This window comes from Phalacrocorax aristotelis, chromosome 18, assembly GCF_949628215.1.
Source record: "Phalacrocorax aristotelis chromosome 18, bGulAri2.1, whole genome shotgun sequence".
In the NCBI taxonomy this organism is placed as follows: Eukaryota; Metazoa; Chordata; class Aves; order Suliformes; family Phalacrocoracidae; genus Phalacrocorax; species Phalacrocorax aristotelis.
In genome coordinates this window covers 7,238,495-7,299,442 of record NC_134293.1, presented here as the reverse complement: position 1 = coordinate 7,299,442, position 60,948 = coordinate 7,238,495, and the positions used below count along the sequence as shown (strand labels likewise).

The following is a 60,948-nucleotide window of genomic DNA, read 5'->3' as shown; positions in this document are numbered from 1 at the left end:
GTGGGAAGTTATTGCTTGGGTTTTTTAACCTTTCCTTCACAGATTTAGGGTAGTTTTGGGGCCAGTTTTGTTTAACTGGGTTTCTCTAGGGTGGCTGCTGGGGGGTATCTGCTGATGCAATGCTTCTGACAGTGGGAAAAGCTGCATCTTGTGCTATAGGGGAGTTTTTACCTCATGGTTGGCTTTGGTGCTTGCTCCTGCCAGAGCCACTTCACTGAAAAAGCTGTGTGATGTTTTTTCTTGCAGAGATCCCAATGCTGGGTGTGATGTGCTGCAGCCCATGGTGGCTGGTATGTGGATGCTGCATGAAGGACTTAAGAGGTGTCTCAGGAGCCACCTCCATCCTACCAGGTAAGGAGTACATCTGGACCTGCCTAAACTTGAGTGCTGTGGTATGGCAGGGGTGAAAAGTAGCAGTTCTGGAGGACTTTGATCCCCAGAGAACTGCAGAGAGGATTTAATTGCCCTAAACACCTGATTCAGATCTGCTACAGTTGGATGATGGATGGATGGGTGGTGCAGGAGACATGTTCCTGAGTCTGAGGTCCCCTCTTCCATGGTTTGGTTGGTTCTGCCTCACAAGGCATTGCTTTCACTGGAGGGCTTGTAAGAGGGAGAGTGGCAGAGCTTGCAGCTTTAGCACAGGCTATGCACAACAAGGCAGCCACAAAATTGCCTCTGGTTTCGGCTGAAGAATTAATGCCAAGAATTGAGTTGCAGTCCTGTGTCTCCTTCTGAAGTGTGAAGTCTGAAATCACCCAAGGGCAGTTACAAAGTCAGGCTCAGCCCCTGTGGGAGACCAAAAACTGTGTGAGAGGGGGAAATATCAGCATCCCTGGCACATGTGCCTGGTGGTGTCCGAGCGGCAGTCAGGGGGCTGGACAGCTGTTCTGTGGTCTTTTCATGCAATAAAACCCTAAAGTGATTGTAGATCATAGCAACATTATGCAAACCGCCATTTGCATAATCATTATGCAAATCGAGATGGATAACCAGCTTTAACCAGACTCAAGTTGCTTTCAAGTGCCTCTTTCTCAGCTGGTACTTCAATCACTTAAACGACGAAAGAACCCCCACCAAAACTGCTAACTTTCTTCTCTTCGTTAAGCGCTTTGCTGGGGCAGGGAGGGAGAGGAGGTGGCGTGTGCAGGCACTGCAGTACCCAAGTGGCCTGGAGGGGTCACTGGTGGCTTTCACATTCAGAATCCCCAGAAGGGCTGTCCAGAGCTCAAAGCCCTGGGCTTGAAACTGGAGATGCCCAATGCATGCTCTGCTGCATCCCAGATTTCTTGAAGTCTTTGGAAAGTCTTTTGGGCCACCTGTGGCGCTGAGGAAGTTGCATAGGAAATGATGGGATATTCAGGTACTTTATTGGTAGTCAAGCTGCTCCTGTTGCATCTGAGGGGTTAAGAAGTTTAACTGTCTCCTGCCAGAAAAGGTATTTAAGGTATCTAAGTATAAAATATAACTGCATGGAGGAAAGTGAGATAAGTACCCTGCTCATGCCATCCCTGCCTTCCTGGTATGGAGGGACCAGTCCCAGAGCATCCCATCCCTTGTGCTGCGGGGGGTGAGGGAGCTGGGCTGGGGTGTGTTCATGCCTTCCAGAAGGGCTGGCAGGGGCGAGCACAAGCAATGCACGCTTCCAACTTCAGCAGTACTCTTTCCCCTTCTCTGTGAAGTGCTTTCAGTGCAGTAACAGTTCAGTGGCTGGTGCTGACAGCCCCTTCCTGGGGAGATGGGTAATGTTAATTCATCACTGGCCCTTGCTGCTGGAATGCTGCTACAGTGTGAGCCTGCATCTGTTATGGGACATTGCTGCTCACGCTTGCCTTCCCTGCCTGCCCTGCACCACTGCAGCTGCCCCTTGCTGCTCACAACTCTCTCCTTTCTCTCTGGTTCTGCCTCCTGCCAGCCCTGGCTTTCCCCTGCCTGGGATGTCTTCTGCATGTGTGGCTGCTTTCCAGCTCTCGCAGCCTCTGTAATGAGAGATGGAGGCATTAACTGTTAGATGCTTCTCATCTTGCTCTCTGCAAGGAAACTCAGTCATGGTCCTTGCAGACCAGCTCTTGTGTGTCCTATTTGTGTTGGGTTTGTGCTAGGCTGGGTCAGGAGTGTGCGTGGCTTCTTGGTGATCTGCAGATGCCTGTGTGATGCAGCCATGCAAAACCTCAGCTCTTCTCCCTCTCCAGACTCTGGGAGTCCTTGGGCAGTTTCTAACTAAGCAATTGCTCTTATCTGCTGTGTGATTAAGGGATATCACTGAATGTCCCCAGAGAAAATAGATTAAGAGGAGCATAGGGTGACTCAGACAAGGATTTTTATCAGATGGAGAGGTGCCAATACATCATGGGGGACATGAAGATGTCATGCATAGACATCATTAGTGACAGCTGTCCAGGGCTTGGTGCAAACCTGCCTGACCCACCCTGGATGTGTTTGCATCTCCCAACCTGGCTGACACAGTCACTCGGGCTTCCTGCAAACTCTCTGGCCCCATGGCAGGGAAATGGGGGCCAAAAGGGCTGTAGGGTCCCCCAAGAGCAGGGTTGGAGCTGTAATGGTGGAAGAATTGACCTGTGGCCCTCAGGTTGGGGGGATATATGTGGGGCTTGAACGAGTAGTGCAGGCACATGCCTCTGCAGGGCAGTGCTGGAGAGTAAATAGCGTGACAGTCCTCTTCGTGGGTCCTGCACCTTATAACTCTTCCCTGCTGTAGGTACCAGCTCCAGTTTGCTGCTTCTCTTGGCCTCCATCCTGCAGAAGTGTTAACCTCTGAGTTGACTAAAGGAGGAGTTTGTACTAAGCAGGTCTATTGATAGGCAGGTTATGTGAGCCCTTCTCAAGGGACTGGACTCAAACCAGAAGGGAGCACCTAAGGAGAACTTCAGTTTGCCTAAACACAAGGACCAAGGTGATAGACTGTCTGTAGCCCTTCGTGCCTGGCTGTGAGAAGTGCTGATGGGTTAGAATTGGCTGAATGTCTCCTGTGGTTATCAGTGTGTTAAAAGGAAGGGCTAAAACACCTCCTGAGGCAGCAAAGCTGGAGGGAGTGGTGGCAAGGGGCAAGACCTTGGTAGGTCCACAGAAGCACAGACAATGCTGACCTGCAGGAGCCTGAGGATCTAAAAAGTTGGGGAGTTGGTGACACTATAACGTTTTACTGGCAAAGAGGATAAATTGCTGAACCATCTGTTTCTGAGCTCTAGGGAGATGATTCAAGAGTTGGGGATAGAAAGAGGGGTGACTTCAAGAACACTTTGTGTCTGGAAGAACAAAACTGAACCGAACTGAAATAATGGATGACTTCATAGTGCAGTGCTGGCACCCACCGCAGCCCAACTTGCTAGCAAGCCTCATCGCCACTGACAGAGGAACATTAATTGCTGGCGGGGGGGGCATAAAAAGAAAGCCCATGGTTGCCTGAAGTAGGAGTTGGTTGCCTGAAGTAGGAGTGAAAGTAACTTGATTACAGCCCCTGCCTACTGTGTGGGTCTGCCAGGATGGCAGGACAAGGCAGTAAGCAATATATTATACTCCAAGTGTTGTGAAACTGAGCTTTTTTTTCTTGTTGCACCCTCAAAGCGCACAGGTGTAGGGAGGAGGGAGAAAGCAGACAAATGTGTTGGTGAAGGCTAAAAAAAGGAATGTTATGTAAAAATACAGGTAGCAGTTGGAAGAAATCAAAGAAACTAATGGACTATGAATGACCAGAAGGGTCAAAGACAATAAGAAAGCACTTAAATAGAGCAGGGAATTTATTTCTGTGTCCAAAATGGCTCTATTGGAGACAGATGGTAAAATTGTAAATAGAGTGGAAAAGGTAGGAATGCTCCATAGATATTCCAAATACAGAGGAAAGGAGGCAGGAGGATGTATTTGCCACAGACAGTGCTGTGGCTGGCATATAAAACCCGCTGTTCGTAACGCAGGAGGCTGTGCGGCAGCCTGGAGAGCATCTAATGTTTGTCATCCCATGTGTGGAGCCCTAAAGGAGACAGCCAGGCAGTTCACCAAACTGCTGCTTCTTCCACCCAGATCTTCAAAAGTTGGGAGGTTCCTGGGGGCTGGAGGGCTCCCAGCATCATTGCAACTACTTGTGAAGAAATGGAGTCACCCTGAAGCAAAGTCACAGGAAAATCCATTAGAAATGTTATTGGTGAAGGAGCAGGCCCTGGGGATACCTTTTTCAAGTCAGCATGGCTTGGTGAAGGGTAGAACTGTGATCTTTATAGCAGGTGTCTGTCCTGGAAGTATCCACCTGGCTTTGGGGCATCAAGACCTTTAGGGTAGTAACATGGCCTCTTGTTTCCTTCAGGTGTGTTGTGGAGAATTAAGAGGGTCCTTATCTGCTGGGTGGGTCATTAATGGCCTTCAAAATGCAGGAATTAATGGAGGGATCAATGAATGTTTCCAGCAGAATCTCCCATGGATCTTTTCTTGGTTCAGTGTCATTTAATAACTTGATGAGGAAAAGTTAAAATTGCTGGTGTGCTGCGAAGGAGGCATGGTGAGGGAGGGTAAATATTGAGCAGGAGAGGCCCCAGTGGCAGCAATGGGATGAAATGATTCCACCATTTCATCAGACAGGGCTACACAAAGCTGCTGTTATAAGCTGCTGGGAACCAAGAAAAGCCAGTTTATTTATATGTACATGCACAGGGCAAAAGACCATCCTTTAAAATGGTGAGTAATCAAAGGGCTCCGCTGTCAGCACAGATAACTGCCCCAGGGGCTCCTCTCAACACTGAGCAACAAAAGGACTGCTGGGGTCCCAGCTGACCCCTTTCCAAATCATCAGTGCCCTGGGTCCAAGGTGGGGGGGGCCTTCCATGATAAGCCTGTCTGTTAGCTGTAATCAGCATTATCTGTAATAACCATCATTATCAGTGTGGCTAATGGCTTGTTATCCTGTGCAGAAGTGGGTCAAGTGAGTTGTTCCAACAAGCTGTGAGGTCAGGAACAAGGTGTGAAAAGCAAGAGGTGAGAACAAGGGGGATGGATTGGCTGGTTCTGTTGTGTGATGTGTAAATGTGGGATTTAGGGAATATTTAGGGTGGCTTCAGGAGGAAGGCTGGCCCAGAGGATTGCCCTGACATGGCTGCAGAAAACTTGCTCCATCAGCATCCTTGTTTGGGTCCAAGGTGATACATGGGTTTAGTGCTGGCTCACTTTCGGTAACACTTCATACTGGGAGGTGACTAATCATTGAAAGAACCTGTTCCCATTTCCCTGGGATGCAAAGGGGCTGGTCCCTGAGCCACCCATTTCTCATCACAGCTGTGATTCAGGGGGCTGGGTGGGGTGCTTACATGCATTATTCTTTTTTAAGATGAAAATAAATAACACTCAGAGCCCCCTGCTCCCTCACTGGAATCACAACTGTCCATGAATAATTTATCCTCAAATAATTAATTATTCAGCTTATTTCTTCATTAGCTAAAGAACCTGAACTCAATTAGCTGCTTACCTCCACAAAAAAAACACCCCTTTTTCTGAAGCAAATAAATAAAATATGAGCAGCTTTTCGCAAAAAAAAAAAAAACCCTCACCCACTGGTCACCTTTTATACCAGGTTCCCCAAAGACCTTTCTGAGTGCGGTATTGCCATACTACCTCTCACCCATGGTGGTTGAATTGGATCAATGTCACTCCATGCTCCCCTGGAGACAGTCCCTAAAAAGCTGGTCTAAGCCAACTGGGATGGGGTTGACAGATCACTGTGGAATCCGGTTAACCTCCCCCAGCCTGGCATCCAGACCTGCTCTGTTTAAACTGCTGTAATATCACGTGGGGGGATGCTGCTTTCACATGTCTTTAAATATTGTAATATTGTGATTGTGTATCTTTGCCTCTTAAAATTTATTCTTTGGGGTGAGACTTGCTCCTGTGCTGTGGGCTGTAGATGCAAACCCTGCTGGCGATCTGCCTGCCTGGTCCCGCCTTCATGGCTGTGTTGGCAGGGCTGGGCAAGATGGGCACCTCTGCTGGCACTGGGAAAACTGCCCCGCTCCCTTAGCTGGCATTTCTTATCCACCAGGGATTAATGGGGTGGCTTTTAGGGACCAAAAAAGCGCTATGGATTGGCAACTATTGCTGCTCTCCTTTCCTTGCCTGTTGTGCCTGATGTAGCCTGTTCTGCTGGTTTGCTCTGTGTTCCCTTCCACCCAGCTAGTGTGGAAGGGGAGTCTCCTGGGAAAAGCTTCTCATGGAAAACCAGAGAGCTGCTATGCAGCTGCTTAATTTTGCTGGCAGCTTATAGCCGGCAGCAGTAACACCTTGGCCAGGGCCTTCACTGAGTGGATCTGCAGAACTGGTGTGTTTACTTGCCTTGGTTCCTCACTGCCTGGCCATTAGCTGGTCTGTTTGAGCTCGTCCAGTGGCCTGTGAGTAACACAGATGCTCTGCGCTATGCATCTTCTGCACTGGTGTCTGCTTGCCGGAATTAGTTCATCAGTAATGTTGCGCCTGGAGAGCAATGTCATGATGTGACTCATCGCGGTGCTGGCTAGTGTGAGCTCCGGTTGAAGTCATTTGGGGAAAAAAATGATGGTAATAATCAGCTGTGCATGGGTCATGGTTTCCTCTGTGTTGAAGCAGTTCATCTGTCTGCTGTGGGCTGGCCCTTCTGGGTGGGTTACAGATGTGCAGAGGGTCACAGCTCTTCTCTCTGGTGCTTCGTGCTTATGTGGCCATCTCAATCCTATCTACCTACGCTTTCATTTTAAGGGGTGGTAACCTCTCTGCCATAACACACCATGTTGAAAGTCTCTGCTGGTGTTTTATAACTCCCAACACTCAGCTGTGTTGGCTTTGGCCTTGCTCTTTATTTCCTCCTCTGCTCAATATCAGTCCAGGTTCTGGGGTCAATGCTTTTTCCCCCCCTTTGTTCCACTGTCCCTCACAGCTGGGGCAGCCTGTTGTTTGGGTTGCACAATTCATCCTGATTGCTTTCTCTAAAGAAGTCTCAGTGTAATTTGATGCAGAGTTGGAGCATGCTTCTGCCTTCTCCCCACCTCCAATTGCTCAGAGGCCTCTGCTCCAAGAGTTTCTGCACCAGCTTTTAAGATCAGCTGTGGCAGACTTGGCAAGGAAGAAGCTGGAGATGCTGGGGATGCTTCCTTGGGTGCAGTGATCTCTGATTTCACATCTGTGTGTGCATCTGGGGTGAGGTTGGCCAAGAGCAGCTCCAGGCTGCGCGGAGGTGTTGGGCGAGGGCGGGCAGCTGGATGTGTCTTTTCTTCCTGTGGAAGAAGGAGATTGAAAGGGCCAGAGCTGGGACAAGCTTGCCAGTTGTCTGGCTGGTAGTTCCTCATCCCAGCAAATCTGGAAATGCTCAGCAGTCCATGGCTTGCAATATAGCAGCTTCTCTGGCAGCCTGCAGGCGAGCTTAGGAAAGCCAGCCTTTTGGTAGCAGCAGGAAACAGCCCAGTTTCAGTGACTTGTGGACTCTGGCCATAGCAAGCTGCTGCAGCTCAGCCTTGACAGTGCAGGGTGCTGCGGGATGCCCTTGGCCATAGGGCAGTGCTCCCATGCACCTGCTGGGTCCCTGTGTGCTGGAGTTCCCCCATGTGCCAGCCATACCTGCTCCTTGGCACTCATATTGCTGGGTCAGAAATTAGGTGGCTTAAACTGACTTCTTGTTTGACTTATTTCTTTAGACACACTATGCCTCCAATCAGTCTCTTATTTTCTTCCACTGCAAGATGTGTGTTTATGGTTTCCCTGCTGCCATCAGGGTTTGAGTCCACTGAAGTGATCCTGAAACTTGCCAACACAATGTTTTGGTTGTGCTGGTGTGCATACTGCCATATCAAACCTCCCATCCCCTGGTCACCAGCATTTAATCCTGCTTTCACCTCCCACTGCCTGTGATGGCAGCTCCTCTTTTTTTTTCTCTCCATGTTCTGTCTGAGATGCAGTTTTGCCTGAGCCCGCTTTGTCAGCTCTGCATTCCCCTGCGTTTCTGCTGACCCTAGTAAGTTATGCATGCTTTATCATACTGCCTTTTTTATTTATTTGTATTCTTTTGCCTTGTACCAGAGCCAAAAGGGCCTCAGAGTTGATGTTGCTAAGTTCTGCAGCTGCATGCTCTCTGCACCCTGTACCTTTGTGCATGTTCATGCAAAATTACTTTGTCCTACTCAGGGCAATATCCCTGGCCGTCACCTACCTTTGTATGATGCAACCCACACCTATTGCAAAGCCTTTGCTAGAGGCTGTGTGTGTATGTGTGTCACTATCTGCTGGCTGTATCTTTGTTTTTTCACATGCACACATTGGTGGGTTGTAATGACTGCTTTTAGCTGTTCTCTTGGCAATCTTGGATAGTCCGGTTCTTGAGATAGCTTTTGCAAATGCTAACTTTTTTCTTACCTTAGTGATCGTCCTTCTTGTATTTCATCTAGTAGAGATTAGACTGTGTGCTGAAGGATACGCATCTTGCAATTGCCTTCATTATCAGCTTTAATGGTGTTGCTCACTGCTTGGTACTTCCAGGGCCCTGCTTTTTCTCACAGAACTTTTCTGTGCCTAGTGGACATGAGGACTGGGAGAGGAGGGCTATACTTTTGAGATCAGGGAAGGAGGAGGCAGAGAGAATGCTGTAGTATACCCTGTGTCTAGCTGCCTGGGAAGCAAACAAAACCTGAAGCAGGATCTGTGTAGGGGGCTGTTGAAGTCATTACCTGACTGTGCATTGATGCAACACCCTCCCCCCCACCCACTGGAGGAGCAGCTCCTGGCCTGGGGAGGAATTGGTGCCACTCCTGGAGGGATGGGGCATCCCTGGAGAGATGCCACTGCAGCACCAGTGGAGGCCAGTTACTCCATCACCTCCCAGGGGCTGGGACCATTCTCCCACCATCCCCTTCCTTGCTTCAGCCCCTTCACGGGGGGGAGCATCACTGTGAGCACTAAATGCCCTCCAGGGTCCATGTACCTGGGGTCAGCAGCGAGTCCAGCTGGGTGTTCATGTTGCCAAGTAACCTGCCTCCCACCACTGGGTTTCCATGGTGACAGAGCAGGGGAGTGGAGGGGGGGTAGAAGCTTAGCAGATGCTGCTTTTCACAGAGTTACACCCCTGCCCAAAAAGCTTTGCAGGGGCCTGTGGTGCAGGGGTGCAAAGGGTGCAGGAGCTCGTTCCTCAGAGGGCATGGGGAGGGGGCAGAGGTGCAGGTGGATGCACAGGGGAAAGTGAGAAGCAGGTGACCTCAGCAGACCATCAGGCCTGTGCAAGAGGTGTTCAGGAAAGCCATCTTGAAGGCTCGGTGCCATATTGGCACTGTATTGGGTGCCTTTGAGCATGTAGCAGGGAGTCATTGAAGGCTAAGACAGCAGAAGTGGGGCAGGGAAACGACTGTGTGAGCCTGTGTTTGTGCTCAAAGAAGGCAGCAATCAGACTGCTCAGGCTTCCCCATTCTCTGATGCCAGTCTCTCATTCATAATTACTGGCCTGCTTGGCACAGTGTCCCCCTGCTCTGACCAGTGGATGCACAGTGAGCACTGGTCAGCATGGGGGAGAAACCCCTCCTTCCACTTGGCTGAAATCTCAGTGGCAGCACCCTATTTCTAGAGAGCTTTCTCAGCTGTGGATGTGTTCCTTGGCATCCTCTGCCACCAGGTAACCCTGGCCACAGGGCACCACTGAAAATTGCTCAGCATTTTTGGGTGCTTTGCCCACTCTTTGGCTGCTCTGAAGACAGCTTTTCTCAGACCATGAAATCCATTTTGGTGCAGGGCTGTTGGCAATGTGGTGCTTTAAGGATCAGATTGGAGCAGGTGCAAGGAAAGATGAGGTCCCTCATGGGTAGTAGGGATTAGAGCAGGAGAGAAAGGAGGAACTTGTACTCATGCCCCATGCCAGGAGTACTCGGCCTTGTTCAAGAACAATCCCTGCTCTTTCTGGTCCCAGAAATGCTGGGTTTACACTTCTAATCCCATTAGGAACATCAGGGACTGGAGGGATGAGTGTACATGGCAGCTTCCCTGCTGGATCAGGGCTGGGAGCTTAGGGCCCATGTGCCAGAGGGGGACTGGGGAGACTTTGCGTGACAACCAGCTGTTCTTGCTGCCATTCTCTCCCCGTTGCTTTGGGGAGAGCATCTGCTGCCCTAAACCTCAGTGGCTGCTGACCCCTACCCTGCCTGTTCCATCTTTTCACTCTTTATTAAAGTGCACAAAAATCTCTCCAGAAAGCAGATGATCAGGTTAGGTTTTGCGTGCAGACCACCTGTGGACAAGGCTTCCAGTATTAAATGGTAACAGGTCGTCTTCCACCCAGAGAAGACCAAGGTGTGTTATAGAAGAAACCCTAGAAAGCTTCCTGTAGATAAGAGGTCCTGAGCAATGAGACTGGAGAGGAGCCTGGGACATCTGTTTTGGTCCTCTGCTGTCATGGATGTGATATCTTGGAGCCCCTTTCATGGGCTGGCTCCTCAGGCAAAGCCACTGGCTGTAGCAAAGCCTATGCTGGATCAGGGGAACAGCTGGACACTTCCTCCTACAGTTATTCACAGCCAGATTCTGACCATTTGTCCTCATGCCAACATTGTCCTCTGGCTTCAACAGCTTTTCTCCCTTGTGTGTGTTTAGAACCCGATGTATTTATAACCGACAGTGATATTCCCTCTTGGCTTTTGTTTTGCTATCAGAGGCTGCCTCCTCACAATTTCCCTCTCTCCCGCACACTGGTGGCGAGGCCCCAGGTCGTGTCTCTTCCCTACAGAAGCATTACTCCTTACCCTACAGTGGGATGCACTTCCCCCCTGTGTGTATCCAGGCTATGTTAGTCTCATTCACAGCCATGTGGCAGAGTTGTCTCATAATCCTCCTTCGATCAACCTGGCTCTCTTTCTGAGGGACTGGCAAAAACGCAGAGAAGAGTAATTTTAATCCAAGTACCTGGCCTTGCACCTCACGCTGTTATGCTACAATTTCATTCCACTTCTAGGGTACTCAAATCTTGCAGTACAACATCTCGTCATCTTATTTTGCAACCAATCTCATCTGAATTTTCCCCTGGGGAACAAGAGCTCTGTTCAAAGTGCTAAGCAGGCTTTGTCTCACTGTATGCCTTAGGCAGATTAAGAGAATTTTATTTTAATGATCAAATAAAAGGAGGGTTTCTACATGGAGGCAATGCATCTCTGGTGCTGCTGTGGTCATGGGGTGGTTACCCTCTGCAGATGTTCTGAAGTCATCCTTGAGATGTGGTGTCTGACGTCAGGTTGGTGAAGCTTCTCATCTTTCCTCCCTCAGTGTTACTACGTCCCCGTCTTTTCTCTGTCCCGGCCCATTCAATGTTGCTTCTGTGTATTCCTGTAGCCTTCATATTCAGTTGCTTTAGTTTTGTCCAGGTGGATGAGAACAGTTGATCCTGCAGACAAAGGGGATGTGGTAATCCACCTAGTCTGGTGGGATCTCCCCTTGCTAAACCCTCAGTGTTGTTTACTTACTTTCAATTAGCCTTGCTGTCTGAATCTGCTGTGAAGCCTCATCCTCTACGAGACCAGATTAATGGGTTTGTGTCTGATATTTAAATACAACCCCCACATGTGCTGTATGCCAAACCAATAATACTTTATCTTGATGTAATAAAAATAATTGCCAGCAGAAATGCTTTCCCTTATGCCTATTCTTCACCACTCTAGAGAATTGCTTGCTCCTGTCTCCTGTTTTCCCATTTTACTTCCTCATATGTCTCTTACCCCCTTGGGCAACCTCACCCTGGTTGAAAACAGAGGCCAAGTAGTGCTGGGATGTGCCCTGAGTTATCCTTTAACCTTTTCCCTATTCTCAATAACAACCCTTGTTCATTCTCTCTTTAAGCCAGAAAGGTTCTGAGGCTCTATAACTAGCTATTTGTTTCAATACCTTTTTTGCAAGGTCTAACTCTGTCCAACTTGATGCAATTTCCACTTTGTTGAAAACTTGGTGGCCCCCATGACCTCCATTCCAGGACTTCTCTCCCAATCTGTGCAGGGTCCTTGCTTCTTCCTAACACCTTTCTTCAAGTGACTGCTCAGACCATTACCTTACAAGCTCTTCTTTGCAAGCTTTTATTTTTAGTTTCTTTTCCTTCTGCTCAGGATTTCTTGCTCCAACACCTTTTGACTTGATGCAATTCCAGGCATCCTGCATATTTGTGTCTGTGACCTCTCTCTAGCTGATTTCACTAACCAATTCCTTCTGTTTCTCAATGTCTACTCTGCTTGAAATAAAGATCCTCAGTTGCAGGGTTATTTTCATTTTTTCATTCACTTAATCACAACCTGATTTAGGTCAAGGTATTAAATTCAGGGCTCATTTCTGCAATCAGCCCTTCCATAATACCTCCCTTTCTCACCCAAACTAAGTCTAAATAATCATTGCCTCACGGGTTCAGGTGAACATAAACCTGCCAGCTCTCACATCCAGCTTTGCCTGTTCTATGGCTGCAAGCAGTGTTTGCTTTCCAGACTCCCCTATAGACCACAGCTATTGAAGTGGTTTCCACAGGGTGAATGATTAAAGTGCCCCAGCAAGAACTTCACCTCCCACAAGCAAGGTTTGCTGTATGAAGAGGTCACAGCTTGGTCCCCATATTCCCAGAAGTTCCTATAAGGAGGATTATGCCAAGCTGGTTCTTCAAACCACTTTTTCCTTCCTCTCACCCCTTTGGTTATTCACCTGTCCCTTACATGTGTCTCCTCCATAGCACTGGTCTCCAATGGGTCTTTGGAGAAGACCATCACTGCTTGCATTGCACTGCAACCCAGAGTCACTGCATGTGCACAACCGACAGCTAAAGGGGTTGATCCTTAAGACTTGCCCCAAGCTGAACAACCCCACATCTCCCCATCCAATCCCTGTCTACTTGTGCAGGGTCCCTTTGCCAAAGCTGAGGCTGGCCTTGGGAAGGCAATGTAAATTCCTTAATTTTCAGGGCTGTTTATCTCAGCTGGTGGTGGGCAGGCGGCCAGTAGGCACAGCCCAGGCAGGGGACTGGAATTAGGCAGCATTCTTTAATACAACAGAGATGCCTCGGTTCAGTGTGGGGTGGTGGAAGTGGCTGGGCTGGACTCTGCAGATGGAAGCACCAGGCTGCTGACTCTTAGGACACTTGATTGTTTTCTGACACAGCCTTTTTCCCCCCTGCTCAAGGAAACACTGGTATAATGAAATACGTATCTTGGGGAACTCGTCCAGCAGGCTCTTGCTCTCGCAAGCTTGGTTGACTGGATCAATCTGACCTCCTGGGTCAGTGCGACATATGATAGAAATGGCCAAAAGAGCAAAATTGAGCTGGGAAGGTTGTCAAGAAGGCTAGAAAGGAAATCTTCTTGTGCTCAGCTTTTGGTTTCTTGTGAGATAAAGATAAATTTTCAGCAGCTCAGGGAAAAATGTAATTTTCTGGTTGGCTTTACTTGCAGTCCACCTGACTGCTCTTTCCCCACTTGCTGCTCTGCGTCTGAGACATCCGCATCCCTGCTTCCACTTCTGCACTCCAGCTGCTGTCCCAGGCCCTTGGAGGATCAGACCTGAGCCTGACAAGCAATTACTATTCCACCATAGGACCAGACACAACTGGGACCCAGCCACTGATTGCCCTGGGAGCTGCCAGAGCTGTCTGTGCCAGCATGTGGCATGATGGGGACTGCTGGGGAGGTGGGTGGAAAGGAGGGGCAAGGAAATAATGGCAAATAGGAGCTGACTATCCAATAATTGTGGACAACAAGGCTTTTCAGCAGGGCTATAAATCAATGGCAGATGGAGACAAAATGGGTGGTAGTTATTGATTTCTTTTTTTTGTTCCTCCCATTTGCTGCCTGGCAGGGTGGAAAGGCTCTGGAGGCAGCACTGCAGGGGCTTTCTATCTGCTCAGCAGCTTACTCTCCTTCCCTCCCCGCTCCTGGCTACTGTGTGGGAGAACAGTGCTCATGGGTGGCCAGCATCAATAACATCCATCCATGGAGCCTCCTGCCTGGCTATGTTGCTGTGCCTGGGCCTGGCTCGGCATCCCTGGAGCTGCCTTTGAGCCTTCAGGGGAAATCGAGGCTGGAGGCAGAGGTAGGGATAGGGCTAAAAAAAGGTGGACCAGAGCTCTGGACAAAGTCTCATCTTGGCACCTCCAGCAAGCCACCTCCACCCTGCCACCATCCCTGTCACCCAGCCAGTGGCTTTCTCATTCCCCTGATGTTCATCTGACTTGTCATCTTCTGATGAATGCATCAGTCCCTGTTTCTTCTTCTCATCTCTCCCTCTACCACTTGCAGGTCTCAGATGTGATTTAAGGAACCTGCCAGGTCTCTCTGCTGCTCTGAAGGGGACATCTATGGGGAAAGGCACAAACCTTGCACTATCTGAGGGCTGATCCAAGGGATGCCCTCCACCCTCACAGTTACTAGTGGTGCTAGGGGAAGGATTGGGTGTCCCATGGACAAAAATAAGGCTGCTAAAGGAAATCCAGCTCACAGGAATGGGCAAAGCCAGGGGTTCATGGCTGGACCAAAGTGCTAAGAAATTAAGCAACGAGAAAAGCCCAACCTTTTCTTCAGACCTTCTATCCGCCTCCCATGCTCTTGGGTGGCTCAGCTCTTCAGAGAAGGTCTTTGTGCGATGTCTGTGTGGCAGTTTGGCTAACAAGGGGTTCCTGTGCCCTGAGCTTAGTCAGTGCTTCTGGGCACTACAGTAACAGTGAGGGTGTTGCTGTCCTCTGGCTTGTGAAAGCAATGTTATCTGCATGGGGGAGAGGGGATATCATTTCAGTAATGGCTTTCTTTCCAGGATGAAAAGAACTGCCATTGGAGCTGGCCTGGGCAGTATTTTTTCCCCTTCCCTTTTGTTCCAGGCTGCACAGAGCACTTTGGAATTCATAAACTGGTAATTTATTGAACAAGCCTTTGGAGAAGGGAAGTAATGAAAACTGCCATATAAATTACAGGAGCACTTGGGATCCTATTGCTGGCGGGAGCACGGCAGCTCTGTGGCCTCTAATGGAGCTGGCGTCTGCGTTGAGGCACCCACCAAGGAGCAGACGCCTTGCAAAGCCATGCCAGAGGTGGGTGGAAATGGGAGGGCTGCCAAAAGCAAACCAGTAGCCATGTCCTTGGGAGATGAAGCCATGCTCACTGTGGAGTGGAGCAAGCATCTCCTGCAGAAACACTGTTTGGCTGTCCTGTAAGAGGTGGAGGGATTTACTGGGGCCCTGTAGCATCAGCAGCCCTTGGCACATAGGGGCTGTGTGGGCCATTTTGTTAAGCCAGGCTTTCCACACATGCACCCCCTGCCTCTTCCTGGCTGGATCCCTCCCAGTGCATAGTCTGCAGTGATGGAGCATGCTGGCTGCCATGCTCTCAAACCAAGGAGGAGTTACAGAGCTTTTACACACATGGGAATCGGCAGGTATAATGTGGTACCCTGCTCCCAGCCTGCAGCACATGAGCTGGATTCGAACCTTCCTGGAGCTCTGGGTTCAAAATCCCAGCCTGAGGCCGTGGGCAAGGCGCAGATACATGGTGCTGGCAGGAGGCAGTGCTCCCTCTGTGGGGCACAGTCACCAGCTGTGACCTCGCTGCTGCTCTCTGTGTCTGTCTAGTGAGATGAGGGGATGATGGCCACACGTGGCAACCTGTCCGTGCACTCCCAGGCTGGGAGCAAATCCTTGCAATGCACCGCTGCAACTCACCCTACTGAGTCAGCCCAAAGGAAGGTGGTAGGATGTTTTGGTGATAGAAGAGTTGTGCTTGGTTTCTGAAAGCCTGATCCTGCTAAACCCTCTCTGCACACATGCTGTGGAGTAGAAACCTTTATCAGAGGTGCTTTTGGAGGAGCTGGGATGCAAGAAGTGAAGCACTGGTGTTGCAGCTCTGCAAGGGGCTGTGGAAAGCGAGGGGTGTATGTGGGAAGGCAGGTGGGGGCTGATTCACATGCAAGCTGGGGCCAGGGGCACCTGGGAGAGGTAAAATTAGTGCAAGCCGCAGCATTTTCTGTGTCTCTGGTTAATCAGGGTAATGGGCTGTTCACCTCCAGGTCTTGGCTCCTGTTCAGTGTTCTGTCCTTGCAAGGCTATCAGGGAACAGGGTCGAAGGGAACAGCCCTTGCTGGTGGGGTGGCAGTGTGGGCACAGCCTGTGGGTGCTCCTCGGCTGCAGGGGTAAGGCGGTTCTCACGGGCAGTAGTACTTTGGTTGAGTGTGTTTATACTTACTAGTAACTCCTATATAGTTCCTGTAGCCCAAAGTACTCCATGGCTGCGGATGCATGGGCTTGCTCCCTGTCAGCAGGGAGATCCTTAGTGAGAGGGAGCCAAAACATTAATAAAGGGTTGCTGTGGCTTTTTTCCTGCTGTGCAAAGGCAAAAGCCTGTTTTCTGGATCATCTGATCTGGAGTGCTGTTAGGCCTGACAGATGTGGCTTCTTCCCCATGGCTGTCAGAGGAGGTCACTGCTAAGCCCACTGTACATCTTTTACATCTGCATGTGTCTCTGGTTCCTGGGAAGGAGAGAGGTTTGAGTGCTTCCAAGCCAGAGCTCCTGGAGGGCCCTGCGTGATGCTGAGTAAAACGCTGGCAGGGGAATGCACCCTGCCCCGGCCCCTGGGACCATGCGGAAACTGGTTGTGGGTTAAAAACAGTGTCTTGGTGAATCCTGGGAAAGGAGATGCAAAGTTTGTACCTGAGCAGCATAAATAAATGAATTAATGAACGGATTAAATGTAAATTGTGGCAGCTTTAAAATGAAAGTCATAGTTCCTAAAAGTGCTTTTAACCAGTACTTATTTCTACAGCAATATAACTGCCAGCAAGAGCTTAATGCATTGTCACCAGAACAAAATGAAGACCCTGTAAATTTGAAGTCCAATTTAATTTCCCCAGAAAGAGCTTTTTTTTCATCTTTCTTTCCCTGTCCTCTCTCTCTGCTGAAGGAAGGAGGATTTCCATTGTCTAGAGATGTTCTGCACCTCCTTGCAAATGGGATTTTCTCGGCCTACCCAGCTGTGGGTACCCAGTGAAGTGGTGGCCAGTGGTGGGCCCATATATTGGGGCTTTGTGCTGCACACTGGTCCTGCAAAAGGTCGGTGTTGCTCTGGAGAGTTCAGCCTGTAAATCAGTAGTGGATGGGGGGGGGTGAAGTGGTGGCTCAGAGGGAAAAAGCAAATTATGCTGGGTTGTCTTGGGCAAAAGAGAAGCAAGGAGCTGAGTGTCCAAGTCCTAACCTACTGCCCAACCCCACGGCCATCAGTGTAATCCCAAAAGGGTTTGCAGGGGCCGTTGGTTGCTCTTGAGGCAAAATCATCTGGGTTTGGGGACCTGCTTCTGGGAAGATCATGGCTTGTTCGTGAGTACCCCAGGGAAGGCAGAGATCTGGCAGGGATGGAGGTGACCATGGGCCAGCCCCAGTGGTGGAGCTGGGTCTGCTGCTGGGCTTCCTGGGCAAAGTGGCTGCCAGAGGCAGCTGAACCCATCCCTCCCCAGGGGCCTCTGTCTATACACAGCCCCTGACTCTCCATGCCCTCCCCTCCATCCTGCTGCTGCCTTCTCAGCTTTCCTGCTAAGGAGAGGAGCAAGAGGGGTAACTTGGTTCTCACAGCTCTGTTAACAGCGCAGATGGCCTGTACACAGGGCTGGGGGGTGTGTGCATGTGTGTGTGCATGCGTGTGTGCATGCATATGCCTGCTTCCAGAGCTCTAGAAAACCAGTAATAGCATGTTTCTGTCCTAAAATGTAAGACAGAGATGGAGCAAATGGGGGAAGGGGCCTGATGCAGTGGAAAGAGCATGGCGAAGCCTCTGGTCTCCATGGAGTCTTTGTTTATACTCTTATTTCCCCATTGTCTTTCTTTTTCTTGTTCTATTTTTTAAAGGGAGTATTTTTAGCCTGTAAGAGACCAGCACGCTAGTTCGCTAGATGCAGGGCAGTCAGGAGCAGATGGCGTACAAGCTTCTCACACTGCACTCCCTGTAAAAACACCTGTCTTGAATCACCTCGAGGTTACTGGGGGCCTGGCCCCCCTGTCCTCCTCCTTTGCAGCGAGACCTTCCCTGGCTCACTGCCCTCATCCTTGGCTCCCAGGGCAGGTCTCGGCAGGGGCTGGACAGCAGCCTGAGGCTGATGATGGTACACGAACCAGCACCTTGTGCAGGTTGCGTTAGATGAGCAAAGATGCATTTGGAGGAGCAAAGGATGGAGCTGGTGTGCAGGAGAGATGCGGAGGCTCCTGGCTACCACTGTCCCCTTGCTTTTGCAGCTCTGTCCCCTCCCTGCACCCAAAAACCTTGCAGCATGGTGTGGTTTATCTGCATTTATACCAGGGTGCCCTGCTGAGGCCACATTCACTCTGACCATCACCTTGTTTCACCACCACAGTGGTGGCTCCCATCTTGGTGCTGCACCAGCAAACCTCCTTGCTCACTCCCCAACCCCTGGCAGCAAAGGAAATCCCTCCGGTATCTGAAAAGAGCTGTCTCTGCTTAGCTTCTCGGCATGCTCTTGTTAGACCATCCCTGTTGCATTTAATTATAGATATTACACTCTATTCTCCTGCAAAGAATGACTTGCAGGGTGCTCCTGGAGTTCATGTGAAACATGAAATTACTGGTGCAGCTTTCATATGGGAAGAATCGCTGCTGTGACCTGCGGGTAATTGATGAGACAGTGTGTGGCCAGAAGGCCCAAGGTAATTAGCAGCAGCAATAGGAGTGTTCTCTGTAGAGCCCCACTCGCAGAGGTGTGGGTTTCTCTGCCACAAAGGCAGCCCTGTTGCAGTGCTGAGGCTGGATGAGCCTGTGGGGGCATTGTGTTGTTGAAAAAACATGTCTGTGGGACTTGAGATGGCTGCATGAGAGTCTCCAAGGTGAAAGCTTGCTGCAGGAGCCCCAGGGAGCCACAGACTCATCGTTCTCCAGCCCTGCATATAAAAATGCAGAAAGGAGGAGGAAAAGCATGAATGAAACGGAGGCTGTCAGGGAGTTGCACCTATGGATCGTATTTGCTGGGGTCTGCCCAGCATGGTCATGGTTGAAACGTTCCCTTCCATCACTGGCTATTCCTCCTGAAAATCAAGTATTTAGTATAAAATTTAAATATAATTAATGTAATTTCAGCTTTTATACTATAGTAAAATGTTAATTTTCAGATAGTATAAAGGTTGAGACTGCATCTATCAAAAACAAAGGATAAAGCTTGATATAAAACTTCTCCCCTGTATGACACTGGATGTTGGAGAGGTAAAACAAGGGTGTCAAAGTGATTCACTGCAGTTTGCTTCTTGCAGCTTTGGCCCCTCCACCAGATAGCAAAGGAACGGCACAGCGGAGCTCCTTGTGTGGCAAGGCAGGAGAATGAGGCCCCTTGGGAGGCACCTGGGTGTTCCCAGTGCCAGGATAGGACCTTAGCAGCTCTGGAAACTCACTGGGAAAAGAGAGCTCCTTTCTCTTTAGCATGACCACCTCATGTGCAAACCAAGCTGGAAACAATCTAGCTTTTATCCATGCTCAAAATAAAACCAGCTCAAAATAATGCACCTTGCAAACCAGTGTAGAGGAGACATTCCGTGCTTTCATACCCCCTAGGCTAGAAAAAAACCCTGGCTGGATTTTGGGGTCCTTCAGGAGGAAGCTGGGGGTGTAGCAGAGTTGCTCCAGTAGCAGAAGGTTCTCCTGGTAGCCCTCCTCTGCGGGAGCCTGCCTCCATCTCTGCATGAAAAGGTGGTTTTGGTCTCCATCCTACACAGCCAAGCCAGGGGGATTTGAGCCTGGGTCTCTCCCATCCCAGAGGATCGCTGTAGCCTGGGCATACATTCCTGGGCTGCCCAGGAAGAATTATTCCCATGCAATGCTTGAGCTGGACATTGGTGAGGGAGGGAGCTGGGAGAGAGGACATAAGGCAGCAGAGATCCAGGACACTGCCTCAACTGGGATGTGTCACTGTTTCCCTTCACCACCTCCAGCCATGGCCCAGTGCCACAAAGGGGATTTACTGTGGGTGTTTGGCCTATTGATTCCCATGGCCAGTGCAGGCTCACAGGGGCTTGAAAAGTGAGGGCTTGATTTAGCCCCAGACCCATCCCAGTGCCTGCCCTGATGGCCAGTCCCCGGCTCGGGCGCAGTGGTGTGGGTGTGATTTAGGCAAGCTGGGAACAGAGGGCCACCGGCTGTCCCCCACAGCCCATGGTATGAACTCTTGCTGGAAGATTTACATGGGGGCACAGTCCTCTGGTCTGGCTCACAACTCAAAAAGCACTTGGTGGTGGAGGGAAACGGAGAGGGAAGAGTAATGATTTCAGCCCAAAGGGCAGCACAAGCTATCTCTGGACTGAACCTGGGACAATTAATACCTCCAAGATGGGCTTAATGGATTGTTTGAGATTTGGGACTGTGAAGTACAATCGAAAGCAAAGTGTTTGACTATTGTTATAATTGTTAACAGGCTCCTTTTGAAGCCCTGTGCAAAGAAATGGATAGACTTCAGCCATCAATAATATCGCTGGAGGAGAAAATTGAAGGGATATCTGCCCAATTAAATAACCTACAGGGCTGGAATTGAGAATCAATGTGGCATGAACGATGAGGTATGGACTACTGACGCTGAACACTAAATCCACCGCAGCCTCTGATTTAACAAGGAGAGAGGGATGGGGAGGAATACTGCAGCTGTGGTTTCCTAGGCTGCGCACACCGGCCTTGGCGTGGCTGCTGCAAGAGGCAGGAGGTGGCCAGGGAACGGCTCGGCATCGCTGTCCCGTGGGCTGGGACACAGTGAAGGCATGAAGATCTCCAGAGATCTTTGCTGCTCAGGTGGGAGCATGGGCAGAGGCAGGGCTGGCGGTGTGGGGGGATGCATGTGGGGATGGATCCATGTCCCTAGTGAGCACCCAGGAGCTGCCTGCGGATGGTAAATGGGGACTGCTGGGAAGCCGATATGTTGTTTTCTGGATATCTTCCTCCTTCCACTTTTGAGTGACCTGGGGAAGCGGAAGCAAATTTGCTGAGACAGCTTTGAGTGTCTAAAGAGGACTTGTTGAAAATGAGCAGGGTGGTGAAGAGGAGAGAAAGGCAGGTGGCCTCGGGGTTGGGGCGGGACATCTGCTGAGGACATGGGTCTGTGGCAGAAGAACACCATGTCCTGTTTGCCATGAAAAGGTAGAGAACAGTAATAGGGTTTTGGGGAAGAACCATGGATCTTCCCCCCCCGAGGAAAACCCAGTCTTGATGACTGGCATCTCTGCATTTTGCAGGGCATATCACTCACTGGCAACACTGGGATAACCTTGCCCAAATGTCACCGGAGCCACCAAGGTAGAGTGGGCCCTCTGTCTCTGTGGAAGTACAATCCCAACACCTGGGTCCCTTTCCAGCAGGGATTAAGGGTAAGAATCATCTGCTCTGTGTGGCTCCTTCCTCCTCCTCCCATCTTCACCAAGACGTGCCCCACTACGGCACGGGCTTTGAGCTCCTCCTGCAGTGGGATGGTGGGTGGGGCCATGGCCGAATCTACACTCTACCCCTTTAATTTTTTTGAAAGGAGAAATTAATTTTGTCTTTGCCGAAGTACCTGTCACTTTAAATTAATGTCTCTGATAGTGAAAATGACAAAGCAGCCAGGCCATTAGGCAAATTTTAATTAAAGGCTCAGATGGCCTTTACTAATAAGATGCTACAGTTCTTTCCTGGTGTTCTCGCTTTCCATCCATGGGGTCTTTCCAAGCCCACCTGAGGATGTGTTCCCATAGCATTCCTCTTCTCAGCACCCATGTGCTCCTCTGCATGGGCATCCAGCATTGAGTCAGAGCTTGGGATAAGACAGGGGACATTGCTCAGTGCAAAGGATGCAGGAGACCCCATTTCCCTGGGGATGCCCATTGCATCGGCTCTGCTGTACCAGGAGCTGGTGTTTGCAGCAGCACCTACAGCGGTTGCAATAGTTTAGGTGATGTTGAGGCACGGCAGCATCTCTCTTGGTGCTGTGGGAGAGGTTTTCCCTCCCCGGCAGCCCCTGGGGAGTCCCAGCTGTGGTGGCTGGGAACCACCTCGATGATGGGCTGGCTTTATTTATCATTGCAATGAGCCCGCGTGCTGCATGCTACCTCGGGAGCCTTTGCCAAGAGCAGGGAGAAGTTTATAAGGCCAGTGCATTATGAAAGATTATTAAGACTTTATGCAGAGAGTAAAGCTGCTCCCCCATATGCATACCTTTCCTCTATCCATTTTCAGTTGTTAAAAGGAGTAAGAAATTACCTAATGAACTGTCACCCCCCACACTTTCTCTGTCCAAATAGATGTGGGTTGGATCTAAAGAGAGCATCCCTGGGCTGGCTGTAAACCCAGCCTCCAGCCTAGCATAATAAAAGGCTCAATCCATTCCTGGGTGAGTGAGGCTGGTCTCCTGCTTCCTTACGGCACAGCCAGGGAGGAGAGATACAGCCAGCAAGCTTTCCCCAGGCCTGCACACAGAGAGGGGGAAAACAGGAGGGAGGAAGAGAAGAACAGGCTCTTTTCTTCCATTCTTCACTGATGACATGATCAAACCTCCTCTCCTTGTGGTGTGACCAAGCCTCTTTGCCCTGCAGGTACATGGTTTTTGCGCTGGGTAATATCACAAGTGAGATCCATCCATTAAGCTGCTGATTCCAGTCACTCTACCTAGTGCAAAATAACTGATAAATGGGGCTCTGACCTACTACCCCCCACCCCGTTGGTGCAACGTGGATGGGGCCAGGCAGGGAGCAAGGTGGGGATGCAGGAAGGTGGCTACAGTGAGTCTGTGCCTGGATTCTGCTTCTGTGGGATGGAGATGATGGGGTGACTGGGATCCCTCTTGCTGCAGCTGATCCCACACTGCCTGCACAGTTACAAGCAGCTGCTCTGCAATTCCTTCACCCCCACCAAAATGCTGCAGAGGGGGAACATGCTCCAGGAAGGGAGTTGTTCCAGGACGAAAGCAAGAAAAATCATCTGCTTTCATGGTAGAACTTGCCATGTCCAGTCTAGAGGTGAATAATTTCCTGCAGCAGGGAGAGCATCCCCTTCAGCTGTTGTCATGGTTTAACCCCATCTGGCAACTCAACCCCCCACAGCCACTCCCTCGCTCCCACCTGGTGGGATGGGGGAGAGAATCAGAGTCAAAGTGAGAAAACTTGTGTGTTGAGATAAGGACAGCAAAAGCTGTGCACAAGCAAAGCAAACCAAGGAATTCATTCGCTCCTTCCTGGGGCAGGCAGGTGTTCAGCCATCTTCAGGAAAGCAGGGCTCCATCACATGTAACAGTTACTTGGGAAGACAGACTTCCAAGTTTAATGGTTTCTTTGCCTCAGTCTTCTATGGTGATGATGGGCTCAGGGACCCCAGAGCCCTGGGCTAGAGAATCATGACTGGGAATGATAAACTCCCAATAAACCATGAACTTGTGCAGAACTTGCTGGACATTCTATGAAATGCCATCACTCCAAATGTGTCTTCCCCTTCCTTGATCTTTCCCCAGCTTTAGATGCTGAGCATGATGCCATATGGTGTGGGACATCCCTGGGGTCAGTCAGGGTCAGCTGTCCCAGCTGTGTCCCCTCCCAGCTCCATGTGCACCCCCAGGCACTCACTGGTGGGGTGGGGTGAGGAGCAGAAGAGGCCTTGACTCTGTGTCAGCACTGCTCAGCAGGAACTAAAACACCCGTGTTATCAACACTGTTTCCAGCACAAATCCAAACTCTAGCCCCATGCCAGCTACTATGAAGAAAATTAGCTTTATCCCAGCCAAAACCAGCACAGCCACGTATCCTGAGGCTGGTCTGGGTGCTGCCAGTTGCTGTACTGGGCTCTCCAGTAACCACGGTCGAGCCCAGGGACACAGGTTTGTCGCCATGTGTGCTTCTGCCATGCTGACTTTGTTATTCCCAGTATTTGGCCACTCCCATGGATTTGCATGCTGCTTGGAAATCCTCAGCAGGAGTAGTTTTATTGACAGGAAAGGTGGTTTTCTCAAAATGGAAACTTTCCACAAGGAAGTGATGCTTTCAATCAAATGTTGGTTGGGAGGGTGAAGGGAAGGGAAAATATGTCACAGTGTGTTTTGGTAAAGTGACAACGTTCTTGTTTCCTACATGTTTGGAAGGGAAAACTTCGTTTTTTCACCCCCAGATGATTTACATGCTGATGTTTCTTTTATTCTACATAACTGGGCAGCTCTAAATATTGGAGTGTTGTTGCCAGAAGGAAATAGTTTGATCGGTGTCTTCCTGCCTTTCCCACCTTCCCTTCCCTTTCTTCCCATTAGGCATTTGGAAATAGTGGAATTTCTCTTGAGCACTAGAAATTTCGCTGCCTCCTTGCCTCTGGCACAGGCTGAGGGTGTTTTAAGGTTCCTTGCATCCCAAAGAGCCACAAAACCTCGTCCCTTACCCCACTCCTCCCTGCCTTGTGAGCACCAGAGCAGAAGTTGCTCTGAGCTGAACCCTTTTGCCCCTTTTGAAGTGCCAGTGTGTGTGCATGTTCAGCGTCTGGAGTCTTGGTGGTGGTGACCAGTAAACAGGGGAAAGAAGATTTATAAAGAAGATTATGCAAAAGTAGTAGTGGCCCTTTTTTCCCCCCCTTTCTCCTTATCTTGTGCAAATTACCCTATTATTCTGCTCCCTTAGGATGCCTGAGTGTCCTTATTTCTTCTTTTGAGCTAAAGTCATCCATGCATTAAATTAGTTCTCTGCCTAGAAATAGCTTGATTACTTTCTCCAAGCTGCAGTTAATGTGAGGTTCCCTGAGAGTTTCAAAAATAAAAGCGGGGCAAAAAGGGAAGAAAGGAGTGAAAGGGAGGACCAGGGGCAGCATGTGGCCTCCTTGAGCTGGTAGAAGATCGATTTGCCTCGAATGTGAGGCACTGTGGTGTGGGAGAGGGAGCAGTGGCTGTCACCTGTGTGGTGTGACTGGAGGGGTCGGTCCCGTCCCCTGGGAGCAGTGACCTTTCATGAGGGCATGAGCATGACCTTTCACTGAGGATGAGTCAGTTGATAAAACTGCCAGAGCTCAGGAAGACCCAGGATCCCTCAAGACCCTGGGTTTTCTTCCCTACCATAAGTTGACCCCTGGTGCAAGGCTTACCCGCTCCCAAGGTGGGAGTCCACTGCACAGGACAGCATGTTTGAATAGTAAAATTTCACTTCTCTTAAATGCATTTGTTGTAATAGCACCCTGCAGGAGCAGGGACACATCCCCACCCTGGCCAGGAGCAGCTCTTTACCCCAGGGTGTAGGACCACAAAATGCACTTCTGCCTCCCCAAGCTCTTCTCCTCCTCCTTGCTGCACCTCTGAGCCTGTTCCCTCATTGCTGGGGACAGCCAAGCTCCTCATCCCTCCTCCACCTTCAAACCACAGCAAATTATCACATCCTTTTTTTCAGTCTGTAACCAGCAGAAGGTGAACGCTCAGCTCGGCTCCCCTCTGAGCTCCCCATCCCTAGTGCTGCCAGGCTGGCATGGCACAACGCCTGCTGCTCACACGGACTCCGGGCTTCCCGCTGGGTGTCAAGATCATCTCTGACTCTCACTCCCCACTGAAACGCGCTCTTTGTTCCCCAGTTAACCATGGGCATTTTTCTTCTCTTCACCCTTGTTTCCTTTCTGCAGAGCTTCTCCAAGGAGGCAGCCAGGGCCAAGCCCATTGCCTAAGAGGCACTGTGAAACTCAGATAATGGCCTTAGAAAATGTCATGTGCTATTTTGTGCTCTCTCCTTTGTATTGCCTTGACATTTGTGCTAGGTTTTGGGTGGGGGGTATTATTTTTCCATTTATTCCCGACCTTTGGGCAGGTGTCTGCTCTCAGCTGTTTGCAGGAGCCCCAAGACCTGTTGCCTGAACATCAGCCACTAATTCAGGGCCAATTATCCCTCCTTTCCCACTGTGTGTTGCTGTATCTTTTACAAAACTACATCTGCAGATGTGGGGCTTCATTCCTTTTTTTCTCTTTCCCAGTTGCTTTGCTTCTCAGAGTCTCCTCCAAAACCCCCTTCACTGCTTTTAGCAGCTGCTGGAGGTAATTTGAGGAGCATGAGCAAATCCACAGTGAAGGTGTGTGGCTGCCGTCCTCTCCCAAGATGTGCGTCGCATCCCATTGATGCTCCTTCTGCTCCTCCTCTCTGGGAGCAGATCAGTTCTCCCAGTAGCTGGGGAGTCACTGGAGGGATCCCAGTGTGCAACTCTCCCGCGTACAGCAGCTAAAGGAATAATTTGCAATTACCCAGAGCCCAGGCTGCCTGCCCAGCCCGGCCAGCATCCAAGCAATCAATTCCCATTCAGCGCGGTGGCCTCCCTTTCTGCTCTCACAAACAATGACAAATGGAGCACCGCATCGACTTGGACGGAGCAGCAAGCATCGGCAGGAGGAATAATTACACATTTACCAGATGAGATAGGACGTGCGGTTTTCCTGCACCGCCTTCCCAGGAGCTGGGCAGCTCGCAGCGGTTGAGCGCAGAGGCAGGGAGAGGGTCCCCACTGCAGCCACGGAGCAGATCCTGGTGGAGACGTGTCAGCAAGCAATGCTCTGGGTGTTCCCAAGGCTGGCACGTCTCCAGTGTAGCCAGGGGAAAGGCTTCCCAGCCAGCAGTGGGGACAACATAGCATTGCTGGGGTCCAAACAGTGGCTGTGCTATTTCTTCAGCGTCCAGGGCAGAGGTGGGATGAGCTTCTACAAAGCTCTCCAGATGTCTGGAGGGGACCAGGTGAACCTGAGGCCTTCTCCATGGTCTCTGTGGGAGAAGAGCCACATCTGGAACGGGTTTTGCACCATCCAGCCTGCCTTTTCCATGTGAATTCACACTCAGAACATGTCTCTCCTGGAGTTAAAATTTACTCCCTGGCTCACTGACCAAGGCACAGAAGAGCTCCTTGCCATGGATGAGAAGGTGGGAGGATGAAGTCTCCGAACTGGGGTACACCAGCACAGAAAATATCCGTGGGCCAGTCCCAGCCCCTTTCTCAATTGCCAGAAGACAGATAAACCGCTTCAGGAAAATCCTGTCCGTGCTGAGAGGTGGAATGATGCCTGCGTGTCACTACAGCTTTCCTCATTTCTTCCTTTAATTAAAAAAAAAAAGTCTCCCTCCAAAGTCATTAATTACTAATGACACAATTAGAACCAGTAAAGAGGGATAGGAAGAATAAGATTAAAAAGAAAGAGGGGGGAAAAAAGGCAAAACAAAACCAAAACCCAAAAAACCCTCTGGCAAATTGAGACATTTAAAGCTTGAGAGAAATTAAGCAAATAATTGCTTGATTTAAACTTTATTCTCATTCCTGCTGGGCCCACACAGGTTGGGCAGCACCTTTCCAGTGCTCCTCCCTTCCATCAGAGGAAGGAGGTAAGCCTCTCTATCTCATGTAATCTAATTTTCCTGCTTGGAGCCAGACCCTGAGGCAGCATTTCACATCAGGGTCTTTTTCTGCAATCTGCCAACTTTCTGTGAAGGAAACCTGGATTTAGCACTGTAATCTCCATAGTCACATTTTTCCACATCTACCTTGCCAGCACTGGCATCTCTCATGGCCTCACCCCTACTCCCTCTCTCTCCCCAGCCATCCCATCTCCCTGGGCAAGAAATCACAGCTCTTCCCTCCTGCCCCATCCCCTATTCTGCTGGTGACCAGGGATGGAGCAGAGCTGTGAGCCAAGGACAAGCAGGGGCAACTCTCGATGTCCAAGTTTAAAGCTCCTTGGCTTTGAAAGGCTGGCTTAAATTGCTTGAAGACTCTCTGAAAAATAGATTAAGGGCGTGGGAAGAGGGAAGCCCAGCAGAGCTGCTGGCTGCCTGCTGAGTGCTTATTATTTCTGTCAGCTGAGTGTTTTAACTCGATAATCTCAGATTGAAATGGGTTTTGGGAGGGGAGGGAGCAGTGGGAGGCAAGGCGGCTGCTCCCGCAGGAGTCTGGATTAGGCAAAGAGTGAGTTTTAGCCTCTCTTTCAATGGTAAAAAGCAATCTCTGACCTGGAGGTGGGACAGGGCCGCAGCCCTGGGTTTGGCAGAGGAACAGGTGAAGGAGGTCACCTCGTGATGGACCCCTAGGCTCCCCACCTCCTTCTCGGTCCCGGCCATCCCTGGTCCTCAGGAAGTGAAGGTACCCAAAGCTGGGCTTCCTGCCCCCTGGTAGGCATGAGGACCACGGCAGTCCCTCTCCTTTGGGGCCCATGAGGGACAAGGATATTTCTGTAGGCCCTGCACTAAATCCCCTAGCAGCGGTGGTTTAAGCTGTGTCCCAGGGGGGAGGCTTTTCTGCTTGCTAAGGGCTCTGGCACAAGCATGCCTGTGTGGTCTCAAAGGTGGTTATTTTTCTTGATGAATATGCAAGAAGGGGTGACCTCGCTTTTCCATGCACAGCAAGGGACTGTGTCCTGACACCAGGCCAGTTCTTCTCTTCCCATTTCAGGGCAGAGCAGTTTCTAGGCAGGACATGCTGGAAAAGATCCTGGAGGGAGGATTTGGGCATGTTCACCTTGCTTACAACTCCGACCTCTTAGCAAGAGCAGGTCTCCTGCAATGCACAGGGGGAGATGGATCCCACCCACACGCTTCATCTCTTCTTACTACCTCTCACACACCAAGATGTCACAGCTCCAATGCCCAAGATGCCACCTGGTAATGGAGGAAGAAGGTTCATCCTTGCTGTTCTCCAGGTGACCTTTCTTGCAGGCCACCAAACCATGGTGGGCAACCATGCTCCCTCTCATCAGGAGGCTGCAAAGGTGTCACCCTAGTCCTGCTCCAGGTTGCAGCAGTCTTAGGGTAAAGCCAAGCCCTTCCCTCTGTGCAATGTGACTCTTGGATAGCAAACCTTGAAAGTTCTTATTGACTGCTTGGTCCTTCCAGAGGCCGTGGCAAGTGGGGATGGGGAGGGAGAAAAGCTACTAATACATCGTTTTGTCTTCAAGAAATTATGTGAAAATGAATTAATCACAGGGTCACAGAAGCCATAACCATTAATTAATCCCCAGCATGAGCCGAAAAGATGTATTTCCTGCAGTAAACAAACGTGAGTAACAAGCTCCTGCTGGATTATCACAGCCCACACCAGCAGCTCCACCAGAGCTCCATGGGACAGCTGGTTTGCATCCCTGAACTGCAGATCAGTCGCTTGCATCCCTGCCAAGCCCCAGCCCTTGAGGGTGAAAGCTTTCCTGCCAAATCGCTGCCTTAGGGCGGCTGTGAGGCAGTGAGCAGAGGAATTGCCACAAATATAGATGTTCAGTCACTCCTGCAAATGGAAGAAGGTAAAGGCACGTGGTTCCGCTCCCTCCTGGTGCTGTGAGCAGGGCTGGCGTCCCTGCCGTTTGGAGCAGGGATAGGAAGATGGGCAGGCAACAATGTGGAGTGCCGGGGGTTATTTGAATCCATCTGGATTACACTTGGTTATAAACTGATAAAACTCTCCACTGGATCATCTCAGCAGCTTCCAGGTGGGAAAGGCTGTGAAGGTGTCACCTGCTGCCTGTGGATCTCTGCCCTCCGGTGCCACCCCAATGGGGTACGCTGCCTGTGGGCTCTGCTCCTGCACTGCTATAATGGGAGCGGGACAAAGAGGGCATGGAGGGCTGGATGGGAGGATCTACAGTATCTATTTAATACCCATTTTCACATTATTGCCATTTTAATAACTGTCTGCTCTTGTATTTTGAACCTTTTCATAAAGATTCGATTAAATCCCAAACGCATGTCTCCTAGTGAAATGGCTCTAAAGCCAGGACAAGTGAAACTTTGCTGTAAATCCAGGTGTCTCCTTGAAAACTGGCCTTTGGTTTTGGTTTGGGTTTTTTTTTTTTGGTACTTCCCCTCATTTCCCCACGTGAAGCTGTTGGTCACTGGCCCTTTTGGAAAGGGTAGGAAACCCTCTGAAAATTCACCTTGTAGCAAACTCTTCCTCTGAACTCAAACCACACCAGTTCAATAAAAATCATGATTTGCTTCAGGCTCTGCAAGTTGGCTGCGTGCACACGATTAAATTAGTTTAAACCCAGCCTCTATTTATTTAACTAAATGGAATAGGAATAATGCTAAAACCAAACTGAAATGATCCAAATTCCTCCTGGGCTGTCAGAGATTGTTCAGGGCAGGCATGAAGCTCTCCTCACTGTGTCTCATCGCCGCTCTGGTTTGCATTTCTTTATTAAGGCCCTGCTCCCCCTGGTGCTGTGGTCAGCTCATCCCAAGAGAGACAGACCCTCAAAGCCCAATGGTGAGTACACCCACAGCATCATGGCTGCAATCCAGTCAAGCAATTGAAGCCAGGAAGGCCGTTGCCTTTCAGAGCACTGAGAGGGCTTCACGTGCTCCTGTCCAGTGGGAGCTTTACCCAAACTGTGCAGGTGAGGACCAACCACTGGAGATGCTCCTTGGAATGGTAAACCCAGGCATGGTTTCTCCTGCATGACTTCCCTGGTGGCATCTCGCAGGTCCAGGTGACATTCAGCTGCTGCCTTAGAGGCTGCTGCAGCCTGAGCCTGGGTTGCGGCCCTGTCCCAGGCTGGATCACCAGGACAAAGTCTGATTCTAGTCCCTTGGCCACTTCTTGCTGCAGACCCTCCTGCTTCATCCTCCTCTTGCCCTCCCCTCCTCTCTTCAGGTTGCTGTAGGAGTAAGGCCGAGCTCAGCTGATCTGTGTTATTTGGCTGGTGTAAACCCGAAAGAGCAATTCTTCCAAGGTGTGGGGTGTCGGAGAGCAAGTGAAAGGTGAAGGTTGTCCTGTGCAGGGACTGGAGCTGGACTTGATGATCCTTGCAGGTCCCTTCCAACTCAGGGCATTCTGTGATTTTTATGACTCTGAAAAAAACCCAAATATATCGCTGCAGATTGGTGGGGAAGGGGTTCTTTTACACACTCCCCCCAGTAAACATAATTTTAGGGCCTATCTACCTTTTTTTTCTTTAAAATCAGACAATTTAAAAAAAAATATATCCATTAAGAAGAGGTCAAAACATTTCACTTAAAAATGATGCAAAGGGAGCTGAGTGTCCTGAAGTGAAATACCTTCTGTTGAAAGCATCAGAATGAAACATTTCAGCTCCTTCCAGACACATTTCTGGGTGTCTCCAGCCAGATCTGCTTGCCCAAGCGAACTCCCCTGGTTGTGCCTTTCCTAGGTATCCACCAGTTAATGCTGTTTAATACTGGAATAAGTGACTTCCCCATTGACCCAAGTGGTTGCACTCATTTAACTGTTGCTGTTTAACTACAAATCGTTGCTGCTGTTGCCTCCTGAATGAGCTGTGCGGGAATAAACGTGAAGCCTGTACAACAACGCCTGGCTGTTGGCAAAGCCTGAGACTCAAGGCATATGCTCGAAGCCCCACCGGCATGTTCATATTCAGAGGGCAAAACTTAACTCCAGACACCGACAGACGTAAAATAAGGGACCCCATTATAGCATCCATCAAGCCTTGTGCTCAATCAGACATTTCCAAGAAGCAGGGGCATTTTGCTGAAATTTCTCATCTCCTCTCATTTATTTGATAACTGACCTTTACGAAATTTGCCAAATCTCACATGGCCCGAGTACCACTTGGCAGTGTTTATTCTCCCACAGCCGGCTCCCTGCTCCTAAAGATCAGCATCTTCACAGCCATGCTAACCTTTGACAAGAGCACTTCATGAGACTTCTTAGCTGCTGGGAAGTTGTTCGATGGCCCTATAAGTAAATGGAGGGACCAGGATGAGAAATCTCTCTGTGGAGTGTTTTGCATAAGAGCTGGATGTGGTGGTGGCTCGGATGTGAAAAGTTGGGTTGGAAGAAGCAGGGTAGTGTGGCCATGCTGGGGAAGGTACTGCTGGCTGGTGGCTTTTTGGTGGCTCACATGAAGGGAGATAAATGAGCCTAAGCCAAATGAAATCATGCTCCCAACCCCATCGACCCCAGCGGTCAGAGCACGAAGGCTGGTGGTGCCATGGGGAATGAAATTTCTCCTTTGCTTGGGTCAGGGGTGAGGACGAGGATGTCTCTTCCTCAGGACTATTGGGGTGGTACCTGGGAAACTGTGTGGGGTGATTTGGGGGAGCAATGGTTGCATGCCTCGCAGCTCATGGGAAGGTTTGCACACCCTGGTCATCCTGAATCGCTGCAAAGCTGAGTCTTGTCCTCTGCTCTGAGTGTGCCTGGGGACTAACCCTGATTCACCCAGGCTGAGACCCCAGCGAGAGCCTAATAAACCTATCAAGGCTCCAGGATGGCTCCAGGTCTGCCTGGGGCTGCAGCACCCAGGAGCAGTGGGGTGGAGAAGTCCTTGGGCCATGGGAAGATCGTGGGGCTTTCGGGCAAGAGGGGTCAACCAAACAAGGTGCAGGTCCTGCATCAAGCAATAATCCCCTGCTGAAAAAGGGGAAAAGGCTGGGATGTGTAAATGCTGCCGGCAGGAGAGCAGAAGGGAAGCCAGACAGCTCCCCACTTAAACAGACAGAAAGAGAGAAAATGAGCCTTTGCGATATCCTCACCCATTTACACACATAAAACTTTCTAAATGCTAAGCCAAATAAAGTCGTCTTATCGGCGTATTACCACTTAAGGCTCTTTCAGGCAGATTTAGAATGAATTAGTGCTTTTTTTAACTACAAATAGGAGCAAAGTGAAATTTCTTACTCCATCAGCCTATGCAGCTCCTGCCTTAACCCTTGGAGGGGAGAGTGGCTCCCCGGGCGGGCAAGGACCGTGTGGGGGCTGGGCTGAGGTGCCTCCGTGTACTGAGGCTTGGTGCGAAAGCTGCTGCCTCCCAGGGATCCTGGAGATTCTGGGCCAGGTTTTGCTAAGGTCAATCAACTCCATCCCATCCTGATACCTCCTTATCATGCTGAGTTATGCAGATTTTTGGAGCACGAGGTGGGGGGGGTCTTCTCTATCCTGCCTTGCCGTCACCAGGAGACTTGTTCCCATGGTGGGAGAATACCGCCATGGCTTGTTACAATGGTAAAATTGGCCACTTGGTCAGGATGGTGCTGGGTGCTGTGCCCATCCTGTGAGCCCCAGCCTGTGCCCAGGGCCAGTGTGGCCCCTGTGGCTGCATCCTGGGGGGTGACTTGGGGACCCGGAGCAGATCCAGGTCCTGTCTTCCTCCTTCCCCACCTGGGAAGTGCTATTAGCATGAGTTGTTTTGATCTGTGCATGGAGACAAGAGCTGTAACTCAAACACGGCACCTCTCTTCGGGTCACAGCCTGGACAAGAGGAATGATGGAGCTGGGCAAAGGCAGCTGGGAAGTGATAGGGTGATGTGTCCCTTCTCCCTGTCCCCTCGCCGCAGGTGATAATTGCAGCTCTGTGCACATGGGCATGCATGGCTTGGCTGGTGTGTATTTGTGGGTGCTTTGTGTCCTCTCTGGTTTGGGAACTCAAGGGCCCAAGTTTGCATCTGAGCTCTGGAAAGCTGGAGTACATCCATTGTGCCTGCACAGGATTGATGTGGTTGGGTCTCCTGGCAACTGTCCCCACCATGTCCAGATAGGACCCCTTGCTGAACCCTCGGGTGATCCTGGGGCAGAGCCAGGGGCTCTCCCAGCCCCAGTTGTGCCAGACCTCCTCCCACATAGGGCAGAAAATCCCTGGGGCTGAATTGGGCACCTCCGGAGGAGCCACCCAGCCCCATCAGCCTGTGGCTTGCCTGCCAAACAGCTTGCTGGCCACGCTCCTCCTGCACACAGGGCTCCCATCACCCATCGGAGACACACTACTTGTTAGCAATTAGTTGCCTGACTTAATTGCTCTCCAGTCCTCTGGTCTTGGTCAGGCTTTTCTGCTGTTTCAGGAACACTAATATTTTACAAAGCTTTTTTTTTCCTTTTTGCAGGGAGGAGGGAAAACAGCCATTGGAGGCTTCATGGCTAAAATTATTTATAGAGACTAATGGCTGTGGCTTTTGGTGCCTCCAGGAACAGAGTCACCATATGTTAGCACTTCTCAGTGAGACACATGTTCTTCACGCACACACACACCTACGCACGGCTCTGCTCCTTGGTGCCGGTCTGTGGTGAGGCTGCTCGTGGAGGCAGTTTAGGGTGGCCAGCGAGGGCTCAGTGTGGCTGAGCAAGGAGAGGGGGAGTGCAGGGGCTCCAGGGGGGACCCCAGCACATGGGGAAGCTGCCTGGAGGAAAGGGGCTCCCTCTGGGCTGCTCCAACTGCTATGGCTTCCTGGGGACAGGACTCTACCCTGGTCCAGGCTGGTGGTACCCACTCTGGGGCTGCTGTTACATCTCACCCTGCCTGCCGGGGCTGGCTTGTAGGAGGGGTGACTGAGTCCCTGATGTTGGCCCAGCTGCCCTTCCATCCCCCCCGCCCCACCAGCCAGTCCTGTGAGCCTTGGGAATGTCCTCCTAACCACGTTCCAAAACCACCCATGGATCCCCAAAATCCTGTGCTTACAGAACGCCAGTGCTGGAGATACCGTACACATCATTCCTTGAGAGCAAGGCTGGGCTTTTTTAGGACTTTGCAGTCCCCTCTCCCAATCCTCAACCCAGCACTGGTTGAGAACCAGTGCTATGGGAGCAGGTCACTATGGGGTGGCTTCCCACGCCTCCTTCTCTGAATACAGGGCTGCGATGAGCCTGGGCTGCCCAGGGTTTGCTGGGCACAGCACTGGTGCTCGAGGCTTTCAGTCGGGATCTTCGGAGATCAGCTGAGAACCAAAGCTTTGTGAATGGTTGTTTTGACCACTCCGAGATGGTTTCTCTTTGTCCTGTCCTGGACACAGCCAGTGCTGCTTTCACTAGGACCCACATGACTCCTGGACAGGAAAACCATTCCCCTTCCCAGCCCCTGCCTGTACAGCTCTGTGAGCAAAGGAGGAGCTGCCCAGGGAGAGAAGGGTTTTTTACAAGCTGGGCCATGAACCAAGAGCTCAGGGAAGCAAACAGTCCCAGGAGTTTGCATCCCATGCTGTCTTACAGCGAGTGATGTGAGATGGTGGTGTGGAAGGAGAAGATACCAAGATGTTACTTCTCTTGGAGGCCAGCCTTCTTCAGGCTGGCTTCAGTTTACGTGGGATGTTGGCAACCAGGATAAACGAGGCCTGGAAAGGCTGGGAAATGACACAGCTGGTGGCTGTTAACAGCCAGCCATTCCGCACACATTCAACAATGCTGCCCAAACCATCACTGCTGGTGGTGGAGGTGATCTGGGCTGTTTGCGAAGGCAAAGATCTGAAGCCAAATCCATCCCTGACAGGTTCACCTTCAAGAGAGGCATCACTGGTGCCCTTCCAGAGTCCTGCTATTAATAAGGAGTCATTAGCAGAGCAGCTGTTAGAAAGGGCCTCCTGGGACCCAGCATGCGAGAGCCATATGGTGCAGGACGAATGGGTGGAAGAGCGATGTCAGAAGCCTGCTGGCATCTGCCAAGCTGGGGCGATCTGGGAGGCATCTTCTGCCACATGCCATGTGATAAATGGTGCTAGGAGCAGGGCTGAGATCTCCATTTTCTCCTCTTTGTTGTGTAGCTCTAGGAAATCTTCATGCATTGGGTTGTGGCCATGAGTCTCTCCCACGTGTGTACTCTGATGTCTCATGGAGCTGGTGGGAAGTTTGCCATGAACTGTTCCTTTGATTTGGGATTTTCAAGTTGCTCTTTTGCACCATGTTAATCTTCCACACTCTTGAGCAGACTCCAGTTCCCAGTGCTGACTGAAATGAGAGTTTTCCCCTGGGTGAGGAATCAGTTTCTTCCCGATTCCTTTTCGGTACCTGCCAGGATGAGAGGAAAAAATCAAAATATGCTAAACCTCCAGCTGGGTATGAAAGACCCTTCACAACCCACTTTGCTGTCTGTTAACACCAACTCCACTATCTTATTCTCATTGATTTTTGAGAGCTCCTGGGCCATCCTACAAAATTCAGAAGCTGTCCGGGTGTCTTTTTTAATTATTTTTTTTTTTTAAGCAGCACTTTCTTCTCAAGGCAAAAGCTGAGTCTTGGAGTGTGTCCTTTTCACACAAAGCAAATGGAGCTCACTTTGAGAAAACCCACAAAGGCAGGAGTGAATCCCACAGCCCTCAGTCCCAGCCTTCCTCGGCTGCACTGAAGCAAATTAAAAACCAATTGGCAAGTCCTCATTCACAATGGTCCAACAAGGGGAAAGTATGAGGGCTGAGTTCCGGTTCACTCGCTCCTTGATGGGAGAGGGAAGTGGCACGTGGCTTTTGTTTGTCTTCAGCCTCTGTTCAAATTAACAAAGCATTGGACATTGCTGCTGCTGGTGGAATTCCATCAGAAATAAGAAAGCAGTGGTGGCAAGAGACCAGCTGGAACACTTTTTGTGCCCATCAGATGTAGATTGGGGTGTCTTAGCATCACCTTCATCTCGTTGTCCTCCCAGCATCATGCCCATTGGAGGTGGGGATGTCTCATGCCTGAGCTCTGAGCTGAGACATGGCTATTGTAACCTGCCCCAAACCACTCAATGACACATGAGCTCCATTTTCTCTCAGAAGGGACAAACTCCAAAACAAATTTTTTGTGAAACAAGAATCTTTTTTCCCCTCCTAATTACAGCCACAAAGTCAGCTTTTATTGGTGAGTTTGGGGAGGTTTTCTGTGGAAAAGGTGTGAATGGAGACCTTTACTTGCCTCCCACTTCCATCCCTATTTTTCTGTCTTTAAAAAAAATTCTGGTCTCCATGAAAACCTCATCCTACCTAACGACATCACATTGCTGCTAATGAGAGAATTCAGCTATTGTCATTTTGCCCTGGGATGGCTTCCTTGGGCTCAGCATGATGTCGCAGGCAAGGAACAGAGAGGCTCATGGGAAATGAGAGATGGGTGGAGGATGGAGAGGAGATTAAATTAAGCAAACATCCAACCCCGCTCAGTCCCTCCACAGCTTGGACCATCTCAGGGGTAGCAGTGTCCTCTTGCTGGCGCTTCAAGGTGGGGCTGGACCTGCCTTCCTGAGAGACGGTGCTCCAAGGAGATGCAGTCTCTGAGATACATCATTAGGCTCATCCCTTGAGCATGCAAACAAAGGGCGTAATTAGGTGCATCAAGGTGCAAACCAAAGGGACTCAGGCCATGGATGGCTGCCTCCCTCCATAGACATGGGACATAGCTTCACGTTCCCAAAGCTTCACGTTCCCAAAGAGCCCAAACTCTTGAGGTGACTTAGTGTCTGGGGAGTGGATCAGCTCCCAGACCATCCAGATGACCTTGTGCCTTGTCCTAACACTCCAAACTGTCTGCACTCAAGGTCTGCAGCGTCCCAGCTCTCAATTTCCTTTAAGCTGGCCCAACCAAGTTCTCAGCTGCTCTCTGCTCTCCCACCCCAGGCCAGCTCTAGCCCCGCCGCAGCCCCGTGACAGCATGCTCCAGGGGACGCTCACCACCCCGCAATGACCCTTTCTCCATCAATCACCATCACATTTCCCGCTCCCCTTTTCACCTCTCCCCAGATCTGAGCCATCAGAACAATTTTTCTGTGCTTTCTTTGCAGCCCCAGAAGGCAAAACGTATTAAAAACCATGACTGTACAGCTGAACTGTTGTGTTTCTCACTGTTGTTTTGAGGAAAAAGGGCTGGAGCTTGTAACTGTGGTGAGTAAGCAGCAGTGAAAGAACGAAGCTAATAAATATGAGCAAAAAGGGGGGAGATGGATCAAGACTTTGCCTTGTCAGACTACACACACAAAGTCTCCAACAAGTACTGTGTGCCACGGTACTGCAGGAGATGTGACTTTATTGCCCAAACCCCTTGCAGAGAGCTAGTTTTTCTCGGAAAAAAACTCCTTTTTGCGCAGCTCAGAGAAGAAACAGTAGATTCACATCAGTCTAACCTACTGATTTTTTCCCCATCTCCAATATATTATTTCTTCTGAAAAGTTATAATTTTTCCACTTAATCCACCAAGCTCTTTGTACAGTATTACAATGTGATAGTACATCCAAGGCCCATTTACAACATCACTTCTGACAGCACAGACACCAGGGCTCTGTGTTTAGGAAGCTTTCCTTAGCTGAAAATCTGTTCTGGTTGGATGGCTTCTGTCGAGAGAGACCAGTTGTCTTGGTCTCTCACCCTCCCTTACATCTTCCAAGACACTTCAAGTGAACGCTCAAGACCTCACAGATTCACAGATTTGTAGGGGTTGGAAGGGCCCTCTGGAGCTCACCCCGTCCCAGCCCCTACCTGAGCAGGCACCCCCAGAGCAGGGGCACAGGGCCGCGTCCAGGCGGGGGGTGAATGTCTCCAGGGAAGGGACCCCACAGCCTCTCTGGGCAGCCTGTGCCCCTGCTCTGGCACCCGCACAGGGAAGGGGTTTGTCCTCATGTTCAGGGGGAACTTCCCGTGTTCCAGCTTGTGCCCGTTGCCCCTTGGCCTGGCGTTGGGCACCACTGAAAAGAGCCCGGCCCCATCCCCCTGACACCCGCCCTTCAGATACTTGTAAATATTGATGAGATCCCCCCACAGCCTTCTCTTCTCCAGGCTGAACAAACCCAAGTCTCTCAGCCTTTCCTCACAAGGGAGATGCTCCAGCCCCCTGATCATCTTTGTAGCTCTCCGCTGGACTTGCTTAAGCAGTTCCCTGTCCTTCTCAGGCTAGGGAGCCCAAAACTGGATGCAGCTCTCCAGATGTGGCCTCACCAGGGCAGAGCAGAGAGGGAGGAGAACCTCCCTCGCCCTGCCGGCCACACTCCTTTTCATGCACCTCAGGGCACCGCTGGCCTCCTTGGCCCCAAAGGCCCGGTGCTGGCTCAGGGTCACCTCGCTGCCCACCAGCACTGCCAGGGCCTTCTCAGCAGAGCTGCTTTCCAGAATAAAGTCCAGAAAGTCCAGCAGGGAGGACTGCACCCCTTCCCAGGATGAAGTGATGCAGCACCTTCCTCAGACAAAAGCCAAGCCAGTAACTGGCTGACACTCTGTTTTGCCTATATGGGTTGTGTGGCTGAAATGGCAAAGACCTTCCCCCCACCCCAGTGCATGGAGCAGGCTGAGTTCTCCATCTATATCTGTTCAAGTCCAGTCGAGAAGGTTGGACAGGCAGGATTTTGATTTCTGACTCTGTAGCCCATTGAGTTTTCCCCCTAAAGCACCACACTGAAGCTGCTACCAGTAGCCACATGCCCAGGAGCCAGCCCTCTTTATGGTCAACTGCCCAGATTTAAGTCAAAAGTACCTTTGGCTCCTTTGAATGTCAACCCTTTAGCTCAGCATCTCCATGCGTTATGCTGAGGCAGGTCTCTCCCCTTGACATACAAAGCCTCTTCCAGGCCAGCCCTAATATTATGTCCTCTGACAAGTCACTCACAGTACCAAGATTTTACTTGCTGAGTCCCTTAATTTTTGCTTTTTAGCCAATTTCTCCTGTTTGACTTGAGCACAGAATTTTTAGCTCATTGGGCAATGGCATGTGGTACCAGACACCAATCTGTGCTTGCATGGCTCATGGCCAGCAGCTCTCTTCTTCGCCAAGGGATGCATCTGCATTCAAGGAATCGCACCCCCGGATGATGGCTTGGGATCCTCTTTGCTTCCTGGAGTCTTGCACAGCATAGAGATTGGTACTGGGAACAAGGTCTAATGAGAACAGTCACCCAGCAGTTGTTCTGGGAGATGTGGTGTCCTTCTTTTTACTCTTTGTATCGAGCTCGTAGCTGCAGATGGGCCCAGGTCAGACAACGGATGGCCTCACAGCTCCATGGCAGAGCCATCATGAACTCAGTACCCAACCTTCCCAGACAGACCAGAACATCTTCCCCTCAAAGTTTTTGCATTACTAGAACTGATACAACCCAGGCTGTCTTTCCTGGGTCACCATTCACATCTTCTTATGGTCCTAATTCTGTATCATCATGTGATGCAAGGTGATCTCTTCCTCTGGTCTCTGAATGCCTGGGAAGCAGATCTGGTGGGAGATGAACAGTTTTCTGGCCAGAAACCCCACATACCTCATAGCTCATTGCAGGAATGAGCCTCCGCTCACCTCCCTGCTGGACTTCCTGGCCGGTGCAATAGCAGAAGACCTGCCCTGACTGCCAGCAGCCTGGACAGCTGGGGACCAGCTCAGCCGGGGAGGGCTGGCCCTGGGCTCCCGTGGCTGAAATCAGAGTCCTCCTCTGCTTCTCTCCCATGCACATCCTGGGGAGTGTCTTTGCTTGTCTCACCTTGAAACTGGACTAGCAGAAATTGGGTGCCCCAATCTAGGAGCAGTCTCTTGCAGGAGCCCAGGGCAAGAGAGTGAGCCCACCACAGTGGGAGAGGGTGGGTGAAATACTCAGGGTGCATCAGAAGCCTTTTTCCCTTTTCTTTGCCCTAAAACCCAGGCAGGGTCATTGCAAGATTTATTAAAGATCCCAGTGATCTCCTCCAGCTTTTTCGGCCCTGGCTGGGCTGAGCAGGTGGGTGGTAACTGGAGCAGATGCTCCGGAGTCGAGGATATTTCTGTCTCATCTTGATTGCTCAGAAAGCCCTTCAGAAACCCTTCCCCTGATTTATTGCCCTGCTGTCACTGCTTGTCCCCACTCCTCCAGGAAGAGATCAGAGGCTGAAGCCAGAGACCATTGGTTCCTCCCCAAATGGGGCTTCATTTCCCCCAGACCAGGGAAGATTTCTTCTCTCCCCAAGACCACTGCAAAGCCAGGACATGCCATAATTTAAGGGAAAAAACAAAGGTTTAAATCACTGCATTCATGAGGGAAACTGGTCCTTTAAGTGCAAGGCTGGGCTGAGCCTCACCTGCAGCCTCCCAGGTGATGGGCTGGGGCAGGATCAGGTGCTCCTGGGCTGGCTGGGAGCTCTCTATAAAAGGGGTCCCTGGACTCTTAAAAGGGTTTTGGCTTCTGGGTGGTGGTGAGTACATTTGGTGCTGCAGTAAGAGAGACCTATTTTTGTCAGCCTTCTGGTACTGCGAAGGGGACAGGCTTTTTTTGGGGATGCTGGTGATGCTTTGCTCTCATTTCAGATGAAGGGGGGGGGCTGTCAATTGCATGACTCAGGGTGGTTTAAGGAAAAGTGCAATGAAAATATGAGGGTGTTGGCTCCCACGTCCTGTCTGTCCTGCTGTCAGGGTTCATACAGCTGTTTCCTTTAGCTCAAAAGTTGATGCTGAAAATACTTATGAAAATTTGGGGGCGCTAGCATCCCATATTGCCTTATTTTGAGCTTTTCTTCTGTGCCTTGTTTTTTGTTTGTTTCTTTCTCCCTGAGCAAAGAGGCTGCCAGGTGCTCCCCTGCTCTGTAACAGGGATTTCCAGCACCGGGGTTTGGGACATGCTATTTGCTCCCCGTGGGAGGTGTAGGGAAGCGGGCCTGAGGAGGATGAGGCTAGCAGGGATGAGCAGACCCTGCCTGAGTCAGAGCTGGGAAAGTGACCCCTGGGAGCAGGCAGATTTACACCGGCCCCAGGCTGTTCTGGGTCTGGCAGAGAGAAATAGTCCTCTTTTCCCACCCACCGCCTTCTCTCTGCTGGCTGTGATGCAGGAGCCACCCTGCTCTCCAGCCTAGAGCTGCTGATGGGAGGCTTTTTGCTCTGGGCAGCTGAGGCATCCCTTGTCCTGGTCCCTGAGATACGATCCTGGGCAGGGGGGAGAGGAGTTGGGGGAGCAGCATGATGCTCTCAAGCTGCATTTATCCTTCTTGCTGCTGTACACAGTCAGAGGCCAGGTCTGGAAAAAGGCTGGATTTTGGGCTGGACCTGGTACAGTTGTTGTGGATCACCAGCCCATACAGAGCAAGAGTAAAAAGCAGCAGGAATGTGGTGGCCTCCCCTCCATGCCATCCCTGGGGAAACTGAAGCAGCAGACAGATGCCTGTGTGGTCATGTGCTGCATCGTCTCCTGCTGCTCCCTGTTGCCTCCCACACTGAAAAGAGAGGGTCCAGGTGGCTGTAATGCAGAGGAAAAAAAAACATCAGGAAAATCCACCCTGCCTGGGGATTTTGTTCTTTTTTTTTTTCCCTGCCTGTTCTTCCCCATCCCTGGCGCTATTCCCTGTGGCACAGCGGACACTGAGTCCTCATTGGACTCTTCAGAGCAGCCCCCATGACTGTGATTTAAATGCTTTCTGGATGCCGAGAGATCCAGGTGCTATTGGACTTTATCTATAATGACCCTCAGGGCTGCCAATCCCCAGCTGAGCAGAGAATTACTCCGAGCAATGTTTCCTTTCAGATATTCAATTTTAACTTCCTCTTTCTTAATTTAATTCCATCGTTCCTTCATTTCACCCCCTGGGAAGCGATATCACATCCTGATATCCAGAGAGAATTTGCTTTGCAGTCTTTAATTTGGCTCTGCTATTAAAAGGCAAAGAAGAGGCAACACTCCAATTTGTCTGACGGGATCTTTGTTAACCTCTCTTGTTTCAACCCCCTTCCATGCTTCCCAAAGCCCCAAGTCCATGCTGGTGGCAGATTTAGGAGCTCCTGGTGCTGTGTCAGGAGGGGGCAGGATGCGGCCCCATATCCTGGTCCCCATCCATCCTGCTTGGTCCCTGGCGCAGGGTCAGCCCCTCCATCAGCTAATCCCTTAATGCAGTCTGCCACAGCGCTTCTGCCACGCTCCTGTTTCCGGAGTGTTTCTCTTCCCCCTGGAGCTATTTTTATGAGGCCTTTGTTACTTCCTAATTGTCCAAACCAATCTTCCACATTTCTCTTGATAAAGGCAGATTTTTAAAAGCAGTTCAGCATCTCAGCCATTTTAGAGTCATCATCTGCTTCATCCCTTTTATTGTTTAGCAAATGGCCTACTTTCACTCAAACATTTTTATCCCCCTCCCCCCCCCCCCCCCCCCCAAGAGAGGGTTGATTTTTTCCCCCCCTTTTTTTAACAGCTTTCTTCTACCTCTTAAATAATTCCTCTTACATTGGCTCTTTCTACCTTTATTATTTTATTCCCACCCATTTCTCTGCTGGGCCAGTCTCTGCAGGCTCTGCCTCTCTCCCAGTGCTGGGACTTGGGTTTGTTTATTTCATTTCCTTTTCCTTGCAAACCTCTTGGGTTTGGGGGTTTGTTGCATTTATTGAAGAAGGGGAAGCACCAGCACTGGGTTTCATCCATCCATGACGATGTTCTGGGAAGTGCAGGGGGGCGGTTGGTGTTACAGTGGTCATACAAAGCAGGATTTGGGTTTTTTACTTTTCCAGCCTTTTTTAGCCAAAACATGTCACACATATCCACTGTTCATGCACAGCTGCAGCCCTTCTCTGGTATTTCCGAAAGAACCAGTTGTTGGAGGAAAATTCCAACCACCCCCCCAGTCCTTTACCCAAGTAAAGAGGGAATTTGGCCCTAAAATAGAGTCTTTGGAGCTGCCTGGGGATGACTGTCAGCCTCAGAAGATTATTTCCTATCAGAGGGAAAGAAACAGAAAGGAGAAAAAATATATTACTGCAAAACAGTTTTGTTTCCAAATACTGAAATATGGGGCATGACGGGAAAGGGAACTTTTGATCTTGGAGGCAAACAAACCCTTTCCCTCCAGCTGATGCAGATGAGATTGCAGGAGGCAGGTAGCAGATAGGACAACTTGTAACTTTTTAAAATGCTTTTTAACTCCTCACCAGCCCTGCTGGGTCCCAGGGCAGCTTCCTTTAAGTTGTAAGGATACAGAGAGCCAAAAAAAAACCCACCCCCAAACCCCAGTGATGATGCTGAATCCCACCCTGATCCAGCTGAGCCCTGGATTGATGGTCTGGGGGGGGACCCACTTTGCTATAAACTTGACAGAAACAGGAGCTTTTGCATTTGCTGTTTAAGACAATTTTTTTTATAAGGGGAAAAAAATGTCAGGAAGATTAAAGTTTAGGTTTGAAGCAAGCCTTTCTGTTAAACCTCCTGAGGATTCAAACTGGTGTTTCCATCACAAGGTTTGAGCAAAGTCCTTGGCTGCAGTAGCAACATTCAGTTGGATTCCAGGTGTAACAAGTGATATTTTAAGATTAAAGATATGTGCAGCACATCCCTGTGCCCATGCAGAGCTAAGTGGAAATGGCAGGACAAGCACGTCGGTCCTCCAAGCACATGTAGGCGGTCTCTGTGCTGGGGAAATGTAGGGCAGCATGTCCTGTGATGCCTCAGTGGAGGGTGAAGATGGAGGGAGGGATCCAGCTGGTGAGGACCATGCGTGCCCATGGGCTCCTTGTGCCTGGCTGAAGCCTCTTCCTCCTTCTGGTGCTATGGCCACGAGCGTGGGATAGGAGGTGACTGGGTGGGTGAGAAGGCTGCCGAGTGGTGCAGCTGTGTACTAGTCAACAGAGAATCCACACAGGAGAGCAGTGCTGTGATGTCCCAAACAAGGGGAAGTTTCCTCTACCAGACTTGCCCCAGAAGACCCCAGAGTACCCACTGCCAGCTGGAGTTTCCTTACTGGTGGCTTCTCCACTGGCTAATGCAAATGCTGACCAAGGCTTTCCCCTCGGGGACTGCTCTTAATTGCCTGTAGATTCTCTGACAGAGGAGGAGAACACGCTCAACGCAGCCTTTTCCTCAGCAGGACCATTAATTATGTCTTTCACTCCTCTGCCAGGCTGCGGATCCTCACCAAGCTTGTCGGAACATAATTCTCTTCAGATTCCTATTATTACTGTCAAATTTGGTTCAAATTGCCTCGTAAGGTATAAAAAGACAAGGGAAGATGCGCCGGCTGTCTCAGGCACAGGGAGAGTGATTGCATAAACCTCTTTTCCTCAGGAAACCAGGCTTACGGAAACCAAAATACCCTTGTTTGTTTGTTTGTTTCTCTGGCGCTCAGCATGTTCATCCTGGCATCGCTGAGGGACAGCAGCAATGCAGCCACCACGGCAGCTCTCCAGCAGACAACAGCATCCAGGGACCCTCCTTCCGGGGATGCGCTCCCGTGGTCTCAGAGTGCTGCCAAAAACCCCTCCCAGCAGAAGTCCATGATGAATGACCTGTCCTTGAGTCACAGAAAAGCTCCTGACCAAACCAAGCCCTGAATTTTTTGCTGAGCTGGAAGGACATGGTGAGTATCCCAGTGGGAGATGCCCTCTGCCTCCGTTTCACACCAGGGGATTAAATGGATTTTAGCTATAGGATAATTTCTTCTTCCCCACCAAAATAACTTCTGTGGGGCGCAGAGCTTGGTGCTTTCAGGGACCAGGTGCACCTTTATTTTGAGGGCTCACAAACCAGTTAATTGGGCAACTCCATACCTTCCCTGGGATGCACTGAAGTCTCTGTTCATATGCAGTGTGACACTTGCCATCTGAAGAAAAAAAAAAAGAAGAAAAAATCCTTTATAAGGTTAACCTCAGGGGAACAGTGTCCATCCTTTGTCACCTCCCTGTCTCTGTAAGAGTGCTGAGGAGGGTGGGAGCAGCCGGCTGGGGCTGGAAGAGGGATCCTGAGTGGCAAGATCCATCTCAACTCTGCAACAAACTAGAATAAAAGATTAAATGTTTTCTCTCCCTTTTTAGCATGCCTTATGCCTTATTTATGACTCTTATTGAAGGCGGGGAGTGAGCACAGGGACGTGGGCAGAATAATGCACTGGCTAAAGGTGGGGGAGAGGAATTATGGGTGAGAATAACTATTTGCAGTGAAGCCAGGGCTCTGCTGGGTGGTGTGGTGCAGGGACAGGGACCTGCCTGGATGGGGAGCATCCAGGCTCACGGTGAATCATGGCTCAGGACTTAACAATATGAAAGGTTTGAAGAGAAAACAGGGATTTGGTGGTGGGTGAGGGCTGGGAGTTGGGTGCAGGCTGAAAAGGAGGCAGGGCAGGAACCTGAGGGCAGCTGAGCCGACATGACCTTGGCCAGGCTGTGCCTGGGGATGAAAGCATGTGCTGGAACATCCTGCAGAGTGCTGGGGCACCCAAGGGAAGGTGAAGGATGAGGAACGATAAGTGCTTACCAGTCTGGGAGGACACCTTGTATGGGCTGCTTGGCCCCTGCAGAGGGACTGACAAAGCAACTGCAAGGAAAACCCCCTGAGCACTTGGAGGCTTTGCTTTTCTCAGCCCATCCTTGCTGTCTGGGTTGCAAAGCTGAAGCTGAGTGAATGGAGAAGGGAGATGGTTGGGATGATGGTGCTGAGCTCCCCTCTGCTGCCTCAGGATCCAGCCCTGAACCCAGTGTGCAGCTAATCTAAACCCTTTTCAGAGGAAAAAAACAGAAGCATGTCTTCCTTTTGGAGTGCTTCACAGCTTGCAGAAGTTGTTTGTGCTGCTTCCCCCCAACATGGAAAGGCATGCATGCAAACATGAGCCCTCGCTTCCTCTGGTGTAAAGTAACCTCCCTCTCCCAGGGAAGGAAAGCAATGAAATAAAATTGTCATCCTCCACAAAACACCAGAATGCCCAAACCAGCCAAGATCCAGCTCAGAAATAGATCACTGGGCTGTTAGGTGGTTTGATATCGCGCTCTGTGTGTGGCTGTACACAGGGGAAGGCAAGGCATGGTAGCTTTGTGTGCATGAGTAGTTGGATGTGCCCACGTGCCCTTTGTAACTGTGGGTGAGTGTTGGCCTTGCTGTAAATCCATGGTAAGGGACTATGCTCCACTTTAACGTGCCAAGAGGTTGGAAGTCTAGAAATGCTGGAAACTGGGATACCAAGGTGCAGTTCACGCAGCTGCTCCGTATGGAAGCCTTGCAGACTGAGCCTAATGCTTCTGAGCAGATGTTGCTCATTCCACTACACCAGAGCTCACCTGCCTCACAGATGTCGCTGCTTAGTGAGCAGCTACTTTGCACTTATTCCCCTTGCGCTGTGGGTCATCCTGGGTCTGAATGATTCAAAAATATTCATGGACTGGGTAGCCCAACGTAAGTCAAAGGGTTTTGCTCTGCCACGTGGCATTGGGGAGCCCTGGTCCAGCAATTGACTGGGAGGTGGGTTTTGGGGTCTTTTAAAGTCCCTTTTAAACCTGGGATGAAGCAGCAGGATTGGTATATTCCTCAGTGTTCCTCCACCAAACTCTGTCTCGGGGCTTTAGATGCTGCAGCCACGAGATTCACCCACCGTGTCAGAGGATCCATGCAGGATGCAGTCTGAGAGCCCCCAGACTCACTGCACACAGGATGCTTCAGTGCCAACAGCTGGTCTTTTTCAGATGCGGGACTTTGGAAAGGAAGGAGCATCCTACCTCTGACATCTCCACTGAGCCGTATTATTAGTTTTGGCGATTAAAAAGAAACCCGTTTGCAGGTGACAATGCTGTAAAAATAAGTAGGTACCAGAGCCGACATTGTGAAAATAAGGCAGGAGAACAGAGCTCAGGCAGCATACATAATCTGTGGGGAAATAAGTGTGTGAATAATGAATGTGCACTGGAAAAATAAAATACATTATTGTGGTAAAGATAAGTCTATTAAAGTCTTGCTGCAGTGCCTGCACTGGGACGCCTGATAGATTACTGAGTTCTCCACCTCAAGGCGCAGCTCTCTACTCGGCTGCGTGCCCCTACCTAGGCATCCACCCGGTATGGGCTTGCCAGACTCCCCTGACTCACCTGAGAGGGACACCTTGGACCTTCTTGACCACTTTTCCTGCTCACTGTAAGTGTTCTGCAGCGTCTTTTAGCTGAGTTAAGGGAATCGCCTACCAGGATGGGAGTTGGGTGCAGCCGGGAACGCTGGACCCCAGGTGCCCCCCCCCCAGTGCTGCAGGGCTCGGTCCCTGAGTGCTGGTGGGATTTCTGTCTAATCCCACTGCAGGCTTTACCCACACACATGCTCAGCCTCCCAGCATGGGGACGGTGTTGCACCAGGTTTGCTTTTGAAGCAGAAAAGCTTTCTGCTTGCCAAATCCAGAATTACCGTGCTCAGCTGTGAAAGGCAATGGGACTGCCAGAGCTCGGCGATCACCCCAGCATCTCCACAGCCAACTCCCTCTCTATTTTTTTCTCTCCTAAAGCCACCCATTGTACCTTCATCTAGGGCTGAACTGACGTGAGATGACCAGAGCCCAGCAAGAGGAGGTGGTGAGGGCTTGAGGGTCCTGGTGGGCTTCATTCCTTCATCACCATCCTCTGCACACACCTGGGCAGGGAGTCCCTGGGGTGGACACTCATGTCCCGTGGGATGCCCACAGCCATCTCACATGCTGCCCTGTGTTGAGTCCTTCTTGTAGAGAGACCCTAGTATCACAAACTCTTTTCCTGCCCCAGCAGCCCCACAGGTGGTGGCAAAGGGAAGGACATGTGTGTAGCTGTCACTGCTCTTCTGGAGGATAAGAGCAACCCCTTGCTCACTGTCTAGGCTTTCTTCAAGCTCCAAAGCCACCCGAGCTTAAAAGCTGGGGTGATATTGGTAGCAAAAGCTGCTTCTGTGCTCCGTCAATCACAAAGCAGCAGCAGCAGCCAAGGGCATGGTGTGCCCAGACCTCACGGGTGGCATGTGTGGGTAGGGACATTTCCACACCTCGGGGCAGGCAGGCAGCTGGCTCAGCCCCATCCCCAGGCTCAGCCCTGCAGTAAGCTGAGCCCAGCTTTGCAGCACAGGCAGGCTGCCCTAATTAAAAACACCCAAATTAATTGATGCAGTGCTTTTCCATCATGGCCTCTCCAGCTCCAAGAAGAGAGCGTGTTGTTCTGCACTGACCTGAAATGATTTGTTGGTGGCCAGTTCAGCTGTGACAGGGACTGGTGTCCACTCCCATTATGGCTTTCCCTTCTGATCTGAGCTTGGTTTCCCTATTTTTTCCCAAAGAAAAGGGTGTTTGTTCATGCTTCTCTGTCAGCAGGAGGAAATTTCCAAAGGAGCAGTCACTTTGAATCAAAATCTTTCCCTTCTGAATGGGCCGGTGTGGTTTGGGTAGATTTTGACCATTTCTCTTTTAACTTACTTCTCCCAGATGCAGCTTGGGCAAAGTGGAGTGAAACAAACAGGGTGTGGGGCCACCCTTGGGTGCCCTCCCACTGTGGCAGGTGGGACCCTGGGATAACAGTGGCTCTGGGCTTTGAGGAAGGTATAGCTCTCTGTTTGACATTCAAAGAGCAAGAATTGCTTCGTTTTAAATGCAAATGCTTTCCCTAGCCAATGGAGACCTGAGGATTCATCACCTTGCCGTGTCCAAACCCAGGCAGGATGTCAGTGCTGAAACAATACAAGCGACACCCAGACCTGGGGTTCATGGTCACTTTAGTCTTGGAAAACTACTTCAGATCTTGGTTCATACGGATGCCCTGGTGAACTCAGCCCCTAAATTAGCCACACAGCTCCATCGCCCACTGAGAGGAGGGTGGTCACAGCTTCAGGAGGGTTGATGGGCTGCGGTGACCACCAAAGAGCCCCAAGTTGGTTTTTTGCCATGTGCGTGAGCTGGTGATGTGCATGTGCTGGCTGGCAACGGAAGCGCTGCTTTCGTAGGCATTGCCTGAAAATGAGGAGGGAAAAAAAAAACCACTAACAGGGTGGTGGGGAATAGGTGGGGAATTGCACACAGAGAACTTCACAGGAAAGGCGCAAAGTGTAAGGATTTACAGGGGAGGAGAGTGTGGAAAGGTGCCCTTGACGCCTTTGGCTTTGAAGATGGGATTGGAGACTTGAAGATTTATAGATGGTTCAGTTTGCTTTGGCTTGTTCTTTCTTATTGATAGGTTTTTTTTTTCTTCCTTTCAGTAGAATATTTTTAACCTGGATTCTCTTTTTCAAAGAAGGTGACAGTTGGGAACATTTTATTTTTTTCTCCAAATCCTTTTGGAGGAAACGGGAAGGAAGGCAGTGCCTGGGGCTGGGGCAGCTCTGGCATGAAGGATGCCAGCTTGGACGGGTGGGTGTTTCTGAACTTCCTGAAGAGCCTGTCGGTGAAAATCTGGGCAACTGGGCTCTTAAAAGTCAGATGCAGGGAGGTAGGTAGAGATTTCCAAGCAGAAAAAAACACCCATCTGTAGAGCCATTTATCTAGCCATGAATTTCCACTTCCATTTTCTCCTCCCCAGCCTTTGCATTAAGCAAATGTCTATAAATCTGAATGCCTAAAACCCTGAGGCTTTTGGAAAAAAAATCCAAGATCTAGTCACCTATCCCACTCGAGCCAGCCAGCTCGCTGCTGCCAGCACCCCCAGCCCACCCGACTGGTGCAAATCAGCATCGTGCCCGGGTAGCATCACCCATGGTGAGGCCAGCTAGGGGTCCGTGTTGTGCCTGTGCTTTGTCCCCTCCAGCCCTTCTCCCCAGCACTGAACTTGCTCCCTACAACAAATGTGGAGAGTTTTACTAGCAGCACTTGCTCCCGCTGGGAATAGGTGTGAGCCCTCCCAGCGTGACCTCCCCCCCTTCAGCTCTGCTCTGCGGGAGAGCAGGGGCAGATGTGAGAGGACAAGCTGCTGCTTGATGTTGATAGCCCGTTAGCTAAACTCCTGCCTTGTGACAGATCAAGGGAAGTGGCTTTGGGGTCTTTTTCCCCACACTTCAGTCTGGAGCCATGACAGCTCAGGCTACAGCTGAGTGTTTATCACCACAAATAGGGCAGCCGGAGCTGGGAGGCTCTTTATGCTATCAGCTGAGGCTCAGTCCTGGGCTCTGATGGGGAGACTGGGAGGACCACAGCACCGATGCCCCAGCGAGGCGCTGCGGGGCTACAGCTAAGTGGGGTTGCTGCAATCGATGTATGCATGCAAGCGTGCATGGAGGAGCAGCTGAAAGCAGTGCAGGGAAATCCTGCTCCCATCTCGGCCACGTTGCTGCTGGGGCTGCTGCACGGGAGGGCTGTCAGCTGGGAGCCACTGCAGAGCACGTGTCTGCTTTGATGATGAAAGGTAGGACTGGTGAACTCTCTGCCATCATTGGAGAGGGAAATCTTTCAAGCTGGGCTGTGTAGATAGCTGCCCACCCCCAGAAAACACCATGTACCCATTCCTATATATGGTTCCTGGCCTCCTACAGACAAACAGCCATCCCTCTGTCCGTGCAGCTGCTCTCACTGGCAATGAGGCTGTGAATAGGGCACAGACTGACACTGAGCAGAGGTGGGATCTTAGGCTGATCCTGGGACTGTCACTGTCCTTCAGTGGTTTGTAGTAGGAAACTGCACCAACATGATTATCATTCTGCTGAAAGGCAGAAAAAGAGAGAGATCTGGATTGGGATGGTCGTGTAACCTTCAGGAAAGGGCAAGATAGCCTTTACTGGGCATGTGAGCTCTGCTGAGCATGGTTTCCTTGCTCTGAGCTGGATCAAAGGAGCTCAGGGATGTTTTTTTAAAGCAATTTGGAGTATTGCACCTGATCAAAGCACTCACTGCTGGTGCTGTGCCCAGAGGGGAGCCCAGGTTTGCTCCATCCCAGGTTGATGCTCGTGGTCTTGATGGCAGAGCCACAGTTTGTCTTTCTCTTCTGTGAGCTGCTCTCCTCCTGGGAAGGTGCTGGGAAGGCTCCTGCGGCAGAGAGGAAGCACCAGCGCCGGTTTGGTGGTTGAAGAATGAGTTTGATGCACATTGTGGGATTTGGGGAATTGCAGGGTGGGGAGGGGTGGTGGAGGAAATAGCAGCTAGGAATATTGGGGGTAAAATAACATCAATAACGAAAAGAGAGCAAGAAGGAAATCAGCCAGGGCTGCCCATCAGCTTGCTGATTTAAAATTCACTTTGAAAACCTATTCCCCTTCAGGGGAAACACGTGCCTGCCCAGCCGGCAGCCGACTCCGGCACACTGCTCTGCGAGAGGCAGTGTCCTGCTCCCTGGAGGAGGCGTTTGGGCAGGGAAGTAAGTGATTTCAAGAGCTGCCGGTGTGTCACAGCAAAGCGGAGTTTTGCAGTGCTGAATCACTTGGGGAGAAGATCTGGGCTGGCAATTCCAGCTCCAGCAGCCCCATCGCACCTTGACAATGGGGTGCGGGGCTATGGTTGCTCAGGGCTTTGTGCTGGGAGTGCGGCCAGGGCTTCAGCTCGGGGTGGTCACGGGGAAGGTGCTGCAGCAAGTCCTGGGGTGAGGTCTGACCTCAGTGCAGGAATCCAGGCACATCTCCCCAGGAAGAACTTCAAAGGCTCGCCCTCCTTAAATACCTTTCCTCCTTATAGCCTCTGCTTTGCATTTGTGTTTTTCAAACACCTCATAATGTCACTAATTAATACATTCTGGGATAATTCTTCCTGTCTTCCATCAAATTTAAATTAGTATTTATTAGCATATTGCCATGTCTGTGTTGTTTGCTAAAGTCCAGCATAACCTTGTACTTCATTACGAAGCAGGAACTATTTCAGAAATGAGCTGTGGCACTGGAGAGCGGCGAGCTGCACAGGATGCCTGCCTTTATTTTCCTCACAGATCATTAGACCCCTTCTGGGTACCAGAGTGGCATCTTTCTAGCACCATGCCCAGAGTGAAATTCAGCTGCAGCCAGCCAAGTCATAGTCTGCATTTTCCCCCAGGCATTTGGGAAAGCTTGAAATCACAGTGGTGAGGCCAACGTGGTCTCGTGCATCTGGTTAACCCGACCAGCTTTCCCTGGGGATGCTTTGCACTGTCTCCCCGGAGTGAGCAGGTCATGGCATTATCCCACACTGGTGCCAAGTCCAGGCTCCCCTTCCCTGGCCACGTCCTTCTCCCTGGGAGGTGACACCGTGAGGTAAGTAGGGACCAGCTAATGTTGTTTGAAATCTCTCCCCGCTGCCAAGAGGGTTGATTTTGCACTTTGCTCCTGTCCTCTTCTTGCTTTCCCTTCCCTTGTGCCAGCAGCAGTGATGGGGTAGCTGGGATCAGGGGGACAGGACGGTCACTCAGGTGGCACTTGGACTCCCCAAGCCCATCTGTCAGAGCCAGGCACAAAGCAGCTCAAACACCCTCTTGCTCTGTCCTTGTGAAGGCCCAGGAAGAAGGAGGGTCTCTGGAGGGGGTCGGGTCATGGCAGGCTCTGTCCTGGGGAAGGGGTTTGGCACACCAGTCCATCAAACATGGGGGAGGTGGATGTTTAATCTCTTTGACAGCCAGATTTCTGTGGCTGGGGGGGATGAGAGGGTTTGGAAGCTTTATGACACATCACTGAAGATTTTGGCCTTTAGGTTTGGGGGTCAAAAGCCCCCCTGCCTTGCCACCTCCCTGCCACCCTCAGCAAGTGCAGAGAAGGTGCAACAGGGGTAGTTGAAAAGGCTTAAGGATCTTTTTGGCACATTTACTTGTGTCCCCTGGGGAAATTCCCACTGCAGAGCAAAGCCAGACCTCCCTCCCCTCCCCTCTCGCTTTCCTGCTCCCAGCAATAGCAATAGCTGCAGCTGCCGTGATCGATTCTTGGTGTCAGCGCCGGCCCCCAGGCGCCGGGGCAGGTCAGGCAGCTGTGCCCCCAGCGCTGGCCGGGGTGCGGAATAAAAGTCAACCAGATAACCGTCAAAACCATTAATCATAATTAGAGGTGCCAGGGCAGGTCAGAGCAAATATACCCAATCTCATCTTGGCTGTCGAATCAAGGTCTTGCAGGGCTGAGCCCCTCCGTGCCCCGGGTCAGGCTGCTCTGCACAGGCTGGGGGAACATGATGTAGCCCCCGGGAAGGGGCAGAGAGAAGGTAGGGAGGCTGGAAATTAGTGGGGAGGAAGTGTGCAGAAGTATTTTTTAAAATAAAAAAAAAGAAAAGAAAACACATATATTTGAGCCATACCCTTGCTGGGACTGTCACTGTCTCCGCCTACCTTTCTGTCCCAACAGCAGCAGCTCCAGGATCACCATCACCTTGCACAGCCTGATGCAGAAGCCCCTGAATGGGCCAGAAAACAGCACAGGTTACAGCATCGCACTGAGATTAACACTATCCCTATTATTTTCCAAGCAACGGTTGTTTGCACGAAAAAATCTCAGATACTTTTGCCTCTGGCTAATCCATTCCCCCATTGCTGCACTTCTCTGCTGAAAACATTCCCAAAATATTCGTGGGGCTTTTTTCCAGCTGTCTGGATGGTTAGAAGGGCAAAAAAATGATAAAACAACTCCACTGGCTGCTTGGAGCACGAGCGCTCTGCTGCTGCTTTAGCTGTATCAGCTTGGAAAAATGTAACCTTCAATCAGTTTAAGCCCCTAGGCTTGATGTAATTTTATTGCTGCCTTCTCTCTAAGGCACTTTTACGGCTGCTATCTCTAAGTATTTACAGAGGGGGAGAGCAGAAAAGTGAGAAGAGACTTTGCTCAGTTTGTCCCCAACATGGGCAACAGCTTGAGTGTTGGCAGATGGGGCTGTTCCCCTTGTGCTTCGGTGGGACCCGTCCTGCTCACTGTCATGGGCAAGGAGCCTGCTTCCGCATCAGCAAAACCTCCAGCCTCAGCAGGGGCTGGTCCGTAAGCCTTGCTGTCCTGGATCTCCCTTTGGGGTGGAAACTGAATTTGCTGTGGGTGCAGCACCTCGCAAGGATTCTCTCTGATCTCTGCTACCCCTTCTGTCCCTCCACTCTCCTCTTTAAGGCCCAGCATCAGGATCCGGGCGGGGGGGCAGGGGTGGTGGACCGCACTGGGGACGAGCAAAACTGCAAACTGGGTTGTGATGCTGCATGAGGAGGCATGTGTGTCCCCACGCTGAGCTCTCCACATGCTGCCATCCCATGAAAACCGCAGAGCTGACGGCTGTCTAATGTCAGTTTATAACTGAGTTAGACTTTGCCTCCGTCTCTGTTCATAAAAATTAGTCTTGGACAGGTCTCTGAAGCTTAAACTGTCAGAAGTGCTACATTACGTTTTTAAATAAATCAGTCAATAAATCAAGTGCAGAATAAAGAACAGAGTTAGGCGTACACTTAATCTGGAGTCAGTGAGACAAAAGGACCTGCTTAAAGTTAAGCATGCGCTTAGCTGCTGTTTGGGGTGGGCCAAGTTTGCTGAATCCAGCCCTGCAGAGAGCTTTTTAAATATAGCTAATTGCACATTGTGTGTAATGGGCAAGTTCTCACCTCCAAACTAACCAACAATTCAGTATTAGGAATGTTCTTTAGCAGTTGACGCAGTTGACACCGATGGTGCTCCGGGGTGGTGCCCGTTCCAGCTGTATTTGCAAGGTCGGTAGCATTTTGCTCACTCTATATATAATAAGTGGTCTACTAAAGCAGAATGGTGGCTGCATTTCAGACACCTCATTTAGAGCAGGGATAAGCCGTCTCCCAGTGGGATGTGTCAGAGTGGGACCCACATGGCAGCCAGAAACCCAGTGGGGACCAGAGCAGGGAGGATAGAAGTGATGGGACCCCTTGTCATGAGCATCACTGGCCTGCAGCTCTCCCTGTTTATCCTACACCCTGCAAACGAGGTGGTTTCTGCACCGTTTCTGCTTGCCTCCGGCTTCTCCCTAAGTGCAGTGCACGCTTGGGGGGAATCCCTCCTGTCCCTGCTCTGTCGGCACCCGGGCAGAAGCGTCATCACCCCCTCTCCTCCTCCACTTCTCATGCACTCCTGGGCTACTCAGGTTGATAACTCCGGCAGTGTCCCACGTCTGAGGGCAGTGCTGTAGTGGTGTCTGGGGATGCTCAGGCGGGAGGGGTGTAGCAGAGCCAAAGTGTCCCACCTGGGGGCTGCAGTGACAGCCTCAGCCTTGACTCTTGGGGATATTCATCCCCACTTGCTTTTAACCTGAACCCCATGAAACAGCTCATCCCAGAGCCAAGGGGCTTCAACTCCATCCAGCTTCCCTTCCCTTGGGTAAAACCCGGCTCAAACCCACCCTGTGCACATGCAAGACTCTGACTGTCTAAATGCTTTTTGTAACATACTTTTTACCCCAGCCTGCAGCTAATTGAAGTTAATTTACCCACATAGCCTCAGATCTACCACATCCTTCTCCAGAGCCTGTTCTTTCCCCCTTCCAGTCATTTTACAATAGCCTTGTATGGACTGAAATGCTCCAGATTTGGGTGGCAGAGATAGGAAATGACCACAAAGTGACAGAAAACTTGTCCTGTGATTTCGTAGGTCTCCTTTCATTCCATCCCTGAAAGGCACGAGGGATGCCCACCAAACTGATGTGTTTTCTGCCAGGTGAGTCGTGAGCAGCACTGTGCGTACAGAAAGCCCATCTGCCCACCCCTCTGTCCAGCCCTCCACCCATTGCATCTGTCTGGCCTGTGCAGAGGCAGGGCCACTTCTCGCCTTGACCATGCAGATGAAGGTATGGTTGTTAATGCAGTAAATTAAATTCGTTAATCCAGGGGGAGGGGAAAAAACCTGAAGGGAAGAGAATTCATTCATCCGCTTACTGACATGTCTAATGATGCTTTTGTTTGCCTGCATCTTCATTTTTGTCTTGCCTTACAGACACACACAGAGGAATTTCAGGATGGAGCTGAGTTGGAAATTCCAGCAGAAGAAAGACAAAAATCCCCATCGCTGCCTCCTTTTGCATCCTCCAAACTGGGGAGGTTGCTAAGTGACAGCATTTCTGCTCTCACTAACTCACTGCAAGAACCTGAGCACTTAAAAGCAAGAAAATGGCTATTTAAGGACATGATAACTCATGTTCTTCGGTAGCGACCCACAGACAGTTTGTTCTGAGATGACTGGGGATATTTTCACCCAGAAATTAAACATGGAGGGGATGAGTAACAGCTTCAGTGGGAACTTGGCTTTGTCTATACCTTGTCTGCAAACACGTGCTGGGATGTAGACTGTGCGCAGGGACTTGCACCACACATATGTGGAGGGATTTTAACCCAATTTGTGGCCACTGACCCCAATGGGCAGAGTCCGGGAGGGGCCACGCACCCATGCAAGGAAGTGCAGGACCTTGCTTTGGGACAGTTGTGTGCCATGTCTGGGAGTCCAGTGGCCTGGGTCCTGTCCCAGGCGTGATGCTGAAGAGCCGATCCCAATTTTACTTGCAACACCCCAGTCAAAGGAGCAAGGGGAGCTTGCTCAAACTTTTGCAAGCTTGCCGCTCACTTGGCTTTACCCAGGCAAGCGCCTAAGCAGGTTGGCCGGATTCTGTCTCCTGTATCCCACACTGGCGGCCCCGGTGCCCATCACCGGCAGCAGAGCCTGAATGCAATCAGCCCGGCCGCTTCACCTCTCCTCGCTGTCAACCAGCTCCATTTATTTTTTTTATTCCGCTGCTGTTGGGATTGCTATTCTGTGATCCCATTTAAAATCATTGATTTACCACAGAGTCCTCAATAAGCAATTTGGAGCAATTGAAGCTGTTATCTTGCTATAGATCACATGGTGCTGGGAGTGGGGGGAAGGGGGAAGGAGAGGAAAAATAAGAAAGAAAAATGGCTGGAGCTCCCCACAGCCAGCCTGTATCTGTCCCACATCGCATTACACATCTCTGAGCCCACGGAGGTCAGGTGGTGGTTTGTGCGTTATGGTCCAGGAGGGGGAAGAGGGTCTTTGCTCCCTTCTATATTATTATTATTATTATTATTATTATTATTATTATTGTGTAACCCAGATTTACCAGCGCAGGGAGCATGAGCTCAGGCTGGGACCCAGGGGCTTTGCAGGGTGGGCAGGCATGGCATCTGCAGAGCCTTTGGGACAGGGGAGACTCCCAAGGTGGGTCCTGAGGGTCAGAAACGGGGAAGGAGCTGGGTTTTTCCACTATTGATGGGCAATGACCACAATCACGGATGTGAGCACTCATGGAAAGTGTAGCACAGCCCCATGCACCAGCGGTTTCATTTCTTCCTCAGCTTGGGTTCAAATGTTTCTCCTCTCTCTGCTGGGAGGAAGGTTTGTAGCCCAGGATGCCCCCTTCCCTCCTGGCTGCCTTTGCCTCCTGTGTCTTCTGCCATGCACTTTGATAAAACACCTTTTTTTGAACCACCAATTTTTTTTGGGGGGGGGAAGAAAAAAGAAATTGCAGCTTGATTACAGGGGAAATTTGCCAGCTCTGCATCAGTGAGCTGGGAAACAAAACGTTCCCTGACTACATTAGGCAAATAGCAATTTGCAGGGCCATCAAGGAGCGGATAAAGCATCCAGGCACTGCAGGCTGGGGGCTGTAGTTTTTAGCAATAGGTTTCTGATAACTTCATAAACCTCCAGAAAGGAGTTCAGGTCTTCAGAGTTAGCGATGACCCAGTCCCAAAAGCACAAGGAGGACAGGATTTAAGATACCTGTATCTTCTCAAACACAGTCATTAGCCATAAGAGCCTAGGGAAACTGCCCCAGAGATATTTTTCTTCCATGCTTATGGATGGAGAGCTCTCTCCTGGTCATAATCCACAATGCAAAGCCTAAATACAATATCAGGTAATAGAGAGAGGACCTGGCAAATGTGTGCACTGCAGGGATTTGAAACATATTGCGAACATTTTGAGTGCAGAGAGAAAATAAACCGGTTATAAAACAGCTACCTGAGAACCACAGTAAAGATGGCTTTAAAAACACACTAATGAAATGATTCAACTGCTTCCAAGAGGGTTTGGGAGCTGCTGTATGGGGGGAGAGACGTGCAGGAGGGTGCTTGTGCCCTGGCTGCATTCAGTGTGCGGACACTTTGTCTAGGCAAGGCGACGCCATCAGGTATGGTGAGACCAGAAATGATGGTTCTTGGTGAAATGGCACTGAACTTGTTGCTGCCAGTCCCAGAAAGCCCTGGTTTGTCTCTCTCACACCTCCAATGCTTTCCAAGCCCGTAACTTCTGCTTAGCCTAGCTGAAACGGAGATGAGCTATGATGCTTCTCTTGTGGATTCATACCCAAGAAAATACTGTCTGTGTTGTTACCCCACGCAGTGTCTCACGTGATCCCAGCCAGCCGAGAGGGCTGGGGGACACCCAAAAGCCAGCAAAGTACCAGAAGGAAATAACTCAGTAAAAAATAAGCTTGCAAGTTATAAAGATCCTCAAAGGTCCTTTTTTTATCTGGGGGTAAGAGGGAGAACTCAATGGCAGTATCGGTATTCGATGAGCTGGGGCAGGCAGCTTTCCCTGTGTTGTAGGACCCACTGCCTTTCCACCTCTCAGAGCCTGGATGGGAGACTGATTCCTTGAAATCTCCCCCAAATGGGATCATTTCCATGCTGGAGGGCCTCATTTTGGCTTCAGGAATGCTCCTCCATCCTCAGGCCCTGCTCCTGCACCCTCCCCAGCTCCCCTCCAGTTTTTGTTGGAGGCATTTTGGCATCTCTAGCTGCTGGTAGAGCTGAGCCAAGGCCAACCCTCCTCCCCGGAGACCTCCACATGCTCAGTATCTCTTTCTCAGTTGTGCCAACAATAGCTTTATCTTGGGTTTTTCTTCTTCCCAGTTCTGGAGCAGTTCAGAAAAAATAAATCACTTTCCAGAGACATCATCTGTGCTCCTACTCTGTTCCAGTCAAAATCAAAAGGGCTTGGGTTGATAGCCAGCTTTTTAAGGCAAAAAATAAATAAATGCAATCAAAGGACGTGTCAGGGGGGAAGAAACTTCAGATCAAAAGATCGACGTGGCTTATTACAAGCCAAGAAAACATGTCAAAAGGAAATTTTTTTTTTAAATGTGTTTTTTCTGTTCTTTTTCTCCTGGAGTGTCTTGGTGTTTCAGCCATGAGTGATTAGGTGAAGCAGGAACAAATCTGAAGGACTTGGAGCAAACTCCTGGGGTGCAAAATGCCCATTGCTCCCAAAACAGCCAAGGCCATGCTTTCCCCAGCTCCCAGCAGAACCTCTGCCATTGGCTGGTCCGACCTCTTTATCTAAGACTACAAGATGTGTCCTGTGAAGCTGAAATCACACAGCAGGCTGGGCACACTACTGAAAAGCCTTACTGCAGCTGGTGATTTGGCTGGGGCAGGCTCAGCCTCAAGCCCCTCTACTGAGCCTGGGGCACTCGGGGTGACACCACCATGGTCCCAGGTCCCTTTTGCACTCCAAGGAGCATTTGCTTGGGCAGCTTTGGGCTTCACATGACTCCAGACTGGTTTTGTGCATCCCTTTCTCCATTAGGAAGCAGGCACCCTTTGGGGTTTGAACATTACCGAGGTGAGCCGCATCCAGCGATCGATGGGGAGTAGTGAGGAGCCCTTCCTGTGCTGCAGAAAGACTTTGTGAGACACTGGGACCAAGGACCCGGCTGGAGCAGGCATCTCTCCCACCATCACCTCTGCCTGCACTTGCGTTTTGGTTTTTTTTTAATTGGTTGATTGGTGTGTCCTTGTCGTTTGTGTGTGTGTGTGTGTGTGTCCAGCTTATTTATCTGACAGTGTTTACTGAGCCTCATCCCAGCAAGCAGCAGTGTTCAGCAGGTCCCTCTAGGCATCTGGGTCAGGGAGAGGTAATTTAGGTGAAAGCAACCATTCCCCACGGAGCTGCCTCTGCTTTTAGATGTTTCTGAACCTCCTAGTCAGTGCCTAGAGTGGCTGGGAGGAATCAGGATCAGCAATTTGGGGCAGGGGTGATGGGTGGGCACATGGAGAAGAGGCACAACCCACATGGAGCAGAGGCATGACCCTCAGCAGCCACTGGAGAATCCACGGTGGAACTCAGACCAGCTCATGGATCTTGCAGAGGTGATGATGGGTGCAGGTGAGCTGGGGCCAGCTCTTGACGGGTGCTTCTTCTTGTGTCCCCCCTCATGTCCCCTCTCTTGAGCTCCCTGAAGGACTTGGGCTCCATAACCCAGTGGTTGGATTATACTGGTCTAGAAACAGCATTTTTTTTCCGTCCACTACAGATACAACTCAGAGAATCCTCCTTATTCACTAAGTAATCCCAGGACCATTTGATAGCAGCCGCCAGCATGAATGAGCGGCAATTATTCCTCATTTTGTTTAACTGTGTGTGCAGGAGAGCCAGGAAAGGCAGTGTCTCTACACACATCCCCCACAGACCTAAACTGGGGCGATGTTTATTAATCTGCTCAGTGGGGTCCTGCTGGGCAAAATGTATTTCTCCGCTGAAACAGAAAGAAATAGGCTCCCAAGAACAAGCAATATTGTTTACATGGCATTGATCAGTGCAGAGCTTTTGCTGGCTCAGCAGTTTGAACCCCTGGTTTTCATCAGCGGAGTGCTTAACCCCTGGCTAATTGGATTTACCGTCGTTAGTGTGATCTATGCTGCCTCCAATTACTCTTTGCACCGCCCCGGCTGGGGACCCACCGCTTTTGACAGGGAACCAAAAGTCCTGAACCCCTGCAAGGTTGCGGTGGGCAAAAGTGTCCTGGTGTGTTGAGACAGCAGCTCCCTGG

At 50.6% G+C, this 60,948-nt stretch overlaps 1 long non-coding RNA gene across 1 annotated transcript; it reads left to right on the top strand.

Moving 5' to 3' along the window:
- Positions 1-263: 263 nt before the first annotated feature.
- LOC142066234 (uncharacterized) lies at positions 264-44,742 on the top strand. The gene is made up of 3 exons (XR_012663648.1): positions 264-351; positions 30,121-30,184; positions 44,665-44,742. It is a non-coding gene; the product is annotated as an uncharacterized LOC142066234 (long non-coding RNA).
- Positions 44,743-60,948: the final 16,206 nt, after the last annotated feature.